This window comes from Pelophylax lessonae, assembly GCF_965119305.1.
Source record: "Pelophylax lessonae genome assembly, chromosome: 4".
Taxonomy (NCBI): domain Eukaryota; kingdom Metazoa; phylum Chordata; class Amphibia; order Anura; family Ranidae; genus Pelophylax; species Pelophylax lessonae.
In genome coordinates this window covers 218,775,596-218,847,684 of record NC_138771.1, presented here as the reverse complement: position 1 = coordinate 218,847,684, position 72,089 = coordinate 218,775,596, and the positions used below count along the sequence as shown (strand labels likewise).

General features: G+C 40.3%; 1 protein-coding gene across 1 annotated transcript; it reads right to left on the bottom strand.

The window, feature by feature from the left end:
• Positions 1 to 19,342: 19,342 nt before the first annotated feature.
• On the bottom strand, positions 19,343 to 54,762 carry GPR37 (G protein-coupled receptor 37). The gene is made up of 2 exons (XM_082254718.1): positions 52,719 to 54,762; positions 19,343 to 21,397 (listed from the first exon to the last, which is right to left on the bottom strand). The coding sequence occupies exons 1-2, from the start codon at positions 53,700 to 53,702 to the stop codon at positions 20,579 to 20,581; spliced, it is 1,803 nt and encodes a 600-aa protein (XP_082110844.1). The 5' UTR covers positions 53,703 to 54,762; the 3' UTR covers positions 19,343 to 20,578.
• Between the last annotated feature and the right edge of the window lie 17,327 nt (positions 54,763 to 72,089).

Sequence of the window (72,089 nt, the reverse complement as noted above, 5' to 3'; positions counted from 1 at the left end):
TTACAATTGGGACTTCAATCCTGAAAATGCCCGTAGGCGCTTCCTTGACGCCAGCGGGCACCAGCCAACGCTCACTGACTCTGAAAACACTCTGAATAACAGAAGAAGTGTTGAATCAACGACCTATAGTCCAGTAGATCCAAGACTGAGAACTGTAGAACTCCTGACACTGTTTCACTGTGTAAGTCTCTGAATACTTTCCCCCGCCTGGCACAGCTTGAGGTAGTATTGTGTAGAACTCTGAATAACTATCACTGTAACTGGCACACGCAATACAATTCAGGGCCAAGACTGCAGGTGCCCCCTTTACAACTTCAGGGTCCTCAACCTAGGTACCCCCTTTTACAGCTAGCTGACACTGGATCCCAGGACCTCTTCCGGAGTGGTCCTCTCTGACTCTAGGCAGACCCCCAGGGGCAATCCGCAGTACTCATGACCTGTGTAGGCTTTCCTGGGACTGGACCCCTCTCTCTCGCCGCAGGCTCTCGGCACACCAGATCCCCTCAGCTCAAGTCAGCACTCTGGATTCTCAAGCGACATCCCGAGATATCCACCTTCCTCAGACAGGAGGAGAGACAGCCGAACTCTCCTTCCTGGGACTCTGCTCCTGCCAAAGACACCGTGCCATGCACTTCCCCCCAAACTTATACCCACTCCCAGAATGCCTTGCAGCATAATCTGCCTTCTGGGGTAGTTACAAGCTGGTATGTGTCCCCTGATTGGGCTTCCCACACTGCCCTATGAGAAGCCTCTCACAGGAGCCAGTGGGGATACTTCTCCCTTCATCAGGCACATCTGGAAGCCCTGACACCCTAACTAGATAAATCACAGCCCTGCTTTCAGGCAGAAAAGGCCCACTATAGTTTTACCTAGCACCTACCTGTAGGGTGCTACATATATGTTCAGGTTTATTTAGTTCAATAAACAACAGAAAAGTAGCATGCACTTATAGCATGGAATGAAGCTGTGACTCAAAAAAGGAATCTTTTTGTAACTTGGTTTTATAGAGTAAAGACGTTATATAACTGCTAAATATGTGTCTGTGTAGTTTGTTCAAACTTTAAATAATAACATGATATTAGGTGTTTTTTTTTTTTTTTTTTTTACTCCAGGAGTATATAATGAGTTTAAAATTCTATAGAAATGCTTAAAAAATACATTACAATTTAAATAAATGCATTTAATTTTATTTGACTAAAATGATTTTAGTCGACTAAAATGTACTGGAGATTTTAGACAACTAAAATGTACTACATTTAAGTCGACTAAAATGTACTGGAGATTTAGTCGAATAAATACAACTAAAACAATTGTAGAAGACTAAAATGGGACCAAAACTAAAATGCCATTTTAGTGAAAAGACTAAATCCCCGTACGCACGCAGCGATTGTTGGCCGACCGATCGACCGTCTTTTGTCCAGTGTTGTTGTGTCGGTTGAAATGAGCTCTAGACTGCACACGAATTTTGTCGGCCAACAACAACCAACTGCAGAAGTGATGTCATGTTCTGGTCTACTTTTCGTGTGTTTTTTCTTCACTGAGCATGCCCAGTCTTGATCATCTGATTTTTGTCGGCCGAAATCTGTACTGACTGAGGAACAATCGGCCGTTCTGCTGACGGCCAACAAAAATGTTATAGCCTGCACACCAGATTTTGTTCGGCCGAAAAGTCGCAGTCGGTTGTCGGAAGCATCATACTAAGAAGCTGATATTCGGCCGATCGGGCGGCGGCTGAAAATTCGCAGCCAACAATCGGTACGTGTGTACGGGCCTTAAGACTAAACCTAAATCAAAATTTGCTGCCAAAATTAACATTGCTGTCTACAGAACCCTCAGAATACAACAGCCTACATTTCAGTGGAGCAGATGGAGAGAACATGGTTGAGGTATATGCTAAGCGGGAAGACTGAGGATTATCCCTTGACGGCTCATACATCTGACCACCCTAAGCAGGGGATCAAGCATTCCTAGACTTATTTTAACATATAGGTCTATGAAAAAGGTACGGGTCCACCTTAACCTCACTGCATTGTGGTGCACTTTAGAGGACATTTGGAGCTGCAGCGCTGGGATTGGGTGCTAAAATACAGCAAGATTTGAGTTTGTTTGTTATTTTGGTGAGGGACAGTATCATCGGTGGAATTGACCCTCATTAAGAGACTACACTGTGTGGACTATATCATTTTACACAGGCCTTGGAGTGAAGTGACACTCCCCAGCAGTGCTTGGATTTCTATCACTGGACTATATTGTGCACAGCACTGAGAGTGTGGTATCACGTAGCCCCCCTGCCCCAAAGCACCAACCCCCCCCATGTTGAGGGCATGTGTCTTGGTATGGTTCAGGAGAGGGGGAGCTCGCTTGCCCCCCCTTTCCTGACCTGCCAGGCTGCATGATCGGATATGGGTCTGGAATGGATTTTGGGGGGGACCCCACACCAATTTTTTTCATCTGTATTGCCAGGAGCTATCAATACATTACAGCCGTGAGCAAGTTTACATTACATTTTTTCCTTTAGAAATGTCAATTTTGCTGCAGCAGGCTCCATACATCGTACAGATGCTCCACTTTACAGGCACAGTAAGGAGGCCCACCAGGCACGATATTTTAAGGAATTTTTAATTTTAAGCTTAATTAAAATCACTGCTCCTTTAAAAACGATCATTTTAAAAAAAAATTTTGGATTGATCCATGTCCCCCAGGGCATAACCCAGGTCTCCATACACTTTAAAATGGGGACTTTTGATTTTTTATGTTCGTGTCCCATAGACTTTAATAGAGTTTGCATATTCGCTAGAACTTTTTCCCTGTTCGAGATGTGCGAACCGAACAGGTGGGTGTTCGGCCCATCCCTACTGATAATTCATGTACTTTTTCTAGTTCTATATAAAATGTATTCATATTTAACCACTTAAGCCCCGGAAGATTTTACCCCCATTCCGACCAGGGGGTTTTTTGCGATTCGGCACTGTGTGACTTTAACGGACAATTGCGTGGTCGTGCGACGCTGTACCTTAACAAATTTGACATCCTTTTTTTCCCACAAACAGAGCTTTTTTTTGGTGGTATTTGATCACCTGTGCGATTTTTACTTTTTGCGCTATAAAAAAAAAAGAGCGGCAATTTTGCAAAAATAACAATATTTTTCACATTTTTTTATATGACATTCCCCCAAAAAAAATGTAAAAATCAAAATTTTTTAACATTTTTGCCCAATTTGTTTTCTGCTACATATGTTTGGTAAAAAAAAATCGCAAAAAGCGTATTTTGATTTGTTTGCGCAAAAGTTATTGCGTTTACTAACTAAGGGAAAGATTTCTGTCATTTTTTTTTTAACGCGTAATGGCGTCGATCTGCGATTTTTTTTTTGCGGTACTGCGACATTGCGACGGACAGATCAGACCCTTGACTGACATTTTTGAGACTTTTGGGGTTACCAGTGACATTACTGCAGTAATCAGTGCTAAACATATGCACTGTTACTGCAAAATGACACTGGCAGGGAAACTGGTTAGCTTTATTGGGGAAGGAGGGGTTAAGTGTGTCCCTAGGGGCGTGCTTCTTACTGTGATTGGACATGGCTACTAGTGTAGGAACAGTGATCAACGGTCCTACATAGTAGAACCGTATGATCACCATTCCTACACAGGGGAGAATGACAGGCGGCTTGTTTACATCAGCCGCCTGCCTTTCTCCCTTCACGGAGGACGATCGCGAGTGACCGGCGGACATCGGGTCCGCCGGTCACACGCATGAACTTCCCAGGGAACGAGCCGGGGCGGGCGCGCGCTCGCCCGCTATTGGCTCACAAGCAACTGACAGGCTAGTGACGTATATATACGTCACTTTGCCTGGCCGGGGCTGACCTCCGCAGTATATGTACTTGCGGCGGTCGGCAACCGGTTAAATTAACTAGTTACTATTTGTTATATTTTTCAGGAGATAAGCTTTATGATCATGTCTATGGTTATAATATTTTTCTTATTAAAATGTCTGCTACATTTAAATAGGAAAAATATTATATTCATAGACATGATTAGTTACTTTTTTGGCTTTCTGTACCCAATAATCAGCTTCTGATTAATGTACGGACAGAGTATCGTGCTAGGTTATTCTAGGTTATTGCAGAATATTTAAATGTTTAGTTATGTAATATGCAGGAATTATGCCACAGAAAAAGGAATCAGATTCACACAAGTAATTTGGATGGTTGTAAAAACATGTACACAGTTTTTCATACTGAATTTTTTTCAAAACTTGTCTGATATCCAATAATAATATGCTTTCAGTATGCTTTGAGATTCATTGCATTCTTCTCAACCTGTAATTATTTAAAGTGTAGTAGTACTAACACTAGCTGAAATGTAACTTAATCCTTTTGCAGTTTTAAGTAATTATTTACATTGTTTTCCTTGTACATAAAGGCTCCAAAACGATGCATCCAGTGCTTGGTCCTGCAACCTGTCAACCCCTAAAAGTGATACTAAACAGAGAAGTGTTTTTTGGCATAACTGAAAAAACAAATTGAAAAGGATTAAAAGAGGTGCATGGAAGCCAGCCAGCCCCCAGTCTGATGTACTCACCCTCCAGTCTGCCACCAACCAAGTAGACCTGTCTCGATATAAATAAAGAACAGGGGTTTAGTTGACACACATTTACAAACGCATGTGTAAGCTGCAGAGCCACGACACGGCACCCTGTTTTATCTGCAGTCCCTAACACTTTTAAATTTGAGTGTCTCCACTCTGGGAGCACATGGCTGCTAATGGGTGGATAGGAGGCAGGTGGGAGGGAGCAGCCCAAACTTCCCCCAACCCACCTCCATCCACGACTGGTATAGTATCTCAATGCTCTAATAGCAATGTTCTTAAGATGGTACAAACTGAAAATGACCAGCTGAGAAGCATACACCTCCAATTCCTTGGCGGATGCAGTGTAAAACACAGATTGGGACTTTATATGAGGCAATTTGCCTGTATAGCTCAGTGCCTCCATCCCTAATTTCATAAAATATTTGAGACTTTACATGAGACAAGCAGGTCATGCTATGGTCTCCATCCCTGTATATGAAAAAACTGGGGTCAAATTACACTGCATCCACCAAAAACGCACGAAAATCGCACGGTGGGACTTTAAATGAAGCACCAGCCTGTAGGCGAGGTGCCTCCATCCCTGGTTACATAGACAATATGGGCTATGTGGGACTTTAAGTGAGACACCGGCCGGTATGCCCAGCGTCTCCATCCCTTTATCGGAAAAAACAAATTGAAAAGGATTAAAAGAGGTGCATGGAAGCCAGCCAGCCCCCAGTCTGATGTACTCACCCTCCAGTCTGCCACCAACCAAGTAGACCTGTCTCGATATAAATAAAGAACAGGGGTTTAGTTGACACGCATTTGCAAACGCATATGTAAGCTGCAGAGCCATGACACGGCACCCTGTTTTATCTGCAGTCCCTAACACTTGCAGTCCCTAACACAGTCTGCAAACTTGTGGATACCAGAATTCTAGGGCATTAACCTCCCTGGTGGTTTGATTCTTTCCGATTTTAGGTGCTGAAAGCGTTACCATTATTTTGCTAGTAATTCTTAAGGACGAGCAGCCCAAACCAACTATTTACATTTGTTTTTTTTTTTACTGTGCGTTCTTCTTTATAACATCTTGGGTATGATAAAGTTTGAAACACAAAATCAAAAATTATAATATAATAAATAAGTGAAAAAAATATCTCTATCTATCTATCTATCTATCTATCTATCTATCTATCTATCTATCTATCTATCTATCTATCTATCTATCTATCTATCTATCTATCTATCTATCTATCTATCTATCTATCTATCTATCTATCTATCTATCTATCTATCTATCTATCTATCTATCTATCTATCTATCTATCTATCTATCTATCTATCTATCTATCTATCTATCTATCTATCTATCTATCTATCTATCTATCTATCTATCTATCTATCTATCTATCTATCTATCTATCTATCTATCTATCTATCTATCTATCTATCTATCTATCTATCTATCTATCTATCTATCTATCTATCTATCTATCTATCTATCTATCTATCTATCTATCTATCTATCTATCTATCTATCTATCTATCTATCTATCTATCTATCTATCTATCTATCTATCTATCTATCTATCTATCTATCTATCTATCTATCTATCTATCTATCTATCTATCTATCTATCTATCTATCTATCTATCTATCTATCTATCTATCTATCTATCTATCTATCTATCTATCTATCTATCTATCTATCTATCTATCTATCTATCTATCTATCTATCTATCTATCTATCTATCTATCTATCTATCTATCTATCTATCTATCTATCTATCTATCTATCTATCTATCTATCTATCTATCTATCTATCTATCTATCTATCTATCTATCTATCTATCTATCTATCTATCTATCTATCTATCTATCTATCTATCTATCTATCTATCTATCTATCTATCTATCTATCTATCTATCTATCTATCTATCTATCTATCTATCTATCTATCTATCTATCTATCTATCTATCTATCTATCTATCTATCTATCTATCTATCTATCTATCTATCTATCTATCTATCTATCTATCTATCTATCTATCTATCTATCTATATGTATATTTATATATATATAAATATATATATTATATATTTAAAAAGTACAGTAAAACCGCAGGAAAGGCCACTGGGGGGCAAACTAATATCAATTTATTTTTTTTTGTAATGAAATCAGTGTGTTTGTGTTTTTTACTTTTCACATTTGCCGCCGGTTCCACCCCCCCTGCGAGCGTCACATCGCAGGAGACAGAAGCCGGGGGCTCACAAGCATCGGGCGGAAGATCTGGCCGCCATATGCCGAAGGGACACATCGCTGGATCCCGGCGACAAAGTAAGTAACCTCTACAAGGATCCAGCAATGCTCCCTGGCGGTACCCCGAGTGTGGCTCGGGGGTTACCGCTAATGGCACTAAAGTTCCACCCCAAGCCACACTCAGGAATACCGCCAGGGAGGTTAAGGGAATGTGGGGTCGCAGTTTTGAAGAATTTTTGACCACTTTGTTTTGACATTTCATTAAAATTTTTGAGACATTGCAGTGTAATTCTGTGGCTGAAAAAAAGAAAGCAAAAAAAAAAAAAAAAAAGAAGCTTACAAGATTTAGCTTTATTTATTTTAAGAGTAACCTTTACTATAACTTTTAGTTTTCTTGAGACTGCTAGTTCCACCAGTCATTTCAGGCCTATTAGCTCTTGGAAAAAAAGTCAGGTGTCACAGCCAAAACTACCTTTCCCAGTTTAAACTATTCAGATGGGGGTAATGCTGCTGTATTTACTCAAAGCTAAATGTAAAAGTTTAAAAATCAAATGCAAACCAAAAATATATGGTGTCAGAACACAGTGTATACGACACTATCCATTAAAATTGTACTGTTCTGTGACACCAAATACAATGTAAAGGCATCTCCCAAGCGTGTAATTTAACTTTTTCATTGCCAGAGCCATTTTTTTTTCTTTGGAAATATTAAAATGCACATATTAGGTCTGAAGATGATTATTTAAATTCCCCAAAACGTTACTTATTTTCTCAAAGCAGAGACCCTGAGGAATAAAATAATGTTGTTTTTTTTGTGCCATGTGATATTGGAGCAACTGGTTATCAACCAATATTTTAGTAAAATAAAAGTTCATTTCAGTGTACAAAAACACAAGACCAGCCGACTTGAACAAGAGAAGAAAGTAGCAGTGACCTGCACTAGTTTTTCATGCTAGATTACAGCACAGGTTTAAAAAATTCATAAAGTACACTAACATTCATCAGTTTGAATCACAACCACAATACTCAATGCATTCAGTTTGCATGATCTCCTTGTGTAATATGGGGTACTTCCATTTCCTCCCACACTCGAAAAACATTCTGATAGGTTAACTCCTATCTAAATTGTCCCTAGTATATGTATGCCATTGAGAGCAGGGACCAGGGCTGGCCCAAGACACTGTGCTGCCTGGGTCCAAAAATGAAATGCTGCCCCTCCAAAAAAAAAAAATCACGCCCACCAAAAGGCCCACACAATTTTATTTTATATCATGATAATTAAAACTAAAATTAAATTTATCAGGAAGTCAGATTTATATGCAACAGCACCTTGTCTGCATGCACAATTATATGACATACCATTATGTTCAATTCCAAACCACAAACTCCAGTATTATTTGGTTCGTCTGAATGTCTGACGTCATTGCGCACACCACAATCCCATAAGGAACGTTCCCTGGAGGAGACCCGCTGCCTCCTCATACTCATTAGTTTGCACTACGAGCGGCAGAATGAGATGGGGAAATGCTGCTTGTAACATGCTGCAAACTGATAACACACAAAATTGCTGGAAGAAACAAATCTTGGGCATCAATTTGCTGGCCCACTCAAAGTTCTGCATGGGTCCAATGAACCCAGTGAGATCCATGGTAGGGCCGGCCCTGGTAGGGACTGATGTAAATGTACAATATATGTAAATTGTCTGAGATATATAAATACCTGTAATAAATAATTTAAATAAATACAAATTCACATGTCTCTTGTATGTCAGCCAGTTTTGTTTAAGTCTGCTGTTCATTTTTTCTACAATTGACCCAGGGATGGAGGTGTGTGTCCCGAGTCACCACTTTTCAGATGACTCAATGTGCTAATTTTGATACATCTTGGTTGAGCCTTATACTCATTGGCCTACCATAATTATGTATGATACCCCAGTTAGTATGTCTTATGGGCAGTGAGGGCAGGATATAATTTTGCGGCCATTTCCGGGTTTTGTCTGGCCTTGGCACCTGCGATGTGCTCTGTCTGCTTATCCCTCCCTCCATCCCCCTCCCCGCCCTTTTGGGTGTGGAGTGGAGGGGGAGGTTTGCGGCCGCAGCGCATTGGCGTCACGCACGTTCCGTGCGGGGTGGGAAATCATTCTGACGTCGGCGCTCGACATATGTTTTCCATCTGCGTTCTCATTTAGGGACATCCGCTTCCAGCCAATACAGCCGATTGCCAGTCCCTCTATTGATGTAACAGCAGTGTGTAACGCTGGGAGCCATTCCTGCTCATGTTCTCACAAGGTATACTTTATCTTTTTTTTTTTTTCTTTCTAGGCATTGTGATATCTCCACTTAACCTTTCTGAGCCTAGGTGTTCAGTCACTTTCATGCTCCTTACTTTATCACTCCAATCGGATTCTGTACTCCATATGACTCCCTTGACTATCACCTGCTCGATATATCAGTCACATCTTTCTTTTGGTGGCATGTTCTCACTGCCCCACCATCACTTACCTCTCGTTTTTACTCATCTATTCCTGTTACTTTCATACTCTTTTTTTTCTTTTCCCCTGTGGTGTTGGTACTTCCTCAGCACGCCACCACTATTCACTTGCACCCTCATACTTACCTCACAGACCACCTCCTTAGGTGTGCGTATCTCGGATATGGGGATCTTCAGTATATCTCACCACCACTTTGATTCATAGCTACATATGGCTTTCAATCTTCTACTCTATTACGTCATTATTACATCATTATTTTTCTAGAAATCTAATTGGACAAGTGGTTGAGCTATCTGTTTTCCCCACATGAGGATTTACATCACCTACCTATTCATCACACTGTCTTCCCCTATGTGTGCAGGCTGTGCTCCCTCAGCTCCCGTGCCAGACCTACCCTCTGATGGTGCGCCATTTTATACATCCTGTGACTCTGATTGGAATCCACACTGTGAGTTTGAAATTTATAAGGTTTGGATATACAGAGTTGGATATACACTAGCTACATATAAGACTTTTTTACACACACATGTGTATATACTATTTTTTCCAGATACATGAATTGCACCTGCTCCTGACGAAGTGATTACTCACGAAACGCGTTGAGATTTTTAGGAAGCAATTCTACTGTACCACCTTTGTTTTACCATGTACTCAATTGCATTGTACCAATCATCATTATGTATTGCGTATATCCGTGTTGTTATCCAACATGCGTGACATGTGGAATTATTCATTTATCTATGTCGATGTTTTTAACAACAGTCTTCATGTATAATCCATACCTTTTATTTTTATTCTCGATGTACATTGCCACCATTTTTCTTGCTATTATTTTTATGAGCCCATTAAAATGTGATCCATACTTTATCTGACCTGTTTATTTTTTGATGTGTCTATTCTCATTAGTTACATAGGACCACACACCTTATGCAAACCCAAACTTTTATTTATTTTCATATTATGATAGGGATGGAGGCACACGTCTTTGTGGGCCTCATGCAAAGTCCCAAAACCCCCCCCTTTTTTCTATTTTTAATATGTATGTTACCTGTATTGTGTTGTATTTTTGTATGTATAATAGTACACGGGTTGTAAACAGGTCTGCAAATGATACTGTTAAAGACAGATCAAATTTTCCGTACATTCTTGGTCTCTGAACTATATTCCTTTTTCAAACTACATCCGTTGCATGACTTACAATCTACATTTAAAGTAATACCTTTCAAGAAAGTTTTATTTTCATATGTATAAATGGATCAAAAGCCTTGTAATATAAAGTGGGAACACATTAAATGGAAGAATATAAAGGGCTTTATTCCTGACCCGACACATAAAAATAAGCTCACATCTAGCTAAAGGCTTTTCATTAATGAAATGATAGTGATGTGAATTGCTGAAGGCAGCTACTATCAAAGCCCCATGCAAATCCTCAAATACAATCTACAGACTATGTTTTGCAAGTGAGTACAATCCAGAACAGTATCAGCGGATTATTCTAATTCAAGAGGATTGAGCTTCATGCCACAGCAGGTACGGTGGATAGTGCAGAGGCATAGCTAAGGTCAGAAGCAGCTGATTACATTTTATGAGTAGTATTTAGGGTAGGGGGATCTCATTTTTTGTATTTTGAACATATTACCTGGATCTATGACATTTACCTGGACATCAAGCACAGTACAGAGTATATAAGGTTTACCTATCCTAAAGTCTTAGGTAAATGTTTTATCCCCAAACACCCCCTCCTTTCCTAAAACGATTATTTAAACAGATATTTCCCCCAGGCCGTTATGTAAAGAAAAGAATATTACCAACTTGGAATTCATATAGGATCTCATGTAATGTCACTGATCGGATGTGATGCCAGAAATAAATAACATCACTTTTTGCCAGCACTCTAATTCTTGTTGTTAACATACACTATATTTCAAAAGTATTGGGACGCCTGCCTTTACATGCACATGAATTTTTATGGTATCCCAGTCTTAGTCCAAGACTGGTCCAAATAATTTGGTGGAGGGGGGGGGGGGGGTATGGTGTGGGGTTGCTTTTCAGGGGGTCAAGCTTGGCCCATTAGTTCCATTGAAGGGAACTCTTAAGGCATCAGCATTAGGGATGGGCTCAAACGTAAGTCTGACTCGAACATCGGGTGTTCGTGTGTTTGCTAAACACACAAACGGGGCACTCAGCAGGAAGTTTACCCGCCAACAAGCTCCCCATAATGCACTGCGATCTCGCAGTGCATTGATTGCTAATAATTGGCCAAAGCATGCAACTGACCTGTATGCTTTGGCCAATCACAGCACAATGTACTGTGAGAGCCATGATTGGCCAAAGGCAGGGTGCCTTTGGCCAATCAGGGTTCAAGGGCTAAGTGCACAGCCCACACTATATAAGTGTGCTTACACGGTAGCCCTGTGTAGTATGTTGGTGGAGATTAGGCAGGATAGTCAGTGGATGTGTTCAGTCCGTTAAGTGCAGTCAGTGTAGTGTAGTGTTGTGCTGCGATTCTTGTGTAACACAGAGTAGTGGTGCCACTAAAGTGTTGGTGTATAAAAAAAATGGCTGTGTCACCCCACTCATCCCATTTTTTTCCCTTTATAAATATATATATATATATATATATATATACACACAGTGGTGATCGAAAGTTTGGGCACCCCAGGTAAAAATTTGTATTAATGTGCATAAAGAAGCCAAGGAAAGATGGAAAAATCTCCAAAAGGCATCAAATTACAGATTAGACATTCTTATAAGATGTCAACAAAAGTTAGATTTTATTTCCATCATTGACACTTTCAAAATAACAGAAAACAAAAAAATGGCATCTGCAAAAGTTTGGGCACCCTGCAGAGTTAGTATCTTGTACTGCCCCCTTTGGCAAGTATCACGTAAACGCTTTTTGTAGCCAGCCAAGAGTCTTTCAATTCTTGTTTGAGGTATCTTTGCCCATTCTTCCTTACAAAAGTCTTCCAGTTCTTTGAGTTTTCTGGGCTGTCTGTCACGCACTGCTCTTTTAAGGTCTATCCATAGATTTTCAATTATGTCTAGTATATATATATATATACAGTGGGGATCGAAAGTTTGGGCACCCCAGGTAAAAATTTGTATTAATGTGCATAAAGAAGCCAAGGAAAGATGGAAAACTCTCCAAAAGGTTTCAAATTACAGATTAGACATTCTTGTAATATGTCAACAAAAGTTAGATTTTATTTCCATCATTGACACTTTCAAAATTACAGAAAACAAAAAAAATGGCGTCTGCAAAAGTTTGGGCACCCTGCAGAATTTATAGCATGCACTGCCCCCTTTGCAAGGCTGAGACCTGCCAGTGTCATGGATTGTTCTCAATCATCTACTGGGAAGACCAGGTGATGTCAATCTCAAAGGTTTTAAATGCCCAGACTCATCTGACCTTGCCCCAACAATTAGCACCATGGGATCTTCTAAGCAGTTGTCTAGAAAACTGAAACTGAAAATAGTTGAGACTCACAAAGCTGGAGAAGGCTATAAGAAGATAGCAAAGCGTTTTCAGATGTCAATATCCTCTGTTCGGATTGTAATTAAGAAATGGCAGTCATCAGGAACAGTGGAAGTTAAAGCAAGATCTGGAAGACCAAGAAAAATATCAGACAGAACAGCTCGCAGGATTGTGATAAAAACAATTCAAAACCCACGTTTGACTGCACGATCCCTCCAGAAAGATCTGGCAGACACTGGAGTTGTGGTGGTACACTATTCCACTATAAAGAGATACTTGTACAAATATGGTCTTCATGGAAGAGTCATCAGAGGAAAACCTCTTCTACGTCCTCACCACAAAAATCAGCATTTGAACTTTGCAAATGAACATATAGACAAGCCTGATGCATTTTGGACACAAGTTCTGTGGACCGATGAGGTTAAAATTAAACTTTTTGGCCGGATTGAGCAAAGGTACGTTTGGAGAAGAAGGGGCACAGAATTTAATGAAAAGAACCTCTGTCAAACTGTTAAGCATGGGGGTGGATCAATCATGCTTTGGGGTTGTATTGCAGGCAGTGGCACAGGGAACATCTCACGAGTAGAAGGAAAAATGTATTCAATAAAATTTCAGCAAATTTTGGATGGTAACTTGATGCCATCTGTGAAAAAGCTGAAGTTAAAGAGAGGATGGCTTCTATAAATGGATAATGATCCTATAAACATCTCGAAATCCACGGGGGATTACATCAAGAGGCGTAAACTGAAGGTTTTAGCATGGCCTTCACAATTTCCTGACCTCAACATAATTGAAAATCTATGGATAGACCTTAAAAGAGCAGTGCGTGACAGACAGCCCAGACATCTCAAATAACTGGAAGACTTTTGTAAGGAAGAATGGGCAAAGATACCTCAAACAAGAATTGAAAGACTCTTGGCTGGCTACAAAAAGTGTTTACAAGCTGTGATACTTGCCAAAGTGGGCAGGACAAGATATTAACTCTGCAGGGTGCCCAAACTTTTGCAGACATCATTTCTGTGTTTTCTGTTATTTTGAAAGTGTAAATGATGGAAATAGAATCTAACTTTTGTTGACATATTTTAAGAATGTCTAATCTGTAATTTGATGCCTTTTGGAGATTTTTCCATCTTTCCTTGGCTTCTTTATGCACATTAATACAATTTTTTACCTGGGATGCCCAAACTTTCGATCCCCACTGTATATATATATATATATATATATATATATATATATATATTTTTTTTTTGCAGCATTAGGTTCTGCTGTATAGTACTCCCCCATCTGTGTCACATGTGCTATTCCTACAACGTCAGCAGTGATTTTTTTTTCTTTGTGGCGCAGCACTAATATTATTTTGGGCATAATTGTTGTCTCCCATGTGCATCGCAGGTGCTATTCCTTCTGCGTTGTCAGTTTTTTTTTCCTTTGTGGCACAGCAGCACTAATAATATTTAGGGCATAATTGCTGTCCCCGCTTCTGTGTCACAGGTGCTATTCCTTCCGCGTCAGCAGTGGTTTTCTTTTTTTGGCACAGCAGCACTAATAATATTTAGGGCATAATTGCTGTCCCCTCTTCTGCGTCACAGGTTTCCTCTTTCATCAGCAGTGTTTTGTTTTTTGCAAGAGTGACTGTGAGGGGCTAAAGTGTTAAGGCACCATTAAGGAATGGCGAAGGTTAGGGCTGAGCATAAGTTTGGCCTGAACATCGCCCATTCAGGTACTCGCCTAACACCTGAACTTTATCTGCACTTAGCATGATGTTTTGCCCGCCAAGCGCAGAGTCAATAGGCTGTTAAGGCTTCCCTGCTAAGAGCTGCATTTAAAACAATAATTGTTAAAAAAAATAATTAAATAAATTAAAAAGAAATTGGGGTAAAAACAGCTTGGGGGGACCCTTTTGTCTGGTATGGCTATTAAGAGGAACCCCATGACAGAATTAAGAAAAATAATGGTGTGGGGTCCCCCCAAAATCTATACCAGGCCCTTTGCATCTGGTATAGATTTTAAGGGGAGGTCCACGCCAAAATTTAAAATAAAAAAGCGGCATGCCCCCCCCCCAAATCCATACCAGGCCCTTTGGGTCTGGTATAGGTTTTAGGGGAACCCCACACCAAAATGTAAAAAAAAAAAAACCAGCATGGGGTCCCCACCAAAATCCATACCAGACCCTTATCTGAGCATGCAGCCTGGCAGGCCAGGAAAGAGGGGGGGATGAGCGGGGGCCCCCCGCCTCCTGAACCATACCAGGCGCCTTGTCTGGTGTTGTTCTTTATTAAAAAATAAAAAATAGTGTCTTTCAATGTATATCCATCGTCAATCACGAGGCCCGTTGGACCCGAAAGATACAAAAAATAAAAGATGCTCTGTCTCTTGGGAGGCGTCCCACTGTCTGCCCACTCTGCGCTTTTGCAGTTCTTATATAGACAAGGGGCAGGGCCACCCAGCTACGTCACCCAGTGGTACCACCTCTTCTGACGTTGTGTGACTTCACGGGATGTCTGAAGGGGCGCGCCACAGGGTGACAAAGCCCAGTGGCCCCGCCCCTTGCCTACATAAGATAGATTTATATGTGGGCGGCACAGTGGTGTAGTGGTTAGCACTTTCACCTAGCAGCAAGAGGGTCGCTGTTTCGAATCCCAACCACGACACTACCTGCCTGGAGTTTGCATGTTCTCCCTGTGCCTGCGTGGGTTTCCTCCGGGTATTCCGGTTTCCTCCCACACTCCAAAGACATGCTGTTAGGTTAATTGGTTCCTGTATAAAATTGGCCCTACATTGTATGTTGAATGTGAGTTAGGGACCTTAGATTCTAAGCTCCTTGAGGGCAGGGACTGATGTGAATGTGCAATGTATATGTAAAGCGCTGCGTAAATTGACAGCGCTATATAAGAATCTGAAATAAATAAATAAAATATTGAGGGATTCTTTTTTAAGGACTTGTCAAAAACTCTTTCCTGTGTTTCTTACTTTTTTTTGGTGAATGGGTTGGTGTACGATGTACCCTATACCCCTTCACAAAACGGGGGTCTAGGATCTGGGGGCCCCCTTGTTAAAGGGGGCTTCCAGATTCCGATAGGCTCCCACCCGCAGACTCCGAAAACCACAGCCCAGGGTTGTCGGGAAGAGGCCTTTGTCCCCATCAATGTGGGGACAAGGTGCTTTGGGGGTAAAATCTATAAAAGACCTGGTATGGACTGGGGGTGAGACCCTACGGCTGCAATACATTACAGCAGCATGCAAGTTTAAATTACATTTTTTTCTTTAGCGAAGTCAATATTGCTGCAGAATGTTCTATACATCTTACAGATGTGCCACTTTACAGGCAGACTAAGGGTACACCCCAAGCACTATATTTAAAGGATTTTTTTTTTTCATTTTTATTGTTTTACGTTAAGCATTATTAAAATCACTGCTTCTTTAAAAACAATTGTTTTTTAAAAAAATGTTTGCATTGATACATGTCCCCCAGGGCAGTACCCAGGTCCCCATACCCTTTTTATGACAATTACTTGCATATAACCCTTTAAAATGAGGACTTTTAATTTTTCATGTTTGGAGTCCCATAGACTTTAATAGAGTTTGCATGTTCGCTAGAACTTTTTCTCTGTTCGAGATGTTCTGGTGCGAACTGAAAAGGGGTGTTCAGCCCATCCCTAGTCAGCTTACCAAGACATTTTGAACAATTTCATTCTCCCAACTTTGTGGGAACAGTTTGGGATGGTCCCTTCCTGTTCCAATATGACTGCGCACCAGTGCACAAAGCAAGGGCTATAAAGACACGGATGAGCAAGTTTGGGGTGGAGGAACTTGATTAGCCTCCATAGAGTCCTGACCTCAATGAATTAGAGCAGAGAGCTAGGCCTTCTCGTCCAACATTAGTGCCTGACCTCATAAATGCGCTACTGCAAGAATGGTCAAACATTCCCATAGACACACTCCTATACCTTGTGTACAGCCTTCCCAGAGGAGTTGAAGCTGTTACAGCTGCAAAGGGTGGGCCAACTCAATATTGAACCTTACAGACTAAGACTGGGACGCCATTAAAGTCCATGTGTGTGTAAAGGCAGGTGTCCCAATACTTTTGACAATATAGTGTAGTTTGGTTGATCTACTCCACTTGTCTTAGAATATCATCTTTTTCTTACCTGCATCATGGCATCAGTAGCACAATCAGCCTGTACATTTTCCCTAGAGCATTGCCATTTTTTTTTTTCCCACACAGATTTCTCTCTCCAGCTATACCAAAAGGCTGCTCCTGGTCATTACTAAGCATTGCTTATCCTGCCACAAACTGATTCCAGTTCCTGATACCATAGGCCTATAGAACTTGCCTGTTTATGCTTCTTATAATGTTTTGGAACATATCCTAGCATGTTGGAACGTGTTGCTTAGCTCTACCTAGGTTAAGAAAAGTTGCTAATTGCTATAGTTATACCGAGGTCACAGATGAAAATACTTAATATGGTATTAAATATACAATATATTACACCTGTATGCGCTTGTTAGGAATCAATTCTAAAATCTTAGGCATTGATATGGAGTTGGCTCCCCCCCTTTGCAACTATATCATCAGGTACTGATATTGAATGAGGACCTAGCGCCAACCATAAGTCTAATTTTTCCCCAATGTGTTCATTAGATCAGATCAAGGATATGTGGCGAGCACTCAAGTTTCTTCACACCAAACTGTCAAATATAGCTTTGTACAAGGAACAGAAAAGTCCTTATCCAAATTGTTGCTAGAAGTCTGGAAGCATACCAGCTTTTAAAATGTTTTAAATGCTCTAACTATAACATTATTCTTTCTTGTACACCTGCACACAAACATTTTAAGGAGTGTCCACATACTTTAGGTCTATATACTTTTGGCCACATAGTTTAACATCTATAATCCCACAGCTAAGGGTAGTCTAACTATGCGAGTAGGAATTAGGAAAAATACAGTAAGCACATCTACTGTATGTGGTGTAGCACCCTTCTAATTAGGTGCTAGGCTGTCAGATAAAGTTAGTCCTTTGTGTGCTCCTCTGTAATTAGTGGAGCTGTTGCTGAATGCTCTGGGTTACATATAGTAGTTGAGGTTGAAAAAAGACAACAGTCCATCCAGTTCAACCTGTGTGTTGTATGTCAAAGAATTAATTTCCCATACCCCTGAATGTTTTGTTCTTGGAGATGTATATCCAAGAGTATTTTAAAAGTGGTTGATACGGGTTCCACAGGCTGTGCACTCAATTGCTTCTCCCTGCTTTCTGGAAAGATCCAGAACACAGGAGTGGAGCAGGTTGAGTGGGCAGCTTGAATATTTAAGAGATTCCAGCCAATCCCTGAGGGGATGTGTTCAGGAGGAGGTTAGAGAGAACATAAAAGGTCAGGGACTGCATCAATCAAGGTCTTCGTCCAGTAGGAGTAGCATCCAGGCTATCCTGCAACTTCACCAGCCAACAAGTCCCCAACTGCCTTGAAGCGGGAGCCCTGCCTGCAAAGACAGAGAGAGTTCAAGCCGAAGGAGGGCAATTTTTCCTAAGATCCAGTCTGGGGAGTCCACTAAGCAGCTTCCTGACTCAGAGAGGGACCTAGACACCAAAAGACTTGTAAATACAGATCTGAGAGCAGGAGCTGGGTGAATGTTGTATTGTTAACCCTTCCCGTTGCACTGAGAATGAGATTTGCAGGCCTTGGACATTGCTTTAGTGCCCCACTGCTGTCCATTTCCTAAGAGCTGTTGCTAAGGGACTTTTTTTGAAGAAGTAAGTTCTAACTGAGGGTGTCCTCTTACTACCATTTAACATCCTGGAGTATCCCACGGCTCCCTATGTCCCAACCAAGCTATACTGCAATAAATTCAGAAAAAGCAACCACCTAGATTACTTATTGAGCCAGAAGTGTGGATTCTACTGTGTGCCTGGCTGGTCGTACACTGTGGGAAAAAGTGGACCTAAAAGATAGGGGGACCAGCAAGAGGGCCTGTGCTGCAATGGGAAGAAGTGGTTTGAAAGTTTGCATAGTTCACAGAGGAGCTCCATAGGTCAACATAAAAAGGAGATTTGTTGAACTGTCCATCTACAAAATGAGCAGCTCATCAATTCAGATATCTCAGCTTGTTTTCCCTGCCTCTTTTGATGTAAGGTAAGGATTGTAAAGTTGTGGACTGTCCCTGAAAACCCTTAACTGTCAGAGCATTGCTGACTGGAAGCTAGGATGCAGCAGAAAGAGAGGGAGATTCCTAGATAATGGAGCTTTGTAAAGATAAACCTATGGACCACATAATGGACCTTTGTAAAGATAAACTTATTTGTGGAGAATTTCCTTAATGATATACTTTGAATTCGTTAGTTACCGGTATGTAATCAGAAGCTCCTTAGAGATCTATTTGCATGGACCATAGGCTGCTGAAACTTTAGTGTTTAGGTTAACTCCTATATGATTAATCTGATTGAAGGCTGTGTGTAGTCAGGTAAATAAAGAGGCATTTATAGCTTGGTGTGATCAATGTTACGTTATAGATGTCTGATAAAATCACAATAATTAAAAACATTTAATAAAAAACAAAATAAAATTTATTTCAACAGCTAATTTTTGAAATGTTAAGATAAACAAAACATTACAATATTTAATTTCAGTGCAAACCACCTTGAAGTTTAATAAAGTCACCTAGTTTTATAGAATATTTAAAAACGTACCCAGTTGTATGATTATCAAAAAGATAAAGACTACCTAAATAAAGTGTAAGTTCACCTTTTCCGCTAAAGCAACAAGATGTTTCTCATCATGGTGATCCATTAAATTTAGGTATATGCTCAAAGCTGAAATCTGAGCAAACACAGATAAAATGCATAAATGTTTACTGTTTTACCTACAAAAGTTTTTATTATTCTAGTCAGCCTGCCTTGTGATTCAGGTACTCCTGCCAGATAGCACAGCTAGTTTGGTGACCTACAATTTCTCAGCTGCAGTTAATTGAAGAATAAATGAACATCAACACACTGATAAAGCCATCACCCTACTTTTTCTGTTCTCAGTTTCTATCGGGAAGCTTTCATTGTTAGATTAACAACATTGCGCAATGCAGTAATGCCTGAGTGGCTCACATTGTTGCCACCCTAGCCTAAGTCTTGCTGAGTATTATGGGAAGCTAATATTAAGAGAGATTTGAGTACTTATGCTAACCATATTTAAGAATATTTTTCATTTTTTAAATAAATCTCTAACAGGATTAAATGACAATTCTCAATATTGGTCTAGAGTTCAGCTGTAATTAGCAACATATCTCATGCTAAGGTTCTACTTACAATTTTCTTTTATCTGTTACCATATGAATAGGCATAGTGCTTAAAAACAATAACCTTCCTGTATATGCTGCTTCTCTTCTGAGGTTTGTGTGACCTTTACTGTGATAGACTATGCATGACTGGCAATTACAATTAGGTTATCATGGTCCCAGAAGCCCTGTTTTCTGTCAATGTATTGTAAAAAAAAAGAAAAGGAAAGAATGAGCATTAAATAAAACTGAGAAACTGGAAAAGACACAGCAAACAAATGTAAAAATGTTATAAAGGTGAACCTACTCTTTAAGGTGCATAAAACAAGTTAATAGTTTATTTTTGGAAATGTACCCTGTTAGGAGACCTAATACATAATAAATATAGATACCAAAACTGACCTTGCACAAGTCAAATGCTTCTTTTAAAAAATTGTGAACTAAAAAAAAAAAATCATTTAAAATGTGTATCACGTAATATTTACAAATACAGTCAATATTAACATTTAATTTCAACAGTGAGTCCCAACAGAAGCAAATGTGGACATTTCACGACGTATAGTGCTGAAAGGGGAAAGTTCCAGCTCTGTAGTATATTCATTGTCATTATCATCGCTTGTTGCAGTTGAGGACTTCTGAATGCATTCATCACAACAGCAACAACAGCATTCCATGAAAGCCCTACTGAAAGGCTTGCAAAGGCAAAACAGAAGGACCGGGGTAACACATGATTTAAAGAACAAAAGAAATTGACTAATCAGGTGAAGGAGATCCAAAGTCTGCCTGGAGACCCCAGTGGACATATAAGCTGTTACAATGTTACATATATTTTCAGGGATTATGCAGAAACCATACAAAATTGTTAACGCTACTACAGTGCAGTTCATTTGACCTTCAAGTTGAATTTGACGCTTATTTCCTCTTGTACAAGCTTTCTCGGCTCTCTTGATTTTCCTTGCTGTTACCAATGAGCATGTAATTGTGAAGAGAGTAGGCAAGCAGAAATAACAGCCGAAGTACCACCAAAGTCTTGCTCCATCATATGTAAGAGCTAAAACATAAATGGTATCGGGAAGATCGGTAGAAATTTTAACAACACAGCGCTCACTGAGAGTGTTGGCACTTAATGCAGACTCATCCTTGGTCAGTTGGCGTAGAACAACCTCAGGCAGTGCTAGGAGGAGTGCGCCCACCCATATAACAGCAAGCTTGGCAGTTGTTGACGTGCAGTTCTCAATCATTTCATAATACATTTGGACGTTTGTGGCAGCACGGAAACGGTCAATGCAGAGGGCGCACAGTGTAAATGTGGTAACTCCAAGGGAGGCTACCTGCAAAAGAAATGAACACAGTTGAGCCCTTTTGAAGAAAGGAATTATGAAATTCAATGAACAGCCAAGGCAGATTAAAGGATAGAACTGGTCTTGTTGGCTTATGCCAAGGTTATAATAAATATTCACTGACCAGTAAAATAAGAAAACGCTACATAATAAAATGACATGCTGCAAAAATCTTTTAATATTTTGTTGACATTTTGCTTTTATATTTCTTGTAACTGTAGAGAAAGGTCAAAGATAAAAAGGAGAAGTAACCAAACAAACAAAACTTCTAATAGTGTTATGGTGTGATGTTGCAATTGACTAGCCCTGAGGCTCCTCAGCAACACCTTGGTCCAAGATGCCCACAAAGTCCTACACAAAGTCAGGAGACTCTGAAGAATATTTAACACCTGGAATAAAGAGAGCAAGTGGTGCAGTTGCCCATGTCAACCAACCAAGTCATAGCTTTTAACCAACATATCTGATTAGTTGTTCAAACCCAAGTTAAAGCGGAGTTCCACCCTGGGAAATTTTTTTTTACTAAAAATACCCCCCGAACAGTCAGGGCTAGTACATTCCACAATGGCTAGCCTCTGATCTGTCCCGGGTTGCACTTACCTTTTAGAAGAAATACTTACCTTGAAAATGTATTGTCCAGCGCTGCCATCTCAGGTGTGGGCAGCTTGAAGCCAGCGCGATCCTCTTCTGTGTCCTCTTCCGTCTTCTTCGGTCCCACGATGCACTGTGCCGGCCCCGCCGTCACTTCCGGTACCTCAGCGTCATCCCTGCACAGCTTCTGGGCATGCCCAGAAGCTGTTTAGCAAGGTATGACGGCGCCTGCACCGGAACTGACGTCGGGGCCGGTGCAGGCGCATTGATTCCTGGGAGCGATGACGTTCAGCTCCCAGGAAGTGACGAATCGCCGTGGCCGCCGAGGGGAGGAAGAAGAAGTAAGGTAAGTATATTTTCTTCTAAACCAGGTAAGTAAAAAAAAAAAAAAATTTGCGATTATCCATTTGTTTTTCAGGTGACCCGGAGCGAGAAGATGGAGGTAAGTATTATTTTAGGGTGGAACTCCGCTTTAAGCTTTATTTTCTCCCTAGTGCCAATAATTCTCAAAAACTCCAGTTATTGGACAGACAGACAGACATTATACTAGTAAACAGCTAGTCACTTTAATAACTATTATATAAACGAAAGTATATTACATTTATTTAGTCTAGAGCTAAACTAGGTTTCAGGTACTTGCTCGCAGCCGTACATTAGGGTGTACATTCATACAGAGTAAAACACGTCTGCTGTTGTAGTGACTAAGAGCCACAGTGTAATTATAATGTTCTGTAGATTTCAGAGGGATACTAGGGAGAGCCAATTTAAATAGCACTCTAAGACTGAAGAGTGAACAAGACAGCACTGGGTTTCTGGCAGGATTGATAGGAATTTTTTGAACCACAAAAAAAATACTTTTAATGTTATATTTAAAGTATCAAAACAAAGCAAATAAGAGAAATTCACTCTTAAGGTTTAAATACACTTTAACAAAAAGTGTATTACTAGTTCAGTGTCATTTAGGGCACTAATGTTGTTATAGTTTATCTTGTTTTTTTTTGTTTGTATATGTATTGAGCCTGGGTATGCCCAATAGGCTCTGTTTTATATTTACTATTTTAAATGTAAATTGGCACTTTCTAGCAGAAGCTCTGTTGATATCTGGCTAACACCTCCCACCACCAGCCCCTTTCTATTACCACATTGCTGTGGTGGGCAGCCTCACTGGCCAGTAGAATGATGTGGATGGGCATTAATATAACAACTATGTCAACCTAACCCTCTCACTCTTTTACCCTGTCATGATGTACAAATCTCCCTTGATTTCTCTCATTCATCAGGGACCTAATACTCTTCATTAGTGTAAAATAGGGTAAATGTGTATTTTATGTGGTTGGTTAAGGTATCTAAAAGGTTGACATTTACTTACTCCAATCTACTATTTTTTTGGTTGTATACTTTGGGTAAAATTCTCTGTTGTTCTTTGTATACAAATGTGAGAGAGTACTGCTTCATTTCTCCTGTCTACAGGGTGTAGTTTCCATATGTGTTCTTATTTTCCATGTACAGTATGCACGTTAAACATTACTGTAACAGAATGTGTAATCAGCCGAATGATCAGACAGGGAATAACTGTAACTTGCAGTTTGCTAAACAGGTGCAAAGTTAGAATCACTGATGCAATACAGATTCAGAATGGCAAAGAGCATATAGAATAATACAAAACTGTTTTTGAAAGCGGCACAGACATGGACTCTTCACAGCAATGTCTCTGTGGATCAATCAGGGTAACATGTGGCGGAACTCCATAGTCCCTACAAGTCTTAATAACAACAGAGATTCTAGCTGAGAATCACTATTTCAGTAAAACAGTTTGAAAAAGGTACTTGCACTTAAGAACAGCATCCCTCTAAGTAAAGTCCAGGGGAAGCTTTGATACAACATGTAAACCGCTAAAACCAGTGTGCTATTTGGCTCCTGCTCGACTACCTGCATTCCAGTAGAGGACCTCTCACCTTGCTGCAGATCACTTGCCCAGCTACCGCTGTCTCATCTGGTGAGGCCGCTGCTAAGAGAGGGAAGCAGAGAAGCTTAAAGAATGACGCCATCTTTTTACACACTTTACATACTTAATTTGGGCCAAGCTGGCCCAAACAAACCATGTCCCTTACTAACCTGTGTGGCCATTGGATGTACAATATAAACTGTATGTAGCTGCAGCTACATACAGCATACCGCACTGTGTTCCGGGACAAGCCAAGACTTCCCGTCTCATACCTGGGACACAGAAAAGCCTACCACAGTGGTGCTTAGCCGTTCAGACCAAGCAATGTATTCTATCAATGAATACAAAGCTTTCTCTGATTGGCTGAGTATGAGAGGCAGGCTGACGATGTCAAAACCTCTTGTTACGAGCGAATGAGTGCCACTACGGTAGACTCTTCTGTGTTTCGGGTATGAGACAGAAAGTCTTGGGTCACACCCGGAACACAGTGTGGTATGCTGCATGAAGCAGCTACATACAGCTTATACTGCACATCCAGCAGCCTCACAGGTTAGTGAGGGACATAGTTTGTTTGGGCCAGCTTGGCCCAAGCAAACTATGTAAAGTGTGTGGAAAGATGGGGTTTTTCTTTAACCATCCACGTTCAGGAACCAAATGAGTTATGGGAAAATGAGTACAGGGGCCTGTGCTGCATCTGAGCATGGTGAGTAAATGGACATTCCACTACAGTACAGTATCTTGTATCCTTCAGTGTTCATATCTGTTCTTATTTGATAATTGCTCTGCCAACTTCCTTAGTTTGCTTAATCTTTTTTTTTTTCTTTTTACTATGCGCATTCTCAAGTCATTTTTCTAATTGTGTAACAGGATCTGTAATTTGCGAATGATCATAGAGAGGATAACTTTAACTTCAAGTTTACTAAATAGGTGCATTGTATGATTAGAAATGCAAACAGGGACAAACAGTTTATAAAGCTGTGCAGATAGGAACTTCTCAAAACAACTTCTGTGGCTCAACCAGGGCACTAGGTGGCTGCACAGCACAGCCTCCATAGGGCTCTATAGAAAACTGTAACTAAAAGAAAATCACTACTTCAAAAAAAGAGTACAGTACACAGATAGTTACTTGAATTTATCCTTCCTCATAGTCTGTGTCCCACAAGGTGAAATCCAAACTTGGTCTAGCAGCACAGGCAAATAGCAGGAGATATCTCAGGGCTGGCAACACAGGTGAGTAACAAGAGACACAAGGCCATGCCACTTAAATTGCAGTGCTCTGATAACAATTGAAGAAGTGCTCTCCACAGTGGTTCACTCTTCCGTAGAAGCTTCAAGCTATTGGGCTCCTGCCAGTCTGCCCACATGCTGGGACTAACAGTGGAGGATCATCCATCTGGCTTCAGATCATATGCCCAGCCATGCCCCTGACCATCTCCAGGAGTACAGTTGATTGTTGAAGACTGGTTAAAGAAGCGCACACCTGCCCCTGTGCATAGGGAGTAGAGCGGAACTCCACCACAACAGTGTATGTTAAGGCAGACTCCTTAAACAATTTCGCCATGCCCAGTTTTTGCCATAATGTGTGCCACTTGTTATCATCCTGTAAACGTTTCTTGCAGGTTGACATCTCTGGCAACTATTTATGAAAAGTATATGATTATGATGAATATGTAATTACAATTAATTCAAGTCATAAGTGTATTTATTCATATCATGCAATTCTCTCCCACTGGTATGAATAAAACAGAACATTCTGTATCAGAACATGTGGAAGAGGTCAGAAAGCATAGACAAGCTTCTAGATTTACAACTCTTTCCCCTCACTTTGTCCTAGAATCTGGACAGCCAGTCTGATTTTTATGTAAAACTGACATATGGACACAAAGCAACCGATACCAGGGGAAATCTGATAAAATGCATTATGTATATCTGCCAGTGATTCTGAAACCTAAACAGATCAATATCCTGTGGCTTCACATCTCTAGTGGAAAAAACTGTCTTTAAGTACTCCACTTTTTATATGACACAGCATTTTCACTACCAATTAATTTTCATAATCAGCACAGTAAATATTAACATGTTAATGAATGCGCTGTAAATTATTCTGCTACTATAGTGCGAGACAAAGACTACAAGTTTGTTCCACAGTAATCAGTTTTCTGTAGCAGCATTACTTATACAAGATGGGTCAAAAGAGTACGGTTATTTTTTAACCTCTTGAAGACTGGACTGTTTCACCCACAAGTATTTTGAAAATGCAGAATCAAAATTAAAATGTATTTTTTGTACATAAAGTTGTCAATTTAAAAGATATTTCTAGCACACATAAATACTTAGAATTACACCCCAAAAAGCATTCTACTACTCCTCTTGAGTATGAGGATACAACATGTATGTGACTTTTTCACAATCTAACCCCATAGAGGGATACAAAATCCAAGGAGCACTTTCAAGTTTTCTAAATTATGAATTTAATTTCCTGACTGCCTATCACATTTTTGGAGGCCCTGAAGCACCAGGGCAGTGGATCCAAAACAGTGTACTATATTGGTCACTCAACCACTGAGTGCTCAGGGAATATAGCTTACTGCAGCATCACCTATAGCAGTTCTCATTCCTATATGCCAAGCAGGCATAGCTTAGAAAGTACAGGAGGCTGAAGAAAGAAAGAACAGAAGCTTCTGTAGTACCAGGAGTGCAGTTATCACCAGGAGATGGCTAGGACTGGTGTCTTGCAGGAATGTAGTCAGTGGGACATGCAGATGGGTCAGGTCAGAAAGCAACGAGAGACACGGTCACCAAACAAAGGATTGGTCCAGACAGCAGACAGAAACATGGTCAATAAACAGGCCAGTGTCAGTACAGGTGGCAGGCAGAGGCAACACTGTAATGGTGTGGCGGTGACCAGGAACACTGTTACTTGCTGGTCTGGTAACACTTGCACTGGTGTGACCGCAATCAGGAACACCGCTGCTGGATGGCACTGGACTGGTGACACTGGTATGGATAGCTATCAAGAACACTGTTGCTGACTGTACTGGTCTAGTGACACTAGGACTGGCGTGGTAGGACTGGCATGGCAGGATTCAGGAACACTGTTGTTGACTTACACTGGTCTGGTTATATTGGGAGTTGTGTAGTAGAAATCAGGAACACTGTTGCTGGTTTACACTGGTCTGGTGAAACTGGAACTGGAGAGATGGTGACCAGGAACACTGTTGCTGGCTTACACTGGTCTAGTGAAACAGGGACTGGTGTGATGGTGATCAGGAACACTCTTGCTGGCTTACACTGGTCTGGTGACATTGGGGGCTACTGTGGCAGCAATCAGAAATACTGTTGCTGGCTTACACTGGTCTGGTAAAACTGGGACTGGAGTGGTGGTGAATGACCAGGAACGCTGTTGCTGGCACACACACTAGTGTGGTGGTGATCAGAAAAACTGTTGCTGGCTGCACTGGTCTGGCATGGCGGCAATCAGAAACACTGTTTCTAGCTAAACTGGTCTGACAACACTACGACTTCTAAACTTTTAGGGCTCATTCACATGTGAAGTTGGGGGCAGTAAAACCTTGTGGTTGAGCTGTAGTTTTACTGCCCCCAAACTGATACCCCCCTTTAGCTGCAGGGGCAGTGGCTGGGGAGTTTAAATGCAGTGGCTGCCATTCTTTAACCACTTCTGGACCGGAAGGATTTGCCCCCCTTAATGACCAGGCCACTTTTTGTGATTCAGCACTGTGTTACTTTAACTGATAATTGCGCGGTCGTGTGTTACTGTACCCAAATAAAACTCCTTTTTATCCCTACAAACAGGGCTTTCTTTTGGTGGTATTTGATCACCTCTGCCGTTTTTTGATTATGCACTATAAACAAAAAAAGAGCGACAATTTGGGAAAAAAGCAGTATTTTTCACTTTCTGCTATATAAAATTCCCAATAAAAATTTTTTTACGCTGGTTTGCGCAGGAGAGTCAGCCTGCCGCAGTATATCTGTGGTGGCTGGTCTTTAAGTGGTTAAAGCGGTGTTCCAGCCTCCCCCTCCAAAAATTAAAAGTCAGCAGCTACACATACTGTAGCTGCTGACTTTTAATATTACGACACTTACCTGTCCTGGAGTCCAGCGATGTCGGCACCGCAGCCGATGTTTCCACCATCTGTTGGGTGCTGCTGCTGCCATTGTGGGTAAGGGAACCCAGCAGTGAAGCCTTGCAGCTTCACGGGCAGGTCCCTACTGTGCATGCCTGAAGCGCGCTGCGCATTCTGATTGGCTCAGTGGCCGGGGAAGGAGGAGGGGGCCAAACTTGCGAGGGACAGTGCTGCGGCGCCGTCTCCCGGAAGTGGGGAAGGGTACCTGTCAAAAACAGGTACCCGTTCCCCCCTCCCCCCCTGAAAGGTGCCAAATGTGTCACCAGAGAGGGGGAGGAAGCAAATGAGCAGAAGGTCCAATTTTGGGTGGAGCTCCGCTTTAATGTGCAGCCATGGCAGGAATTCTACCTACCCCCTGTCACTTTTGGTGGACGTAGTGCCTTCCAATCTTGACCTGTTAAAGGGAAAGGGGGCACTTGCGTGGGGTCACACAAAGCAGGCAGTGAGGAGGCAATACAATGTCTCCTTACCACCTGTCAAATATTCTCTGAAGAGCGATCCAAACACGGATGGTTCTTCAAGGCCTTATGGGGACACAGTTACTGGTGTGGGTGCTATTAGGACACTGGAATGGTACCATTGCACTTCTGCGGCAAAGATCAGAGATAATGGCTGTCTGCAATATACAGTGATCTCAGAGCAGCCAGTCATTGTACATGATCACCACTACAGCAGTACAATGTTACCATAGTGACACTGCACTGCTCTGGTGACAGTATGTAAAAAAAAAACGTAAAAATATATTTTTTTACATACTGTCACCAAAGCACTGCAGTGTCACTATGGTGACATTGTACTGCTGTGTCTATTGATCAGAGACACTGGCTGCTGCACTGGCATACAGTGTCATCAGTGCAGCAATGTCTCTGATCACTAGACAGAGCAGTACAATGTCAGCATACAATGTAAGGCAATGGGGGTCACCAAGAGGAAGCTAAACAAAAATGCTAATAGTCCCACTGTATAACTAAGTGCACATGTAAGGGCTTTGCATAGAGCAAACAAAACAACATGTATTTCCCAGTAGACTTACCAGCTAGCAAGCAAAAAATAAATAAATAAAACAATTTAAAAAATACATTGTCTACCAGTTTGCATTAAAAACAGAGGTCTTAGTTGCACATTTGCAAATATATGTGGAGTCTGCACTGCCCTTAATTATGGCCCCTCTGTAAAGTGCAGTCCTAACTCTACTCTATAAGAGCCTTCATACTGGAGCATATATAGTGATGGATGAAGTAGGACAGGTATGCCTGGAGGCAGCCCATTCCTTCATAGAAGTGCAGGGACACACTAGCAGCCCAGCAAGAGCACTGTGGCAACTGAAGGTGTCCAATGAGTCCTTGTGCCAATTCAATCAAGCTAAACATAAATGGCAACCACTTACATTTATAACTAGCTTTTAGAGCAAAGCACACATAGAAGGGCTTTGCATAGCGCAAACAAAATAAGCACACTTACCAACTACCAGGAAAAGAAGACCCCAACAGCAACTAAAGCTCATAGAGGTTGTAAACTTTTCCCATTCTAGTAGAAAATATATATTTATTACAATGTGTTTCCCCATTGGATAGAATTTCCATAATTTCTTGTCTCTCTGAACCCATCATAGGTACAGACCTTAAGGGGAAATTTCCCCAACAGAAACACATAAAGAAATAAACACCAGACAGGGATTGTGACATTTCTCTTATATTCAAATCAAATCAACTATTGTTTCTAAGTGTAGTGCATAACTTACAATGTAAATGGGCGTAACACTATCTTCCCATTGCACACATATGCTCAACTGCATTTCTCTCTTCCAAATTCTTTAATTTTGATACAAACTCACCAGACAGAGCATGTCTAATTTAAACAACAAACAATTTCACTGACTGTGGAAACTTCACATTGGAGCTCATGCAACTTGGGTTCTGTGCCTCTCTACTCTTCCTCCAGACTCTGGGACCTTGATTTTCAAATGAATTACAACATTTTCCACAGCCTGTGATGATTTAAGGAACCAGGTCATCTGCTGGTGTTGGTCCACTGTGTTTTATCAAGTCCAAAGTCAGCGCAGCTCTCTACCAGGAAATTCTAGAGTACATCATGCTTCCCTCTGCTGACCAGCTTCATGGCGATGCTGATTTAATTTTCCAGCAGGACTTGGCACCTGTCCACACTGCCAAAAGTACCAAAACCTGGTTCAATGATCATGGTATCAATGTTCTTTGATTGGCCAGCAAACTCGCTAAACTCCATAGAGAATCTGTGGGGTCTTGTCAAGTGGAAGATGAGAGACACCAGACTCAACAATACAGACGAGCTGAAGGCCACTATCAAAGCAACCTGGGCTTCCATAACACCTCAGTAGTGCCACAGTCTGATAGCCTCCATGCCAGGTCACATTTATGCAGTAATTAATGCAAAATGAGCCCCAACAAAGTATTGAGTGCATACTGTACTGTACATGAACATACTTTCAGTAAGCCAACATTTCTGGATTAAAAAACCCTTTTTTTTATTGGTCTTATGTAATATTCTAATTTTCCGAGATCCTTAATTCATTTCTCACTAGCTGTAAGCCAGAATTATCAAAATTTAAGAATTTACTTTTTGAATTGAATTACTGAAATAAATTAACTTTTTGATGATATTCCAATTTTATAAGGTACACCTGTATGTGCCATTGCTCAGTGCTTGTTAAATCTACTGACCTGAGGGCTTTTGGATTGTTGGTGCACATTCATTAGCTTTTTAATTTCAATAGGAATCCTGATAATTTTTCAGACACCTAAACTGCCTAGGCTGGGCACTATGTAGTGGTATTTTTTATGCATGGTTAAAATTTTTTACTTTAAAATATATTTTTACATACAATTAGTATCTGGTATCTTAATATGTCCTTAGCTTCGTGATACCCAATACAAAAGCAGTGCTCAGGCTGAAAGAGGGAAGGGCAAAACTGTGAGCCAATCCAGGCGCATTGTTTTCATAATTTTTCATTCTGTTAAAATAATTGTTTTCAGTACACTGGATTTTATATATCCTGAAGTTAACAGTTTGTGTTAAATCCTCTTACAACTGTGATTATTCCTTTCAATGGTAAAACTAATCTTTTACAATCAGTCTGTTTCTGTTTAAAACGGCAAAAAAAGGCAGCTACTGACAGTTACCTGGTGAGTGCTATTAGAGAATTAAATGGGAGGCGTACATTTTAAATACTGTTTGGTTTTACGTGTGAAAGAGATCAGCTTTATGTTAAACAATCTTATAATGGGTGCTGATGCATCACGACAACCTGCTTCTAAAGAAGGAATGAGCAGTGACAACCTCCTTCTAAAAATGTTGTTTACTGGTTGTCTCTGGCATCAAAATTTAGTCAAATGAGTCGCTGACCCAAAACAAGTATACGCGAGTGAAATCAGAATTCTTGATCTTGATTACTTGCTTTAGGTTAGTAGCTTAGAAAGCCACCAAATCAACATGATAGACAGGAAACTAGCATTTTCAAAAGAAAATGTTATTAATGGAATCTTATGTACAGTAAACCCCCGCTCCATCGCGGTTCAGTTTTTGCGGTCCCGGTATATTGCGTTTTTTTTTGTAATGTTATTTTACTATATAAATCATTAAAAATGAAATATTTTTGTGCTTTCCATAGCTCTTGCTATGTCTCTCAGTATCTTTTATGTGTTTAAATGAGTTTCTATTGTTTTAAAAGTGTGTTTAACCACTTTAGCCCCGCTTACATTGAGGCTACTGCGGCAAAGTGCCGCGATCCCGTCCAGCGACGTAGACCTACGTCGCTGGACTCCGCCCCTTGTGGGCGGCGCTCGCGCGCCGCCGGAGGCTCGCTCCCGCTGTGTTCATTCACAGCGGGAGTCGGGCCAGCGGAGGAGCAGCGGCGATTGCCGCTGCTCTGCCCCGATCGTCGGGGATCGAGTCTGGAGATCCGCCCGCTGTGTGTAAACACAGCGGGCGGATCTCCATAGTGACAGGGACTGACAGATCGGAGTGTTCAGCATAGCTGGACATCCGATCTGTCCTTCTGTCACACAGTCACCTCCCCCCCCACACGTCAGTAAGCACCAGGCATACATTAACCCCTCCCTCTCCAATAAAATTAACCCCTTCCCTGCCAGTGTCATTTTTACAGTAACAGTGCATATATATAGCACTGATTACTGTAGAAATGTCACTGGTACCCCCAAAAGTGTCAAAAATGTCAGTCAAGGGTCCGATCTGTCCGCCGCAATGTCGCAGTCCCGCAAAAAAAATCGCAGATCACCGCCATTACGCGTTAAAAAAAAAACACCAAAAATGACAGAAATCTTTCCCTTAGTTAGTAAACGCAATAACTTTTGCGCAAACCAATCAAAATACGCTTATTGCGATTTTTTTTACTAAACATAGGTAGCATAAAACAAATTGGCCAAAAATTTAAAAAAAATTTGATTTTTACATTTTTTTGGGGGGGGAATTTCTTATAAAAAAATGTGAAAAATATTGTTATTTTTTCAAAATAAACGCTATTTTTTTGTTTATAGCACAAAAAGTAAAAATTGCACAGGTGATCAAATACCACCAAAAGAAAGCTCTGTTTGTGGGAAAAAAAGGACGTAAATTTCGTTTGGGTACGGCGTCGCACGTCCGCGCAATTGTCAGTTAAAGTCGCACAGCGCCGAATCGCAAAAAGTGGCCTGGACGGAAGACAGCAAAATCCTCCGGTGGTAAAGTGGTTAAAGACCTTAAAATGCTTCTGCACATACAGTGACAGTAAAATAAACATGCCTACAATGCATTTTAATAGGGTTTTTCTATTTCGCGGATTTTCACTCTTCGCGGCTGGGTCCGGAACGTAACCCCCTGTACCTCTACTAGCACATGTTTTCTGAAATAGTTCTAAATTATATGTATAAATGGGGGCAACCATATTTGCTCATAGTTGCAGTGTTGCCCAGTGTTTACCTTGTGGATACTCGCAGACTATCTGAAAAAAAATAATATACTATTTGAGGTGTCTATTGACATGAAACACCCACATGATACCAGGTCATCTTTGTCTAGTGAACATGTGGCTAGGTTATGGATATTCAGGTATTTCCATGTTCTTAACAAGCAATAAACAAAATAATAACCAGTTCAGCGCTTTGGATCTACTACGTAAGTCCAAAGAGTGAACCTGTAATCACAAGCTGATGGCCACAGTAGCAGCTGTTCGGGTTTTTTTGGCCGGCTCCCAGCTTGAAAGTTTCAGAGAGTTGGCAGCACGGTTCCTGCCCCCCACTCGCCAGCGGCCCCCCTCCTCCTGTGGTTTCTGGGCTCTCCCATGGGAATGGCAGGCAAGATTTACCTTACATAAATAACTTAGCTAACATAATAAATATAAATAAATAAATAAAAACGCTAGGCATTGTTTGGAGATAAAGGCCGCGGCTGCTTTAATTAATGGCTTGAATTACAATAAATAAAACTTCAGACTTTTTGACATTAAAAACTTCGTATCACATAAAATATCAACCCAGCCATACGGCTCGGGTTGACCACCTGACTTAAACTTTACAGCCATTATCCACATAAAAACTTTAAAAAATTAAATTTCATCCACCCTAGCACTCCGCTAGGGCGATCGCTATAGCCAATTAATTATTAGCGTGGCCGCGACAACCAAAAGGGGAGGGAGGGAGGGGGATCTTGACAGAACGTCCTGAGGTAGGAAAGTGACCCGGAGCCCCGCGGCCACCTGTATAAATAGTCCTACTAGAACCAGAAAAAACTGGATTTCTGGCCAAAGAGCGGGCTAATTGAGCGGGAGATGACCCTCCCCGCGCTAAACTGCCCAGTGATAGCTAAGGAAAAGGCGGGAAGGACCCCTATTGATTCAAACTGCCTGGATACACACTGAAGGAATAGGCGGGAAGTTCAAAACCCAAATGACCTAGGTCAAAAGTTCAATACCTCAGAAGCTTACTAGCCAGCTTATACTTTAAATGATATAATAAAAAACCCCTCTTTTTTTTTTTTTTTTTTAAATTTGGTCCTTTAATGCACTTGCCACCATCCCATAAAGAAATGGGGTTCATGAAGTACCCCCTTTCTTCTTATTCTTACTAAAGCCCGAAAACACAATAAACGGTCAAAAATAAATTTACCGTAAAAACTTGCTAAAGACGCCAAATTTAAAAAGCGAATGTATTCAAAAATGCTGTTTTTGGTGTTTTGAATACATGGAAGTGTAGTAGAGGGGTCTAGGGTGTTTTGGACCCCCGATCCCTCCATAAAGAGTACCTGTCACTGCCTATTGCTGTCACAAGGGATGTGACAGCAATAAAAGTGATCAGATTTTTATTTTTTCTTTAAAAATCTGTGGTAAAATTAAAAAAAGAAATAAAATAAATAGGAAAAAAACATTTTTAGCCACCCCTGTCGCTGTGAGCTCACGCACGAAAGTCGCGCCTGCAAATGAAATCGCTGTTCAAACCACATATGTGAGGTATTGCCGTGATCGCCAGAGTGAGAGCAATAATTTAAAAAAAGAGCTACTCTCTAACTCTGTTAACTGGTAACTGTTAAAAAAATTTAAAGCGTCTATGGAAATTTTTATTGACCAAAGTTTGTCGCCATTCCGCGGGTGTGCGCAATTCTAAACTGTAACATGTTGGGTATCTATTTACTCGACATGACATCATCTTTGGCAATATACAAAAAAATGGGCTAGCTTTACTGTTTTGTTTTTTTTAAATGCAGTGAAATGTAATTTGTCCAAAAAAATTGCGTTTGAAAGACCGCTGCGCAATTACCACATGACATAAAATATTGCAATGACCGCCATTTTATTCTCCAGAGTCTTTGCTAAAAAATATATATATATATAATGTTTGGGGGTTCTAAGTAGTTTTCTAGCAAAAAACACTGATGACACTGGGCTCGGTCCAGAAGTGGTTAAGGGCACATTTCTCACTGCTCTGGGGCAGCACAGTATACCCACGGGCTTTGTGTGGGTTATCTGTGCTTTCCCTTAGATCACAAGTTTTTGGTGTGTTTTCTAAAAGTGCACCAAAATTCCTGCAAGCTGCATTTTTGGTGCACTTTTAAAAAATGCACTACAAACATCTAATAGAAGTGTATGGGAAAGCACAAGGTAACCCAGGCAAAAACACTGCGCTGATGTAAAACCACACCGGAGCAGTGTGAAAGGGGCCTTAATTTCTCTTTTGGATTCATACCATGTGTTTTTTTGGATGAATTGCAAAAATTGGTGTCCAAAAGGTTGATAAACCTTTGAATCCTGCCCATTCCCTCATTTCCACAGCGTAGGGACTAACTTTTCTGTAGTGCAAGATAAGAATCAAAAAGACTTCCTAAAATGGGAGTCAGCAACTCGTCCATTGCAGCCATCTGACAAGTAGATTGCGACCCCCCTGAACCAACAGCTCCTGACTGCGCCTGCCAGCTCTTGGATTAGGGAGGCAATCTAAAATAGAGCGAAGAGAAATATTACATAAGGGGGAGGTTGGACAGGAATGGTAGAGCCAATGCCAATTAGTGAGCAATGTGAGCCCCCAGCCAGCACTGCAAAACCAGGAGCTGTGTCTGTGTTGATGCACACACACCAGGGTCTGGTGGACCAGATGAGAAACGTGCTGCGAAACAGGTTGCTGCAGGGGGTCAGTGCCACAGAAGGCTGCAGGCTGTAATGATAGGTCCTCAGTTCTGGGCAGGCAGTGTTAGTTAACTGACTACAATGCAGATACGTGCGTGTATCTACTTGCAGCATCAACATTTATTTTGCATTATAATGGCAACTGCCTTAAGAGGAGAAAATGGTTAATGGGCAGGGCTGTAGATACAACCAGGCTGCTGTTGAGTAAACCCTGGTACACATGTAATGTTTTTTTTTTTTTTTTTTTCATTCGACCCACCAGGCTGAACGAATCTCCCCCGCTGTGCCTTTGTGTTTTGACCGGAGGACTGCCCTCCTTCCAGAACACACTGATCAACCATTGGCTGTGATTGCTTATTGGAAGCTGGTTTTTCAGCATGCCCTTCGACAAAAGCCAGTTGTTAGATTGGTTTCTGTCGTAAAAACAGCTGTACACATTGACCAAATGTCAGCCAGTTCTTGCTGAACCAGCCAATATTCAACCCGCGTGTACCCAGCCTGAGGCTTGGCTTACATCTCTGCATGTCAGAGACACGCAAAAAATTATGTGCATTCTCGATATGCAGATAAACGTGGTTCGCTTTAGCATATGTGCAGGGGGGGGGGGGGTTAATTTAATTCACAATGGTACCCCACATATCCACAAATTGAAACACACAGTGCCACAGCACCATGCAGTTTGATTTTTCAAAAGGCACGGGGAGCCCATCATTTCTTAAGGGTAGAGCAGCTTATTGAAAAGAATGGGCTGCCCAACATGCAGTAAAATGAAGCAAGGCTTAAGGCCCGGCCGTAGTTGCCTGTGATTTAGTGGAGTGCCCGCAAAGCAATTTAGTGTGTGGACAGCAGTGAGGTGTGGCAGGGGACCAGTGTGATGCACGTTTTATTGCATGACACAGCTCCATTTCTTCAAACAATTTTTATTTGAAGTACACAAAAGGACACCTTATTAATGTCACCACACAGCAGCATGGTGCATTGCGCTGTGCGGCGATATGCGGTGCCATCCAGTGAGGTGCAATATTATGCAGTATACAGTGCCTTGAGAAATAATTCATACCCCTTAAAATTTTCCACATTTTGTCATGTTACAACCAAAAATGTAATTGTATTTTATTGGGATTGTATGTGATAGCCCAACACAAAGTGGAACATAATTGTGAACTGGAAAGAAAATGATAAATGGTTTTCAATTTTTTTTTTACAAATAAATATCTGAAAAGTGTGGCGTGCATTTGTATTCGGCCCCCTTTACTCTGATACCCCTAACTAAAATGTAGTGGAGCCAATTGCCATCAGAAATCACCTAATTAGTAAATAGAGTCCACCTGTGTGTAATTTAATCTCAGTATAAATACAGCTGTTCTGTGAAGCCCTCGGAGGTTTGTTAGAGAACCTTAGTGAACAAACAGCATCATAAAGGCCAAGAAACACACCAGACAGGTCAGGGATAAAGTTGTGGAGAAGTTTAAAGCAGGGTTAGGTTATAAAAATATATCCCAAGCTTTGAACATCTCACGGAGCACTGTTCAATCCATTATCCGAAAATGGAAGAGTATGGCACAAATTCAAACCTACCAAGACCTGGCCGTCCACCTAAACTGACAGGCCAGGCAAGGAGAGCATAAATCAGAGAAGCAGCGAAGAGGCCCTATGGTAACTCTGGAAGAGCTGCAGAGAGCCACAGCTCCGGTGGGAGAATCTGTCCACAGGACAACTATTAGTTGTGAACTCCACAAATCTGGCCTTTATGAAAGAATGGCAAGAAGAAAGCCATAGGAAGTCCCGTTTGCAGTTTGCAAGAAGCCATGTGGGGGACACAGCAAACATGTGGAAGAAGGTGCTCTGTTCAAATTAAACCACAATTAAACTTTTTGGTCTAAAAGCAAAGTGCTGTGTGGCGGAAAAGGAACACTGCACCATCACCCTCAACACACCATTCCCACCGTGAAACATAGAGGTGGCAGCATCGTGTTGTGGTGATGCTTTTCTTCAGCAGGGACAGGGAAGCTGGTCAGAATTGATGGGAAAATGGATGGAGCCAAATACAGAACAATCTTAAAAAAAAACGATTAGAGTCTGAAAAGACTTGAGACTGGGGGGGAGGTTCACCTTCCAGCAGGACAATGACCCTAAACATACAGCCAGAGCTACAATGGAATGGTTTAAATCAAAGCATATTCATGTGTTAGAATGGCCCAGTCAAAGTCCAGACCTAAATCAAATTGGAAATCTGTTGCAAGACTTGAAATTTGCTGTTCACAGGTGCTCTTCATCCAATCTGATAGAGACATACCCAAAAAGACTTGCAGCTGTTATTGCAGCAAAAGGTGGCTCTAGAAAGTATTGATTCAAGGGGCGCTGAATACAAATGCATGCCACACTTTTCAGAAATGTATTTGTAAATCATTTTGAAAATCCTTTATGATTTTCCTTCCACTTCACAATTACGTGCCACTTTGTGTTGGTCTATCACATAAAATCCCAATAAACAAAATTTATGTTTTTGGTTTTAACATGACCAAATGTGAAAAATTTCAAGGGGTATGAATATTTTTTCAAGGCACTTTATCTGCATTTTATCACACCTTGCTGAACCGCACCTCAAGGCTCTGTTGCGCTGAGAAAAGGGAACATAGAAAACAACAGTTTCTATGTGTCTTAGTGGTGATTGATGTTCTTCTTGATGTGCAGAAAAAGACAAGTCCCTGCTCTAGTGTTAATGGTCCCCTACATATTACTTACATCTGCACTGTGCCTTATGTACAACTGCCCCTGCAGTGTTTAGTACATTTCAGTGACCCTGCACTCTGCATTACATACTCCTGACCCCTGAACTCCATGTTACATATTACTGACCTCTGCATTGCTTACTCCTGACCCCTGAACTCTATGTTACATACTACTGACCTCTGCATTGCTTACTCCTGACCCCTGAACCCTATGGCACATACTACTGACCTCTGCACTACTGACTCCTGACCATGTGCTCTGCATTGCTTACTCCTGACCTTTGATTTACATACTACTCACCCTTGCACTCTGCTTTACTTACACCTGACCCCTAAACTGTGCATTATGTGCTACTGACCTCTGAACTCTGCTTGATATATTACTGACTTCTGTACTCCATGTTACATACTACTGACCCCTGCATTCCACAGTGCTTGTTACTGCCACCTATATTTTTAAAACCTTTCTTTTTAATGGGGCCGTATTAAGTTATCTCCTTAAAAAATGTGCTGCGTGCTGATGATCTTTGACGTCTTCCATGTTGTTCAAGTAAATGTCCACCTCTCCAATGTTGCCTACCCATTCCCAGTATAGCTGTGTGCAGCCCAATTAGGGAAATTAATCTTGTCTATTTTTCATGTTTACCATTATCACCGTGAGTGAAAGAAAATCTAAAATTTTGACTGGCCACCAAAACAGGAATAGAGGGTTTTTCAATGGAGACACTAGCTCAGGTGGCTACCAAGGATTTCCCTCACTTTGGAGGTATTTACACTCACTTCCTGTTAGAGTGGGAGAAAGGCAGGCGGCTAATGTAAACACAGCCGCCTGTCATTCTCCCCTGTGTAAGAATGAAGATCACACGGTTCTACTATGTAGGACCGTTGATCTATGTTCTTACACAAGAAGCCACATCCAATCATAGTTAGAAACACGCCCCTAGGGACACACTTAACCCCTCCCTCTCAAATAAAGTTAACCCCTTCCCTCCCAGTGTCATTTTTACAGTAACAGTGCATATGTATAGCACTGATTCTGTAGTAATGTCACCGGTAACCCCAAAAGTGTCAAAAATGTCAGTCAAGGGTCCGATCTGTCCGCCGCAATGTCGCAGTCCCGCAAAAAAAATCGCAGATCGCCGCCATTACTCGTTAAAAAAAAAACAACAAAAATAACAAAAATCTTTCCCTTAGTTAGTAAACGCATAAAACTTTTGCGCAAACCAATCAAAATACGCTTTTTGCGATTTTTTTTACCAAACATACGTAGCATAAAACAAATTGGCTTAAAATGTTAAAAAATTTAGATTTTTACATTTTTTTGGGGGAATTTCATATAAAAAAAATGTGAAAAATATTGTTATTTTTGCAAAATTGACGCTCTTTTTTTGTTTATAGCGCATGATCAAAAAATCGCACAGGTGATCAAATACCACCAAAAGAAAGCTCTGTTTGTGGGAAAAAAAGGACGTGAAATTAGTTTAGGTACAGCGTCGCACGACCGCGCAATTGTCAGTTAAAGCAACGCAGTGCCGAATCGCAAAATAGGCTCTGGTCAGGAAGGGGGTAAAATCTTCCGGGGCTTAAGTTGTTAAATGTTAGTGTTTACACATATTTTCCCTGTAAAATCACAAACAGTTCCTGGATTTACTGACCAAGAATAACTGACACAACAGGAAACCCTTAATAACATTACAACTAAATACAGTCCTGGTGAGTTGCACGTTTAAAGAAATAATTGGGGAGAGGACATACTGAGCTTTGGTGACATCTAATTTTTTATTTCATTAACTTTTCCAATCCAATTTTCATTTCCTCTCACAAATTCAATAACAGTAGAAATAAAAAATTTAATTCAGCCATGTTTAATATTTGCTTGAGTACATAAAAAGATCTGCTTTGTATAATTCAGGTGCATTTTTCTTTACTGGGAGCTAACAAATGATTTATTACACTAACAAATTAATCTTTCTTCTATACCGAGCTTCTCCATATTACATTATCTGGAAGTAATTAAGTTATTTACAACTATAGCTCATTTACTTCGCTGAGTGTATCTAAGGGGGGGAGTGTGTGTTTACAGGGGGAATGTTATGCTTCCTTGTGCTAAATAAGCATTATGAAAATTAATAATGCATTGGAACTGAACTTTTGGAAAGGTGCAAGCTCCTCAAAATCAGCACCAATAATTTTACACATTGTAAATACATTAAAACTTTTTTTTTCACAACTTTTTTTTTTTTTTTTTGCTACCACTACCTATGTAATTAGTATTTACCACCGTGATAGTGTATAGTTTGCTTTAAATCAGTGTTAGGGGCTATGATCAGCTTAAAGTGTACCCCGGGGGAAAAATAAAAAAAACTAATATATAAAGTACCCCTGTGCAATAAATGCTGCAGGTCTAGAAAAATACCTGCTCATTGTGTCACAAATACAGTAAGCTACTAACTTCCTGCTGTGCACTGACAATGCTGCCTCTACTGCAATAAAATCCCAAGCAAAGTTGTCAGCCCCTACTGGACTACAGAATACTCCCTTATTTTATTTTGATAAGGAGGGGAAGATATATTCTGTATATCAAACATGTCCCTTAAAGAGGAAGTAAACCGTCCTCTGACACCTTTACCTATAGGTAAGCCTATGATAAGGCTTACCTATAGGTACTGTAAATATTTCCTAAACATGTACCGTTTAGGACAGTGATGGCGAACCTTGGCACTCCAGATGTTTTGGAACTACATTTCCCATGATGCTCAACTACACTGCAGAGCACATGAGCATCATGGGAAAGGTAGTTCCAAAACATCTGGGGTGCCAAGGTTCGCCATCACTGGTTTAGGAGATATTTACCTTACATGCAGCCAGTGACGTCACTGGCGCATGCGCTCTTAAGGAACGGCCGCTGGTGCCGTTTCTTCAGAGCTCCGTGCCGTGACCGTCGGCTCCCACGCGCGTGCGCGGGAGTGACGTCACCGGGGCTCCGGCCAATCAGATGGCCGGATGCCACGATCCCGGAAGACGGGCGACTGGACATGTCGCCCGTCATACAGGTGAGCGGGCGGCACGGCGGGGGCTCGTTCTTAGGTAAGTATTTCATAATGAGCTAGTATTTCTCTTTCAAAAAAAAAAAAAAGTTTTGAGGGTTTACAACCTTTTTAACTGCCTGTTATACTGATACTTTGGCTTTTAGCGATTACAATAGCAATAACAAATTTAGACTTTTATGTGACCCTTGCAGCATGTTTGTTCTGGGTCATTGTTGAAGCAGGACTACACCCCCACAGCCAATCAACTACCATTAGAAGGAGTCGAGCAATGGTAGCCCACAAATTTTTTTCTGGACAGGTGTATTTGAAGGGTTAAGGAGGAACTTCATCTGGCTATGGGAAACCCAACAATTCAGCAACTACTAGTACCATAAAGTCCACCAATATCTTCCATGTAGCCAATTCTTCCCAGGGCTTCTGATCTTCTGTGCTTCCATCTTGCTTTTGGGAGCTGGTTCTCATTTCCTGATCACTCACAATCGGCTCACTACTCCTCATGCATGAGATTACAGATTGCAGAGATGTGTGACGTGTATCTCAGGAGGCCGCTGGTGGGGCCACCCAAGGGTACATCATTCTAGCCTAGGTAAGGAATGACGAAGTGGGAACAAAAATAAAAAAAAAGAAGAACCCTACAATTTTGTAACTGGCTGGGGGTTGGCAGAAAGAGGATGATCCTGATAGTTCTTTTCGGGTGAAGGTCCATTTCATGTTTATTGTTTAGATATACAATCATAGTTAGCAGGAACTTAGTATAGATGTAGTAAGATATGTGTTTGGTGATAATTTGTGCAATATTTTCTGAAACGTCTACTGCAAAAACAAGCTTGGCCATTCTTAGATGACAAAAAACAATGTGTCAGCAATGTAGTGAGTAATCCCTGCCACACCTTCCAATAAATGTTTTTGGACACCCTGATAGGAAGTCTACTGGAGGTTTGGCTTTTTCAGCAGCTAAACACATATGGCTTTGGAAACCCTACTGTAGAAACATACTCTTTTGAAGGTCAAAGGCTAGTCATACAGATCATTTTTTTAAATATTTCTAATAAGGTAAATAGCAATAGCATATTTTTTGTATTCTATAGCAGGCAATCATTGTGGAGGACCATGCTGAACTGATGGTAGTTGGATTATGAAAACCAGTATTCACATTATTTCTCCTATTACAAAGGATCCTACATGCTTGCTTCTAGTTTAGATCTAAAGCATCTTATTTTAATCAGCTAGTTTGAGCTTACAGAGCATTTTAGCATCACATAACTATATAATTATTTGTTGGTAAATTCCTTAAAGATAAATGGTTTGGATTGTGTATTTTCCCACAAGCTTCTAACCAAAGTGCTTTGTTCCTTGACATAGCACTATAAACAGAGTGCCTTTGTTCTAGCTATTCATTACGACAATTCATTAATAAATGCACATCTTGACCACAAGTAAATGCTTCACTCTGCATTATGTATAGGGCTCGTTAAACTAATTTTTATACAGCAATTCTGAACAGGCATAAATGGGTACTGTGCAGAAAAATGCATTTTTTAGGCTTGTGAGAATACCTTTGATGGTAAAAATGTTGCCCATATTCATTTTAATGAGCTTTTTTCTCATGATGAAAATTTTGCAGGCAGTCTTAAACATTTTCAAAATGTAATGCGAGTACTGGGACTATATTTTAATACAACCTTTTAAATTCTATAAAATAGTTTTAAAACAATTTATTATTCCTTCAAGTTGAATTTCAGGAAATAACATATTTTTGATATTTGCTTGTATTAATAAATCATCTCTAAAGATGTGTGTCCAATGTGTAGGGATGCGGCTCTGTTATATAAAACTTTGTTTCTTTCACCCTGTCTCTAGTGTAAGCACCAAACTAACAGCATTAAAACTTACAGTTCTGGCTCTCATACAGTGCATACAGTAAAGGATAGGGGGGTTACACTCCACTTCGTCTATTCTTAAAACATCTTGTATTCTTTTCACATAATACAAGGTCTTCTGTGACTGGAGGGGAGAGAATTGGCCATTCAATGTCACAATCTCCCCTCATCCTGGCATTTTTAAAGTATATCTGAAGACAAAACATTTTTTTATTTTGAATTGAGTAAAGGAATGTTTGAAACCCATGTCAAAATTTTACCTATCTGTCTCATATTGGAGAGAATTGCCCTAACTTCCAGTCCTGTACCCACAATAAGAAGTGAGAGAAAATCTCTCCAAAATAAAAAAAAAACCCTCTTTACACAGTTGTCACTGGAACAAGTGTTCCCATTGGATGATTTCCCATCTATCCCTATTCTGGTGACAACCTATTGAAAACAGTTTGGGGGTTTTACTTCAATTTTAGTTCCAGCGACAATCATAATCAGCAAAAATGGAGAGTGTAAATCCCCTAATGGGGGCACAGACAACAGCAAAAAAAAAAAAAACTGTTAGGGGTCCTATTATCTTTTATCCAAAATCTAAAAAAAAAAAAGTTTTGCTATTCGATACACTTTAATGGTGTACCCCAGTCATCTTTAAGCCTTGAAATGCATTTATGGAGTACAGCCTACCTTCCATTTTGCATCCAGACATTGCTTTGAAGCGTTTGATGAGCATTAAGGCACAATAAAACCACTCCACAAACACCTATTCTATTACAGGAAATAAACAAATCTTACCGCCCCGCAACTGCCTGCCAGAGCGTTTGTGAAGCTTTACCATAGACTTGAACAAGAGGCGTTGGAAGGCTTCGAACGCCTCCTGACTCGACATAAAGCTTCAATTTTGAAGCGACGCAACGCTAACGCTTCATGTTTTGATCATTTGAACAGCACTGTGGGCTGTCCATTGTATCAATTCTATAGGCACTTGAGGGGCGTTTTTAACGCCTCTCAAACGCCGCTTTTAATTCCAGTGTGAACTTAAGTCTTAAGTAGATCCATCATTACAGCAAGCACTCATAATATCCCACCTTGGAAGTTTAAATTTGTTTAAATAGTTGATTTCCACAATACACAGCGCTTTTGTATATTAAAGTACAGTACCCACAGTTTGATGTACAAAAGCGCTGTGTATTGTAGAAATTAACTATTTAAGCACATATTGTGGTGTTTACAGCAGCTAGAGAGATTATTCTTTCTTTTTTTTGTCACTGAGTGCAGGTGAATTTGGCAAAAATATGTAAATCTGTTTAGTCACACATCATGCATAGAAAAGAAGTTATACAGTATGGCTAGCCGATCCATCCCTACGCGATAAAGCCCTTTCAAATCTGGCTTTAGTGGGTTATTTAGAGATTATATTAGGTAACATTAGGTGCACTTTGTGACTTTAGCACAACTGCAATATTTTATTATCAGTAATAGCAACTCATTGAGGGATTTCACTTCTCACTTGGAATCACTCCTTATTAAGAGCAATTGTCAATGATACCCCAAACATGCAAGCAAAATGCTTAGTTTTGAAAAAACACACGGCAAAATGTGCAAAGCTCAAAAAGAAACTTGAGCTTTTTTGTCATATTTATTCTGTGTAGGGTAGCCTATTGAAATTAATTGGCCGCCCTATGAATGAAAACCCACACATGCGTGATGTGCTACAGTAATGTGAATGGGGCTAAGAGTCATGTTAAAGTGATTGTAAAGTCTCATTATTTTTCATTAAAAATGGCAAACATGTCATACTTACCTGCTCTGTACAGGGCAGTTTGGATCCTCCTCTTTTCGGGTCCCTTGCTGGAGCTCCTGTTGAGAGCCCCCAAAGCAAGCAGCTTGCTAGGGGGGCACCCGAGCCAAGCCACCGCTCAGTGTATCCATTCAGAAACCGTGGTTTGGACCCACCCCTCTCCCTCCTCATTGGCTAACTGAGTTTGACTGACAGCAGCGAGAGCCAATGGCACCTCTGCTGTGTCTCAGACATTTAGGAGGGAGAGTCCCGAATGACTTAGGCATTCGTGGACATTACTGGAGTGAGATGGGCTCAGGTAAGTATTTGGGGGTCTGAGAGGGGTCCTGCACACAGAAGGCTTTTTATCTTAATGCATAATGCATTAAGATAAAAAATAACCTTCTGCCTTTACAACCACTTTAAGCTTAGCTTTCAGGTTCAAGTGTTATTGTGTCTCTAATGCAGTGTTGCCAACCGTCAGTTTTTATACTGGCAATCAGTAAAAATTGGACCCTTTTCTCCTGCCAGTAAATACCAGAAGCAGGAAAAGGTTTCCAGTTAAAAATATGGCTTTGACGCTCTGCAGTTCTCTCCCCGGTATGACAGAGCTGGGGGCTGGGTAAACTATAGCCTTGAATGGTAATTTTCTCACTTGCAAAGTTGGTATGGCAGTTCTGTTCTGAAGCTGGCTGAGACTATCTAAGTCCCTGCTACAGTGCGTACGGCCGACAGAGGGGTGGGTCTGGCGGAGGCAGTGCCTAAGTGTGTCTTGTGATGTCATGGTGCAAGGGAGTCAAACTGAGCGGCCGGAGCCTCATATGCTCTGCTCTCTCCACATATGGTCTGCTGGACAGGAGTAAGGAAAGTTGGGAGCGGGACTGTCAGTGCTTTTTTGAATGATGGGACCATCTGGTGTGGAGAGAGGCTGTCATTGTGACTCAGGGATGTGTCCTGTGGGTGAGGTGTCAACGTCACCTGTGCTGCTGCACACTGCTGTCAGTGTCACTGTGAGTGTCAGGTTCATAAGTGTGTGCTTGTCCATTCTTATTTCTAATATATGTGTGTATAGTCCAAGAAAGTAACTCTCCTGTGCATAGATGTTATGCTCACGGGAAAAAGATGTGTTTAATCCTTAGAGACATAGCCTAGGTTCTTGCTGCCTTCTCAGGACCATGGGTATCCAAATATATTAAAAGACAATGAAAACAAGAGAAAGGTGCACTGGCCTAGTGCAATTCTATTTTAAAAATGTATTAAGGCATAAAAAGTAGCTCACATAATACAAACAAACGCATGGTGTGTACATGCCCGGAGCTCAGGGCTCTGAGGAAGAGGGTTCTCCCTTGAAATGCGTCAGCCAAGCCTTTAGGGACACCATCTGGTCTCCTTGCCTCCTTGGAACATTTCAGCATTCCTGGAGGCTACTTGTCTTCTAATTGTTTTGACATGCGTGTACACACCATGGGTTTGTGAGTATTATGTAAGTTACTTTTTATTTCTTAATAAATGTTTATAATGGAATTGCACTAGGTCGGTGCGCCTTTCTCTTGTTTTCATTGTGTTCAGTAGAGTGCACAGTCCTGACATCTTACAGATACAGGGAATGGTTTGGATGCCAAGAGCATGTAATCCCAGGGAGAATTTTTGGGAGTTACATCATCAGCACCTACCCAATAGGCAAAGGAAGAAGAAGAAGGACATGGCACTCATGGGGATGGAGTGGATATAGGCTGGCTACCCCTATCACCCTTTACTTTCACTTTAGTCTTACAGGACACATTTCAGTAAAAATCAGGACTGTGACAACTGTCACAACAGTTACTATTAAGAACATCAAGTAACAAGTGGAGCTAGTCAGTGAATTGCTATCCAATAAACTTTAAAAGTAAACTATGGTAAAAAGAAAATATCCACTTGGGTTACAATAATCTGTTTTTTGTAAAATCCAATGCAGCAAGATTCAGTAGTCTACCAACAGCTTCCCCCATGCTGAATTGTATGTGGGCAAGAATACAGTGAACAACATCCTGGGTGTGGGTCAGGACAACTAAAGCTAGAACTATCAGGTCACTATCTTGGGGTGCTTGCTATCATAATCAATAATACTTTGTAAACTCATTAATCAAATTACCCACACATAAGCAGAGATATCATGCAGTAACCAACGGCCGTATTAACTTAATGATTTAACACACATTTTTGGAATATCCGCTTACATACCAACTTTGCAAGTGAGAAATTTACCATTCAAGGCTATAGTTTACCCAGCCCCGCAGCTCTGTCATACTGGGAAGAGTATGCACATACAGTAGTGCACTAAGTAAAAAACATATTCCTCCCAAGTCTGCAACAGAATTAATGCTGTAATACAATACAAACTTGAGTCTGGGTGCAGTGATCAGGCTCAGAACCGGATTGGGAGACCTAACTCAATATGGTGCCCATGCAGTTTTGGAGTGTTTGAAGTGTTTTTCAATAAAACATGGTAAATCTGCTAATTATCCACTGGCAATTACCCAGAAATGGCAGCATTACAAAATAAAGGGGAAATCTGAGTCATATCGCCTGCTGTATAGCATGGTGTTGTTCCTTCATGTGTGACAGATTTGCTTTAAGCATAGCTGTTCTTACTCATGCTTCTTGATCTGATAAATAGTTTTGAGCCTTGGGGTTATTTTGTTCCAACTTGTTTGTTCAATTAAATAGTTGAAACCAAATGTTTGAAAAATGAATTGTGCAGTGTGAAATATGACATGGTAAAATGGAGTTTTCCATCTTATTTAAAATGTGCATGTCTTATCACCTCAATGTGGACACTTCCCTGGCTTCTTTTTTTATTTTCTTTACAGCAGTTTACAGTAATGAGTAGGGATAAATCTGACAATGCTGGTGTAATAATTCTACTCAGCAAACAATTGAAAACCCAAATTCACCACAAATGGACTTCAGTAATGACTTTGCTTAGCAAATACATCTCTGAGAGAAAACCTGATGTTTTAGCCTAGCCACACTGGTCAGCAAGTCTAACAATGAGACTGCGTAATGGGGAAACCCATCATGCCCTTTTATATAGCAACTCGCAAAGTGTTTGAGGTCTGCGAAAACCACTTTAAAGTGAATCTAAACTCTGATATATGACATTTAGTTTGCTAAAGCACTATTTAAACAATTGAAATATTTTTTTCAAACATTCAGTGCTGCTGATCTCCAGCATCGTTTAGTAATGTTCTGTCTACTTGCACTTGCTACAGCATCAGCTGCACATCAATGGCTCAGAAACTACTTCCTGAAAGTAACACTGACCAAGCCGGTGTAGCCTAGTACACACGGCCCGAATGTTGGGCAACATCGGCTGATTCAATATAAACCGGCTGACATTCGGCCCGTGTGTACTGCAGCCAATCGGACAGAAGCCGGCCATTCAGTCGGCTTCTGTTGAAGGGTCATGACCGAATAAGGTCTGCCAATCAGCTCCTGATCTCAGCCAATGGAGGGGAGGCGGGGGGCAAACACAATAGAACAGCAGGGGAGATCTCTGTACTAACATCAGATTGTTAGTACAGCGGTTCGCTGGGTTGAACGGAAAAAACAAACCAGTAGTGCGTACGAGGCTTTAAGTGTGTCAGCATGGCCACTTATAGTCCCCTTTGGGGCACATGTGACAGGGTGACAATGCATGAGCACAATGCAAAATTGTTACCACATAAGAGGAAATGCCTGAACAAGGACCTGTATGGCAGGATCTTCACTTATTCTTTTTTATAAAAGCTGCCTAAAAATATTAGCATATTAAAGCTTGAAATTTTAGTAACTGGGTTTACATCTAGATGATTAAAATATCTAAAATGAACTATTAAGATATCTACTCCTGTATAAAACAATATCTATATATCAAAATGAAAGGGTGGCAAGCAGATTGCACCTTTAGAGTTTCTACATGTGAAAACAGAGCAGCACATGTTCTAGTCGATAGAAAAGAAGGGCATGGATAGAAAAGGCTGCATTAATATTTGCTTAAAATGAATACATGAGACATATGCGATCACCATTGCAGCAAAATAGAGAGTGTTTAGCAAAACTGATACCTGTTTTTCCATTTTAAAAACATCCTAAGCCCGTAAAACAAGTGGGAGATTCCATTTAAAAATTGGCGCAGGTATAAATGATAAAATTAAGACATATTAAAGTGATTGTAAATAATCACCTTGTAAAACAACCGATTCAGTTTAAAACAGAGATGAAAGGCAAAACATTTATATATAGATATAAAAAAAAATCACATTCCCTCTGTTCTCAGCCGCATAAGAGGAGGAGAAGCAGCAGCACACTGAGCTTCCCAATGAATGGCTGTGCAGGGGAGGCATGTCAGCACGCGCCATATGGACGCAACTCGCTCACCACTTCATTTTATTTAAATTGTTTTTTTATAGTGATCACGGCTGTAAAGTTTCCCCCGCAAGGGAATGTCACAATAAAAGTTTTAAAAATGATTGTTTATTCACTTATTAGCACTTCGGCACTTTTTTCACTGACTAGTGCTCAGAAGGTCACAATACAATTTGTATCTGACGATCGATACATAGATGGTCCAACCCACTCAGCATAAGTACACCGTTGAAAGTATAATTTTTGCACTTATTGCACTTTTTAGTATTATATACAGCACGCAGCACCTTATACTTTTGCACTTTTTCGCTATTTAAGTGAGCACAGTGCACTTTATGGGACCACATACACTATTCATTCTGTATACTGGGTAGTGCAAGGTGGTAGCGCCCCACACCAACACATCCCGACCCCCAATATATCTTTACCCTAGTGGTAAGTTGGAGGCAGCATAACCATCTGGTCCCTTTTCAATAAGTTCAGCATTTGTGTTTAAACACACAATCCGTAGCGCAGGTGCACCCCAAACCCTTTTTTTACTATGTCAGGACAAGTCTTATCATTGGAGGAGAGCACACTGAGTTCCCAGCGTAGCTTGAGAACTGACCACGGTGTGCCTTCCTACTTAGTATGGTCAATTTTTAAAAGGAAAGAAGGGGGATTAGCAGGAACACCAGGGATTTCACATAAAGGAAGAAATACAAAGAGAACAGGAGGCTTTCTCATACAAGTACATGGTAGAGCAGGAATATAAAGTGTTGGGGTAACAAGTGTTGGGGTACATAGTACAGCAGGAATATAAAGTGTTGGGGTAAAAAACACTTTAGGTAAATTATGGCTGAAAATAAACATCCTTCAGAAGAGATCTGCCGTCATGACTAACCTATAAAAATGTAGAGGCTCAACCAGATTTTAAGGCATCCAGATTCATATGAATGTACGCCCAATCTGAAATACCTAGATATTCATTGCTCGAATGAAACTTGCATAACACAAATGGGCCAGCAGTAGCTATTATTTAATCAACTCTGGCCACAAGATTTTTCCTGATGGCAGAAGCCAATTTGACCAATATATAGGATATTTTTCAGAAGATATGGACATAAAGGCCTGCTATCCGCGTATGGACTCTAAGAAGACCACAGATTGATTTTGGTCCCATTTTCTGGATTGTGGTCCATTTATAGAGAGCACCATACAATAATTATATTGATACTTGCTTGGATATCAATCACATGGTGTGGAAAATTAATTTGCATGGTAACCATATCTGCATGTATTCTTAGTCCTTTTCACCCTTTCTTATTCTGTAACATCTAGGCATCCAAAATTCAGGAGCAGGTATATGTTACATCTGCAAGATTTGGCCAGATTTATAGATAGAAAAACTCTAAAGGATCATCTGCCTGCTGCAGTGAGAGTGGGGTCAGGAAGCCTAGTCTTAGCATGTATGGTTGAACGAAGTATACAAAAGCTTCTGTTTAGAGCACATGCTTCTATGCACAAGAATATGCGGTTTACTGCATCTGTTTTCACATGGGAATCCCATGATTTGTACAGATTTGGCCATGACAGACACATACAGAAAACAAATATATAGCTATGTATTAACTGAAAAGAACATTTACTGGAAGCAAATAAGCATAGCAAGTTTGAGCCTGTGAAGAAGCTGTAAAAAAATGCACATTCCAACTACATACTAGGAGCTGGGTGAAAAATCCCTCTGTGTACATTATTACTGCTTATTAGTATTCTGAATGCCAATGTTCACCATTTATTTAATACAATCATAACAGGAACCTAATATGTACAGGCCACTGCTGGCAATGCACATGATGGTTGACATCCAGTGACACTTCTTTTGTTTTCCAATCATGCACAATGTGAATGACAGTGGAGTACAGCCAGTAAACTGTGAACTTGGCAGAGCTACAGGGTGAATACCGAAAAACTGGCACTGTTCTAAAGCTGGTCACTTTTTAAATAAGGAACAAATATGCATAGCAAGTGAAAGCAGGCAAACAGCTTCAGGAGTCCATATTTAATTCCTAGGCTCAGACAAGGTTTTGGCAGCCTTTTATCCATGTATTTCTATAGCTGGATAATGGGCCTGCTATAACTTATCAAGTACAATTCTGTTTTATGTGATCAATATTATTTATAATAGCAAGTGCAAAAAAAAAAAAAATCACATTAATTGACAGACAAAGCATGTGTAAAAAAGAGTATAATACAAAATAAAATATAATCACATTTGTAGCGATTGTCACCATTGATCAGAATTTGTTAATCTATGGCTTGTGGCTGCCAAAAAACTAGAAGTGCTAGCATATCATCCCAGTCTTATTGCAGAATCATAGACTGTGCTGGGACTTTCATAGTTTCATAATAGCATGACACATGTATACCATAGTTGAAGGACTTGCTGGGAAATGCAGTTCCACAACAGCATTCAAGCACCAAGTTTCCTGTTTTTGACTTTGATTGCTAAAATTTAAGCATGAATTTTACTATTACGATGAAGTAAGCATTTACAGTTTGCAGTATAGAAAATATCAAGGCAAGTATGTATAAAGGGTGCAACAGGGATAATGCATTTTACGATTACAATAAAGTAAGCATTTACAGTTTGCAGTATAGAAAATACCAAGGCAAATATGTATAAAGGGTTGGTCCTTTAACCTAAAAGCAAAATTCAGTTAATTTATTTAGTCTGGAGGCTGGGGGATTTAAACACCCAACAGTTTATATCTCTAGGTATTCAACTGTTGAGTTTGACGTCTTTCACGTGCTTCATTGGTGAGATCTTTATGCTTTTCGAGTCTGTACACCTGGACAGAAGTATGAACACCTGTGTTTAATTTATTTTATTTTTGGCAGAAGGAGTGAGACTCAAAGGTTAATGGGTACACAGCTAGTTAGCGTGTCAGGAAAGCTTGTTCCTAAAGAACACAAGAAATACAGGAAACCAATGGGCTTAACCTAACACTAAATATTACTTTTGGTCATATTGACCTTTCAACCCACATAGAGGACAGAGAGTTAAATACACACTCAGAACGCCCACTGAATTCTGAATGACAATTGCCTGAAGGAGTCTGGATAATAACAAATCATCTACTTTAGAAATGTCAAACAACATATGTTATAAAAGTCATAATTATTACCTCTATGTACGGTATGATCTTGCAGGACAGGTCTTCCAGTAGCCATTTTTTAGTAAGTTCGTGAAAAATCACAAGTGGAAGGCAGAAAAAGATAATCAAAAAGTCCCAGAAGGCCAAATTTGCCAAAAGTGAATTGGATATACTTCTCATATAGTAATTGTGGCAGACTATACACATCACAGCCATATTGCCCATTATGCCAATTACGAAAATGATAATAGATAAACACATAACTGCATAGGCACCATATGAATCTTCTGTCAGTGGATAAAATGGGTTCTTTATGTGTAATTTTTTATTGTTGGTTGTATTTTTTGGTACCAATGCTTGATTAACCTCCATATTGTCAGAAAACACTTTAAGATCATTTGTAGCAAAGGGAATAGATCCGTTTAAGGACAAGGCGTGTGGTTCTGTCTCTTTCCCTGCAATCGGACTTTGTAAAGTTTCATTCCAGTCCGCATTAAACTTTTTTTCGTTGTTGGATTTACTGGAGTTTTCATTGCCTTTCTTCAATTGCCACTCGTACGTTTCCCTTTTATTCCTAGCCTGTCTGTGAATCATAACCTGATCCTTGTTATTTTGTTGCTCAGTATACCTGGTTTCCATGGATGTGTTGTTCACCTTTCTACGCTCCCAGAATAAGGTATCAGATTGCATATTTGGTGATGGAGTTCTGTCTGCTTCTTGCATGTCACTTGGCCAGTGTACATTCTGTTCACTCAATACAGGTTCCTTAGGTTTACTTAAGCTCCCATGTATAAGTTGACAAATAAGGTTCCTCAAAAAACCTTCATGGGGGGAGTCTTGGTCAAAAGTTTGATTGGATGTCTTTCCTAAAGAAACTTTGTTAAAAAAGGAATATACACCGTGGCACCATCTTGATCCATCTCCTTGCACAGTGTTTAGATCTTTCTGTAATTTTTGATTGCTCACTAATGTAGCGCCGAAGAACAAAAATATTGAGTAAAATGATAACTGCATGTTTCAAGCAGAACATTCAGTCAATAAAAAAGAAATAAATTTGCTCTTCCATGCATGTCACTTGATTCTGGTGCATTAGACAAAAGCAGCAAGAAGAGACAAGAATACAAATATGCTGCAAATAAATGAAACTCTATCTGGTTGTATATGTCACCCTTCTTTGCAGGTATACTGCACCTTACACTATTAAATCATCATGGAAATTCACCTGCAGGTCAGGGCAGTGTCCTCAGCCTAGCATAGGTGCGCACGCTGGTAGTAGAAAAGTTAAGGTAAGCTCTTGCTGTACATCCACATAAATATGAGGGCTCCACCCTTTTTGTGCCACAGTCTTTGTAAGAACTGTTAGCTTTACTCCGGCTGCTCATTTAAATTTTCTTTCTCTGCTTCATTGCAAAATACACCAAGGCATAGGTCTTTCTCTTCCTAATAATCACAAATGAAAATAATCCCTCTCCCCGGCTCACTGTAAACAGGTTGCAGGGATGTCATCGGATCAGATTAAAGGCTGGACGTTAAAAGACGGCCAGAACAGGCTTTCACGGCAAGAGAGACATGACGTTCCCATTGGATTTTCCTTTGTCCGAGTTGCAGAGAGGTGAGGAAACGAGCAGGCTCTTTAATTTTTTAGTTGTCAAGGTGCAGGAGGAGAAGGACCTTTGCCTCTGAAGCTGCTTGTCTCTGGTTGTACTGCTGCTGTCACTGCTGTGCATGGAGGAAAGTAGTGATGAGCCCCGCCTGCAGGCTTTACAAGACCATTCTCTGCGCCTGTGTAGGGTTGTAAACGAGACAGCTTCTCTCCTCCCTTCTATACTGTATCTCTCCATCTAATGTCACTCTACACAATTATCACACCTTGCTGTGTGCCCTCATAGGCGTCTGTCTGCAGCCATTTACAACAACAAGAGAGGGTGCTTATGAAAGAAAAAACAAAACTTGTTTTAGACCAGCTCCAATGTCTTCAGAATTTTTTCGAACAAAGGAAAATACCCTTCACCTCGGTATATTGTAGTGGAATTAGCAGCAGCGGTGCCATTCTCTGTCTGGGCAAAGCATAGCTACTTCTCTTAGCACTAAGGCTGACACAAAGGCTGTGCAGGAGGAGGGGGGAGAGGGTGGAGGGGGAATGAGCAGAAGCTGATAATTCTGCAAGTAAGATCTAGAAGCAGCTGCTCGAATTCTTTCCTATCAGGGAAATAGAAATTCTCTGCAGTGGGGAACAAAATGACGTTACCTTTTTATTAAAAAATAAATAAATAAAATATATATCTATGGTAGTAATAAATAAGGCATTTACCATTAAACCCAAACTGGTATGTTGCTTAGCTTTGAGATACTACAGTAGTGTGTATATCATTTTTTTTATGTACAGTGTAAAAAAAAAAAAAATATATATATATATATATATATATATATATATATATATATATATATGTTGCTTAGCTAGCTATGACTATATATATATATATATATATATATATATATATTATCATAGCTAACTAAGCAACATAGCAATTTGAGTTTAATTTACATTATTTAATTGCTGCCGAAAATAAATAAATAAATATATTATATAGCATGGCTAAGCAAACCAACAATTTGTGTTTATTATTAAATACCGTATTTGTTGCTTTGGGGAAGAAAAAAAAATGTATATAATATTATTATTATTATACAGGATTTATATAGCGCCAACAGTTTGCGCAGCGCTTTACAATGTGAGGGAAGACAATAAAGTTAAAATACAATTCAAAACAGGAGGAACTATAGGGCCCTGCTTGTTAGAGCTTAAAATCTAGAATATATATATATATTGTTGCACAGTTGAAAAGCAAAACAACTGTAGCCGTGCATTTTCAAAATATTCCACATTCATTTATACAGTATATTTATTTCAAAACGGCCTTTTTCACTTTTGCGCAAAAAAAAAAAAAAAAGTTTATTCTGAAAACAGTTTTCTTACATTTACCGAGGAACATCATCCCCTTGTAGACCCAGATTATCAAAGAGTACAAGTGCTGGTGTATGTTATTTAGAACAATGGTAAAATAAAAAAAAAATAAAAAATAAAAATCCTAACATAGCAATTAAAGTTTGCTTTGAACTGCCTGAGGGCAAATCCATTCATTCCTTCTGCAAGCATTGTGCAACATGTATTTAAGTACTTGGTCAACAGGATCTGAACACTAAAGCACACTGATGTAAATATCTTAAATATTTTCTACAAAGTTTTATATCTGTAGAATGGGTCTCATTTATATATCCAAACATGATGTCTACTGTCAGTAAACACACACTCAAATCGGGGAATGGTGACCCATTCAAGGAACAAAAAAAACATAAAAAAAAACTAGTGGATGAAAATTCCCCTACAAAAAAACGAATAAAAAGACCCCGCAAGTACAGAAAAATACCTGTTGATCTCCTAGAACTGTACATAGCTCCTATTTCCTGTTGGGAGTTGACAGTGCACAATTTTTGTGGACTGAAAGCTGTTAGCCCTGCCCAATATTTTCTGCTGAACTACTTAAACCCTCCCACTATCTTCATCCCTACAACATAGACAGTAAGGGGTGTAGTAATATAAAAAAAAAAAAAAAATTTGCAGAGCTAGTTACCTGTGAAACTAAATGTACATTTATTTTGTGCGAATGTAAGCACAATTGCGATTTTTTTTTTTTTTCTCTCCATGTTTAACCACTTACTGGGCATTTATACCCCCTTCCTGCCCAGGCCAATTTTCAGCTTTCAGCGCTGTCACTTGAATGACAATTACCCATATGACATACCCATATGACATTTTTTTCACACAAATATTTTTCTTTTGGTGGTATATAATCATCACTGGGTTTTTTATTCTTTGCTAAACAAACAAAAAAAAAAAAAAAACAGAAGATTTTGAAAAAAAAAACAAAAAACAAAAAACAAACAGTTTTCATAGTTTGTTATACAATTTTCCAAACAGGTCATTTTTCTTCTTCTGTGTTGTGCGCTGATGTGGCTGCACTGATTGGCTTCACTGATTGGCACTGATAAGCGGCACTGGTGGACACTGATGAGGCTGGACTGATAAGTGGTACTGATGGGCACTGATAGGTGGCACTGAAGGGCACTAAGAGGTGGCACCGATAGGCGGCTCTGATGGGCACTGATAGACACTGGTAGGTGGCACTGATAGGCAACACTGATAGGTGGTACTGGTGGGCACTGGTAGGTGACACTGACTGGCACTGGTTAGCAGCACTGGTGGGGACAGTGTGGGACCGATGTCCCTTTTACAGAAGCCGGTGATCAGCTTTATTTTTTTCTCCTCACGCTGTCAGTGTGAGAGAAAAAAAAGCAGATTACCGGCTTCTGTTTACATCACGTGATCAGCTATCATTGGATGACAGCTGATCATGTGGTAAAGGGGCGCAATCGGCCCTTTACTTTGAGCTGTGATTAGCCAAATCCCAAGGACTCAGAGATCACAGAGTATGCTGCCACGGAGGGCGCGTGGGAAGCATGAGAATGGGAGGGCGTTAAGGTACGTCCTCCCAGCGTTTTAGGCCCGTGCTGTAGCCGTCTTTCAGTTCTAGCATGGGTGAGAAGTGGAAATGTTATTCATTCAAATAAAATAGAGTGAATCAGTAAAACACCTAAATCCCATAATATGTATTTCCCCAAACCCTTCCATTTTTTATAAATTAATAAAATGCAACCTGAGGAGAAAATAGCCCAATAATTAGAGTTTTGCCTCCACTCGCACTCAACAAAAGTATATGTAGCCACACATAAGAACTAGGACTAATTAGACTCTAAAATAAAAAAAAGGAAGGGGGCACAGGATGGCTCTAAATTTCTGACATGGCTAACAGATATTTACACAGATATAACAAAAATCTTTTGATGGTATATTTATCAGACCAAATATTAGCAGACAACAGAAGTTCATTGATAGCATGTACATATACTTTAACCACTGCAATATTGGGCACATTTACCCCCTTCCTGTCCAGGCCAGTTTTCAGCTTCAGTGCTCTCACAATTTGAATGACAATTACTCAGTCATTCAATAGTATACCCAAACAAAATTTGTATCACTTTTTGACACAGATAGAGCTTTCTTTCGGTGGTATTTAATTACCACTGTTTTTTTTTTTTTTTTTACCTTTTGCAATATAAGCAAAAAAAAAAAAAAAAGGACAGAAAATTTAGAAATTTTTTTTTCCAGTTAAGTAATGTATTTTCATAACTTTAGGCCAAAAATGCATACTGCTACATATATTTGGTAAAAATAACCCAAATCAGTGTATATTATTTGGTCTGTTTGAAAGTTACAATCTACAAGCTATGCTACATATCATTGAAAATTGAAGTACTGACTGCCTATATCATTTCTTGAGGCTCTAAAATGCCAGGACAGTACAAATACCCCCAAATGACCCCATTTGGGAATGTAGACAGTCCAAGGTAGTTAATAAAAGGCATGGTGAGTTTTGTGAAGTTGTAATTTTTTCCCACAACTCTTAAGAAATTAAAATCATATTAACAAGTTGTTTCTCACACACGCCATAGGCATACTTGCAATTACACCCAAAACACATTCTGCTACTCCTCCTGAGTAAAGGGATAGCACGTGTGAGACTATTCACATCCTAGCCACATAGAGAGGCCCACTATCCAAGGAGTGCCTTCTGATGTTCTAGGGGCATAAACTACACATCTAATTTCCTGACTACCAATCACATTTTTGAAGGCCCTGGAGCACCAGGACAACGGAATTACACACAAAATGACCACATTTTGAAAAGCAAACACCCAATGTATTTTCTATGAGGCATAATGGGTCTTTTTAATGTATCTTTTTTCCACAAATATTTGGAAAATGCGGAAAGAAAATTAAAACCAATTTTTTTTTTTTTTTATACAAAGTTGTCAATCTATAAAATAATGCTAACACACAGCTTGTACATACCAAAAATTACAAGCCAAAATACATTCTGCTACTCCTCCTGAGTATAGCGATACCACATGTGAGACTTTTCCACAGCCTGGCCACATCCAAGTAGCACTTTCATGTGTTCTAGGGGGAATTACACCCAAAACACATTCTGCTGAGCAAAGGGTAAAGAAAAGATTAACTGTGGTTTAAGTAGTGCAGTTGTCCAAAGAGGAGAGCATTGGTTCAGGCAGCAGGCAGGGATGTGGTCAGCGACAGTGAAAGGAATCGTTCAGGCAGCAATACTGTCCATAAACAGCCCAGGGTCAGTACAGGCAGCAGGCAGAGATGTGTTCAGCACAGTCCAAGTATTAGTCCTGGCAGTAGGCAGGAACATAGTTCACAAACAGGTCAGAGTCAGTACAGGTCGCAGACAGAGGTGTTGTCAGTTTAGACGGGAGTCAGAGGCACATGGGTAGAGGCTTCTTCCCACTCAAATCTCCCAGAAGCCTTTGGTCTCCAAACCTTAGTCCAGGAATTACAAAATCCAGAGAAAACCGAAAACTTTGTTTTCTCCTCTTGGAAAAACTACTCTGGAGTCCTTTACATATGTCAAACCCCCATGTTATCTTGAAACCCACAACTACAATAGCAGGTCAAAAAAAGCGTCAAAAAAGGTCAGTTCAGCTGGAAGGCAGAAACACGGTTGATAAACAATCTAGGGGGCAGGCAGAAGCATCCTTGATAAACAGGCCAGGGTCCATTCAGGTTGCAGGCAGAGGCATGGTCAGTTTAGGGGGCCGGCAGAGGCGTGGTCATTTAACAGGCCAGGGACAGTTCAGAAGCAGGCTGAGGCATGATGAGTGTGAAGGCAAATGGTCACCTACGGGGAAACGGCTGGAGGTCAGAATTCCATTCTCCATACTTCATGAATATTGCAGTGAAGAATGGTAACGGCGGAAGCAGTAACCTATGCATAAGCCTGGTAGGGAATGACACTGGGAACAACAATGATTGGTGTCTCATCTATACCCAACATTTTTTTACATTTTTGGCCTGTTTCTCTGGGAGAGACTTTATATGGACTTTCTATGGAAAATGGCATTCTTGGAGTCTGAACAGGATATAGAGGTGACTTTTGCACTATCGTGGGTGGTGTGTCAGAAAGTGGTGTCTTACTTTACAATTCTTGGAGTCTGCCCAGTGCAACTCAGCGAATACTTTCTGGTACACAAGGGCAGTAATGATTTCCTCCTTATATTGAGAAAGGGTTCAGGTACTTGAGTGGATTTACAGTAGATAACATAAGAATTAAAAATTGCCAAATTAAAGAGGTATATGGAGGGCTGGATCATCTGATTGTTATAACAGACTCCCCCCACGAACATATTGTATTCATGCACACATTCAGGTTTCTGGACTGGGTCATTCCTTCCCAGGATTTCCATTGAGTCATTGTGGATTGAGGAAAGCGTATGTCTGGTTTGTCCCTCTATTTCACAGCCAACACTTCTTCATTCCGCAAACTCACGACTCCCCACTTTCAAGTTTTGTTTTCGCCAGCCTTTGTGGAAACCCCTTCCTAGTATCTCTCACTGTGCCACATGCTAGTGTTCACTTCTGGTAAAGATTGTAGTTCAAAAAGGTGTGGGGTGCGGGACTTTTAAGGTGCTCAGACACAAAATGACAAAAAATGTTGTTACGCATAAAAGATATAAATATTTATTTATCATAAGAAGTATAAAAACATTCTATACAATCAAATGTTTGGTGTATACAAATGGTATCATTCACTGCACTTTTGTTTCCAACCGGTTTCGCCATATCGGCTTCTTCAGGGAAACGCATGAAGAGTTTTACTAATGGACAAACAAAAATACAATGAAAATCCTCATATGCGTAAATACAGTATATATATCAATTAGAGATACCCAAAGTAAAAGGCTGAGCTTAATTAATCATGCAGAGATTCCTAAATAATAGCTCCATACCTGTGAAAGTACAGAGCACTAAGATCAGTTTGGTAGTGAAAGGGAGTCTGTCACCCGGAACTGTGCATACCAGCTGAATTGAGGAAAAAAGTGTGCATACCAGGTCTCTCGCAGAAGGGGTAAGAGCACACTTGTATAAAGTACTCGAAACCCATACTTGAGTAAAAGTACAAGTGCTCGATCAAAAAGTGACTTGAGTAGAAGTGGAAGTGCTCTATCAAAAAGTGACTTGAGTACAAGTACTAAAGTAGTCAACATTTTTTGTACTTAAGTATTGCAAATAGTTTTTTTTTTAATTTTGCTACTCAAGTACTGAAAGTAAAAGTACCAGTAGTTTTTTTAAAAAAATTGCTACTCAAGTACTGAAAGTAAAAGTACAAGTACTGTGTTATGTAGTGAGAAAGAAGTCAAAAGTTTGAACATCATATTGTTTTTTTATTATTTCAAATGATTATCCTAAAGGACAATCACAATTCCTTTGGCTGTAACTTTTTGTAAACAAAAACAGATAAAGTATGTCCCTCCCTTCCCCCTTTAAAGCATCCCTCCTTCTCTTCCCTGCATGTTTTTTTTTTTTTTCTCCACAGCTTATTGGTGCACAAAATCATATATAAACCAATGCGATATACAAGAATATATTCCAATAATGAAATAAAGTAAGAGTGTATGAAATCAAAGTCAATAAAAAGTCAATATATATAATGCCATAATACCATATATATTATTACAAAACACGATGAATATATTTTCAAAGGTGCAGGAATCAAACAGGTGCTATTCCAAATAATAGGTGCAGACTCCCACCACCTTGTGGATTTCCCCCTTACCCGGCAGATGAAGGTAAGTGCAAAATAATATCCAAATAGACTCTTCCAGTGAAACAAAACTGCAAAACCTGTGCTCTCAACTTCCAGTGAAAAAAGCAAAATAAGCCTCTTACCAGAAAAAAGGTCTATGTACGCTTGTGACTCTCCTTGGTTGGGGGAGGTTCTCTTTCCCCTTAACAGCAGATATGTAGACCATTTTATTTATACATACAGTAGCATTTATTTTCGTATGCACTGATTTACACATTGACACATGACATTATACACATTTTTTTTGATGAAACCTGCCATCCACTGTTCTGGCAGTGGTAATTTTTATAATTGTAACGAGTAACTATACAGCACAAAAAAAAAATATTGGAGTAGAAGTCTTGAAATTATCGAGAAAATGTAGTGAAGTAAAAGTGGAAGTAGGAGAAAAAAATTCTACTCCAGGAAAGTACAGATACCGCTTTTCAGTACTTAAGTACAGTAGTGAAGTAGTTCTACTTAGTTACTATACATCTCTGGGTAAGAGGCCAGCAAACTAAAGGTTAAACCTGTATTGACCACACCATCATATCAAATAAGGCCCTCGGGCATTTATAACAAATTGACCCACAGACCATCATGATTTAGCTTCTATAGGTTTACTTACATATGCCAAAGTAACAGAGACTGAAAGAGCCAGCAACATCCACTAGATGGTACTCAAAAGCACTGCTCATTTAAATGTGGTCACTCTAGTAACCTCTCAATGTGCAACAAACAAACATCCAGGCATTACTGATCCTTAGGCCACATCAAGTCTATATAAAAGAAAAAGGCAACAGGTAATATAGGAAGTAGCTTACTCCCAGATCGAGTGTCACATAGGTACACGAAAAAAACCCCTCTCTCTTTCAGACAAGACTCATTCATATAAGTACCTGCAGTCACTGAGTGATGAGATGAAAGTTCCTAGTGCTTCAGCAGACAATCCGGATATAAACGGACCTCTTTATACCCCCCTCACCTTGCTGACGTCAGACGTCAATGCGAGATGCAGGAGCAAAGCAGGGGATCATGCATGCGCGGTGTGGAACCCAGCTGCTGCATGTACAATCCCAGATCCGAAGCCTCTCCCACAAAGGCAAGGCAACACAAGGTGACCGCACCAGCCTAGATGACAGAAGGGCAGATTGGGGTGAAGGAGATGTGACCAGGTGGCCAGGGCATTTGTACAGGTTGGAACAACAGAGGGAAGAAAAAAGGGGGCTCTGCCCCCAATGCACACACAATACCCCTGGAAGGGTGGCGCCCAGGTCACCACGATCGGAGCACCGACTGGTCAATACTGACATGCAGCACTCAGTCTGGTGGCTTCCATGAGAGCCTCAGGCGTCCATACAGGGACACATGGCCACACAGACCGTCCCCACTAACAGGTGCTTAGTCCCCCGTGACAGACCTAAAGACAATGAAGGAAAAAAGGAAAGCAACTATTAAATACTGTGTATTGTTAAATGGGAGCTCCATGTGAAAAATCCACACAGCTTAATCACAGCTATATATTATGTTTATATAAACCAAATAGTGTAGCGCTAATAAACAAAGCAAAAAATGTGTAGTGAGTGCAACAGAAATCAGAAATAAACGTGCTACTTAAAAACATAAGTAATGAAGTCCAAAACAACGTGAGTCCCAGAATGGATAATAGGTGGACAGCTGTTATCCAAAGATGGAATCCCAATAGATGGTGAGACAGGAGGGAAGACACCCGTGAGAGGTGATGAGAGATGGCTGCTTACCAAAAGATATGGGCCCCCAAATTAATGTACAGGCCACAAGAAGCTTTGTAGAGAATCAGCATTCGACCTTGCCTCCACATGCACAGGAATAAGAGCATGGATCCAAAGACCAGTGATCAATCTTGATTCCAAATGATAGAGGATAAAGTGATGGACTCATTTGCAGCTCCAACCGTGTGTGATATCATACACATAGGAAGGAAAATTGAGGGAAACCATAGCGTAATCCAGTTTAGATGATTAAAGCATTTAATAAAATTGCACTTACATGTAGGTAGACAAATACAGGCAAGACATAAAAACCGCGGGGTCCCGCAGATGTGCAAACAAGCCGGCGTTCCAAGGGGCGTGGTCAGCGTGGTGTCCGGTACCGCCCTACCGGTTTCGACATATGTGACATCGTCCGGGCGTGGTTGATATATATTATATATATTATGTTTGTTTGTTGCACATTGAGAGGTTACTAGAGTGACCACATTTAAATGAGCAGTGCTTTTGAGTGCCATCTAGTGGATGTTGCTGGCTCTTTGAAGAAGCCGATATGGCAAAACCAGTTGGAAACAAAAGTGCAGTAATGATACCATTTGTATACACTGAAAATTTGGTTGTATAGAATTGTTTTTATACTTCTTTTGATAAATAAATGTTTAAATCTTTTATACATAAAAAAATATTTTTGTAATTTCGTGTCAGAGCACCTTAAAAGTTCCGCACCCCACCCCTTTTTGAACTATAGACTATTTGGTATGCTGGTGCTCATTTTTCTTTTACTTGGTCCTATCCACAAAAACCTTTAAACCTTCTGGTAAAGATTGCAGGAAAAAGGCAGGCTGGTATAATAATTAAAGTTTAGATGATAACTATTTTCAAAGAGTGGGAAATTCAAGATCCCAAATGATTTTCCCACTGATTCCAATATAGACTGGGCAGTCAGGGGGGTGCAGCTGGGTGTCCTTTCCTTTGTACAGGTGGAAGGCATACATGTACCCTGTGGCTCTGTCACACAGCTAACGGTTTCAATTTATATGGACGGGCATAACTTAAATTTGGGTAATTGGTGATAAATTATCGGGCATAAAGGTTGCACTTGTGCACGAATAAATGTAATAAATCATTGGTGAAAAACAGATTTAAAAAAATGCATGCAAAATTTTGTGTTGGCATGAACACCTGGCTGTGCAGTAAAAGGGGGGATATTAGCTTCTCCTGAGTTAAGGGGAAACCATACCGGGTTTACAAGTGCATCTGGGAGACTAGCATGGGCCCTAACCCTTTGTGGCTCACGTGACACCCCACTAGTACCTGGCCTATCATGCAGAGGTACTGCGCTACTGGTGGTTGCCTTCGTCTCACAAGAACTCCTCATTAGTTTTGCAGGCATCATTTCCTCCTCCTCCTCTGATTGTTACAGATCCACTACTTAACACCGGTTTGTATTTCAAATCAGAATGAGACACAGAGAGCTCCCTGCTGCTTTTGTTTGTCATACTGGGGATTTGATATGTCTCCTTACTGGTAAAAATTTTTTAGACATAGTGTACAATGGCTGTGGTGACACTGCAGTAATGGTGACACTGAACTGATGTGGCTGCACTGATGAGGATGCCCTGAGGTGTGCTGATGAGGCTGCACTAAAGGGCATTGATGTGCACTAATGAGGCTGCATGGATAAGGCGGCACTATTGTGTGGAACTTTAAACACTGTAAAATGGTATGACCAGCAACGGATCCGTTCTCCTTCCATCATACTCTATCTCTGTGTGAGGTCGGTAGAGATGTCAAACTGGCAAAGACCTGCCGTGTTTACATTTGCGATCACCTGTGATTGGACACAGCAATCATGTGGTAAAGTGACGTTGTGATTAGCCTTTTACCCTGATCTGAGATGTGCTGCGTCCAAAGCACAGTGAGTAGCTTGTTCTTGAGAGGATGTCCATGGACACCCTCCAAGAACTGGAACACTGGGGTGTAACTGTCTTTTGGCTATAGTCCGATAGGGAGGTCGTTAATAAGTGGTGATTAGCAATTGCTGGTTTGAAGCATAACAGGTTTTTAGATACGACATGCCCACTCCTCCATGTCCGCAGAAAAATATGCATTGTTGTAGGCCCCAAGGTCCCTGGGCTCCGGCTAGAGTGCCTTTGACATCCTTTCTTTTCCCCTTTCTTTTCTTGCCTCCATCTTTTCTTCTTCTACTGTCTCAGGCCCTTTTGCGTAGGCCTCTGTTCAAATGTTTCTAGCCTTCTCCTTTTAAGAGGAGGACTTGACCACTGCCCTATACCTATGTGTATCTTTTAGCTAATCACTGATGCTGGATTCACATTTCTTTGTGCAAAATTGACCTTTACTGTTATGTGTATGTAAATTGGAATACTTATTACTCTTACTTCCATTTATCTTCTCCATCCTTGAAGTTTACAGGATATCATCGCGGAATCTTTAGGATACATTGGATGTATTTATATACCTGTACGGGATATGCTTTGTATTTGGAAAAAAACCTCAATAATAACTTATCAAAACATAACAGGTTTTCAAGTTAGGTCTATATCCAAGAATACCTTCAAAATATCAATGTCTAATGAATATTACTGTTAAGTTCTCAAAAAGCATTGGGTAAAAAGTGCAGCAAGTGATGCCTCAAAGATGAAAACCAAAATGGTTTGAGGGCCATTGTTTTCTAGCAATGATTGTTAGGATGTTTCCATGTTTAAATCAACTCAGTGGTGCACGAGAGCTCCCATAAATTGGCATTCTGTAATCCCTAATAGAAACTCTGCTTGAGAGTGCATGCTTATTATACGTTTACACAGTCATTCAAAATGTGATGTGCATTTCTTTTAAACATCTAGGATGCAAAAAAAGAAAAAGAATACAATTTAAGTCCCTCACTCCTGATCTCTTACATGGGGTCAAAGGCACAAGAATTGATGGGTAATCTTTCTAATGGGAACCCAGATTGCAACAAAACCACTTTGGGGTGTAATTATTAAAAAAATTGCAAGCAATATCCCCAGTGAAAATGGTAAAACTGCATATACATTAGTACACAAATGTTATTAGGCTTTTTCCTGTGCTGAATGAATGCTTTTTATTGATTTATAAGGAAAACACCTCTTTCTACCTCTATGGTTCTAAGTATCATAGGAATTTCCTGTGATACTTGGTGTCCTCTAGTGGCCTAATGCATTATTTGTTTAACCAATGAAAAAAATTAATAATACAGGAAAAAGCCTAATAATATTCATTTTTGCCCCATTCTCACAGAATGAAAATACATGCACATTCGAAGGACAAATTTGTACGCAAATTTTGTTTATAAAAACATCCCTTTGTGTAGAGTGAGGAAAGCTTAGAACCCTAGTGCCCAACCCTTTTTGTGCAGTCCTCAGGGATCTGCAGACACTAATCTGTGTTTATCTATTGCCCTGTTACAGTAGTGACTTCTAGCAGCCTCATGTAATTTGTCTCCAGTATACGACTGTCCCTGAAGTATGTCCCCAGTCGCCAACATCCAACATCTAGCATGTTCACAGTCTCTGACAGTCTCCTGCAGCATGTCAGCAGTCTCTGACCATCAGTATCTTGTGATTATAGTATATTACTATATCCTGTTCTGTCTGCCATCTCTGATAATGAATACTGACTGCATGTCCTGGTGCCCACTGCTCACCTCATCTCCTTTACTGGTGTCACTAGGACAGGAAGCGAAAAGCAAACTTCTCCTATGAGGTCACACTAAAAGCATGCCAGAAGTCCTAAACGTTACTTATGTAAAAACCTATCGGTTAGGTTTTGGCTAAAGTTGTAAATGCAGCCACATTGTAAAGAAGGGTGCACTCTAATCACAGTACTGCATAAATGTGTGTACCTGCCCTAAGATCTAAAGCCTTTGATTAAGCTAGTGAGTTTGAAAACATCAGACACAAGGTTTTTTTTTTTTATTTTCTTTACAGTAATTGCAAGAGCGATAGATATCTTTCCAAGTTAATAAATCCTACTATTATCATTCCAAGAACTCTGCGTGTTTTCATAGCACACTGCCTCATGAGCCCATTCGGGCTCATTCATTAAGACATGGACAGCTGTAACATACAAAATAAAGTAAACCATAGCAATCAATCAAAACTCCTCTTTCCAAATAAGAGAGTCACACTGCTATGATTCTCAGCACTTTGCATATACAATGGTGAAAATAATTATTTGATTCCCTGCGGATTTTGTAAATTTGCCCACTTACAAAGAAAAGAAGGTTCTATAATTTTTATCATAGATGTAATTTAAATGATAGCGACAAAATATCAACCAAAAATCCAGAAAAAACACATAATACAAATGTTATAAATTGAGTTGCAGCTCAGTGGGTAAAATAAGTATTTGATCTCTAAGCAAAACATTACTTAGTACTTGGTGTAGAAACCACTGTTGTATTTGGTTATCAGGGGTTTTGGTCCACTCTTCTTTACAGATCTGCTTTAAATCCTTGAGGATTCTTGGCTGTCGCTTGGCAACTTGAAGTTTCAGCTCTCTCCATAAATTTTCAATAGGATTGAGACTGGCTAGGCCACGAAGACCCATCCATGACCTATCTTTTTGTGGGAGGGAAGAAGAGTTTCATCCAAGATTTTACAATATATATCATCCACTGGCCTCTCAATGGGGCAAAGTCGGCCTGTACCTTTAGCAGAGAAACAGACCAAATGCATAATGTTTCCACCGCCATGCTTGACTGTAGGGATGGCGATCTTAGGATCATTAACAGCATTTTTCTTCCTCCAAAAAACAGAGAGTCGATTTTATGCAAAAGAGCTTAATTTTTGGTCTCACCTGACCACAATACTTTCTCTTAATCCTTATCTGAATCATTTAGACATTCATTGGCAAACTTCAGACAGGCCTGTAGGAGGGGGACCTTGCGGGCGCAGCAGGATGTTAATCTATGGCGGCGTATTGTGTTACCAATGGTTTGTTTGATGACTGTGGTCCCAACAACCTTGAGATCATTCACAGCTCCTCCCGTGTAGTTCTGGGCTGATCCCTCACTTTTCTCATGATCATCCTTATCCTATGAGACGAAATCTTGCATGGAGCTCCAGACCAATGGTGATTGATGGTTATTTTGCATTTATTCCATTTGAAAATAATCACTCCAATAGTTGTGTTCTTCTCACCAAGCTTCTTGCTGATGGTCTTGTAGCCCATTCCAGCCATATGCAGGTCTACAGTCTTGCTCCTGACATCCTTTGACAGCTCTTTGGTCTTGCCCATGATGGTAAGGTTTGAATGGAAGGAAGAGATTCTGTGAACAGGTGTCTTTTATACACATAACGAATTGTCTTTAGGAGCACCTTCTTAAATGGACAGGACTAATCTGTTTACCACGTGAGCACATACTGTAGCCAGTCTGTGGGAGCGAGAATTATTGTTGGATGGTAGGGGATAAAATATTTATTTTATTCACTGAGCTGCAACTCAGTTAATACCATTTGTATCATGTGTTTCTTTCAGGATTTTTGGTTGTTATTCTGTCTCTATCATTTAATAAACACTCATGATAAAAATGATAGACCCTTCATTTTTTTGTAAGTGGGCAAACTTACAAAATCTGCAGGGGATCAAATAATTATTTTCCCCTCAGTAGTTTTGGCTCACTGCATTGCCTTACCTAATTCTGAGTACGTATGCTAGTCTTACTGCTGATCGTTCAGGCAATACTTTCTGGTCAGTGTTGGGGATGGGTTTGTCGCATGATAGGTGTCACAGAGGAACATTGGCAGAATTCTGTGAAAGTCATTTCACTGTGAACGTTTTCTCACTAGTGGTGTGGTGTTCTTTGGTCTTTATCACTGGATGATAACATCTTAAGGACTGCACTTTGCTGATTTATCACAGCACTACTTCATATTCGTTTAATGTGAATGTGGGATATGTAAAACCATGTAGCACGTTGCTAAGAAAATCCCACCCCTGCCCTCCATGTGATAGTATGTAGGGGTCCCACAGCAGCTGTCAAACTTTTGTGATCAGTGCATCTGTGCGGGGATTTGCTCGCACAGTGGTGTCATTCTTTTAGAGGCAACTGCAAATAAATTATCTACAAGTACTGTCTGTCACAGTGGCAGTTCTCAGTGGAATACAAGTGCAGTGAGTACCGCACTTGTATTCCATTGACACCTCAGTACAGAGAGCTGGAGGAGAAGTCTGCAGGAGCCTGGCATTGCACACACAATCCTAAGATCGCAGGCGCAATGCATTGCAGGACCCTGTAAAAAAATATATAAATGCACATATATTATATTTTTAAGGTTAAATTAAAGTGATTGCACAGGTAAATAAAAAAAAATAAACATACATGTCTATACTTACCTGCCATGAACCTCCTCTTCTCAGGTTCCCCACTGGTGCTCCTGGCCCTTCCTCTCTGTCCAGTGCCACACAGGAAGCTGCTTCCCATGGGCACACTTGTGCTTGCTCACTCCTGAGCCCCACCGCTGCCTCCATTGACACAGACAGTAGGACTCGGCCCCGCCCCCTCGTCACTGACTTCGAATTACAGCAGCAGGAGCCAATGGCTCCAGGTGCCCCAGCAAAGCCAGGGAGACCCAAAAGTGAGGGGAGACAAGAGCTGCAGATGTGCACAGCGTTGGATCAAATAAAGGCTCAGGTAAGGGCGAGGGGTAAGGGTGAGAGGGGATGCTGATGCCTAAACCTTTTTAACCTTAATGCAAGAAGGTAAAAAATGTTTAGGCTTTAGAACCACTTTAATCTTTACATTTTGGGATAAACACTGGTGAAATCAACATATATATATTTTTTTCTTCATCGCTACTTGGCCATGCACTGTTCATTTTTTTGATAGGCTAAACAAAAAGGAAAAAAAAAACAAACATTTTCAACATCAACCCCTTCAACTGAAGTCATTCACACAATCAAATTCTGTTAAGTTGGGAAGGCCAAAATCATCCAGTTCCTACTAATGTGAGAGCAAACTCTACTACCTAATCAGCAGCCAGTAAGTGGCACACAGCTACTGGCTGTTGCCTGTGTTTACATTCTGGGATTGGTCACAGTGTTCACATGGTACAGAGCCCTCATTGTGATCATAGGAGCTTAGTTCCCAGAAGATGTAGTGGTCCACCTTACAGGAACATAAGGGGAGAATATAAACTGTCATTGTATAGTGGCTGGGCCACAAGAAAAAGATCAGCAAGACTGCAAATAAATGCAAAGTTTGAGTCAAGCTGCCTGCACAGTAGCACTAAAACAAAGTCAAAGGGGTTGAGAGACAGATCAGTCTCCCAGACAGAAAAGGGTTCTACTGCACGCATGCAGGTAGCAGGAAGGAGAGCAAGGGCCAGCTACAGGTAAACTTTGCAGTGGAACATAGTTGGAGGAGAGAGGGGGGCTTAGATCAGCACAGTTGAGGGAGGGTGAGAGAACATTTAGAAAATGCTGTTTGAAGTTCTGTACCCTTTAAAATGAAACATATGGCAATTATATCTGTGCTATTCCATGTATTGTTTAATGATTCTATAACAATAAAAGTATCAAACTTATTAAAGGCACTGTACAGTTCCAATTGTTTTAACTTGGTTCTAGTGTAGATATATTCTCTGTGCTGCTTTTTTTTTTTTTCTTTCCCCCATTTTGCAATTATGGATTCATATGTTGGTGTTCATGTTTGGAATGTCATTGCTAATTCATTTCCCTATGTTTATTAGGGATGCACTGATCCGATATTAGGATCGGATATCGGCGGCGTTATGGCCATAAATGCTGGATCGGGGATCAGTAAAATTAAGAGATCCACGGGCCGATCCGGTTTTGCTCTTTACATAGCTGTGAGGGAGCAGAGAACAGCTGTCAAAGAAAAAAAAAAAAAAAAAAGAGCCTCCTGCAAATGCCTGTCAGGCTCCCAGTTAAGTAAACACAATGAATACAATGTATCTTTTCGTTCCCTCTGCCTGAGGAGGGAAGTTTAACCTCTTAAATGCACAATTGTTATAAGGTATCTGCCGATACGGATCTGATCCGGAAGTATTATTTTGTTATAAGCTCACAAAACAGTACTTCCGGATCGGACTCAGGACCGGCGATTTCACAAAGCAAAAGATCGGCATCTGGATCGGGACCAAAAAAGTTGGATCGGTGCATCCCTAATGTTTATGTATTCATTCATTCACCTAGATTGTCCCTAGGAACAGGCAACTTCTTCTGTGTCACACAGCATCCAGTGCATGCTTTGCCAATTCTTCTGCATTGCATGAAAAATATGGAAAATGCTAATGTGATGACACTTATCTCTTCCAGCATGGCGAGCTCTCTGTTAATTGCTCTGCCTGCTTGTGTCAGATAGAGCTAGTGTTTAGCTTTCACCTTCAGAGCACCAGACTAAAGTTGGCCATTGATGGAATCGAATACATTGTCATGATGGAGGGGGATTCTATGAGAGACCCAAGGTTTGTGGGATATATAGTTTCTTCACAGGAAATGTCACTTCTCAAGCTACAGACAGAGGTCATGCATTAACCTGTGCAGTGTCATGCCAAATGCCTCATGTTTGAATACAAAGATACATTTCTGACACTGGCTGTGTACAGGGCAACAAATTATACCACTGAAACTACATGATCACACCTTTGCAGATGAAAAACACAAGTAAAGATAGAGAGGTTTACCATGCCTTTAAACTCTGAACTTCTTTAAAAATAAGATTTTTGCATTCATAATAAAATAATTTTCTCCATTGAGGGATAGCGCTTTATTAAAAATAAATAATCAAGGGTTATACTGTCCCCTACAAGATAAATAGCCAGCCTTACACTTGTAATAAAATTAATTGTGACAAGTACATTTATGAGCTTTTACCATGGTCAAGA

Coding starts and splice junctions, on each gene's coding strand:
- GPR37 (XM_082254718.1), bottom strand. CDS start 53,702: ATGCAGTTATCATTTTACTCAATATTTTTGTTCTTCGGCGCTACATTA. Junction 21,398..52,718: donor AGATCATACCGTACATAGAG/GTAATAATTATG, acceptor TTTCTTTTGCAG/GTAGCCTCCCTTGGAGTTAC.